This window comes from Anabrus simplex, chromosome 4 (genome assembly GCF_040414725.1).
Source record: "Anabrus simplex isolate iqAnaSimp1 chromosome 4, ASM4041472v1, whole genome shotgun sequence".
In the NCBI taxonomy this organism is placed as follows: Eukaryota; Metazoa; Arthropoda; class Insecta; order Orthoptera; family Tettigoniidae; genus Anabrus; species Anabrus simplex.
Window position 1 is genome coordinate 180,188,885 of NC_090268.1, and position 72,089 is coordinate 180,260,973.

The 72,089-nt window shown below is 42.7% G+C and overlaps 1 long non-coding RNA gene across 1 annotated transcript; it reads right to left on the minus strand.

The window, feature by feature from the left end:
* Nucleotides 1-16,016: 16,016 nt before the first annotated feature.
* LOC136871747 (uncharacterized) lies at nucleotides 16,017-44,966 on the minus strand. Its single transcript, XR_010859808.2, has 3 exons — nucleotides 44,613-44,966; nucleotides 31,623-31,794; nucleotides 16,017-21,680 (listed from the first exon to the last, which is right to left on the minus strand). It is a non-coding gene; the product is annotated as an uncharacterized lncRNA (long non-coding RNA).
* Between the last annotated feature and the right edge of the window lie 27,123 nt (nucleotides 44,967-72,089).

A 72,089-nucleotide genomic window follows, 5' to 3' on the forward strand; every position in this document is an offset into this window, starting at 1 on the left:
ATGCCGTCGGGGTCGGAAAAGAACAAGAGTTGACCAAGGGAGGTCGGACAGGATGGACGAAAGTGCTGATGATGATGATGATGCTTGTTGTTTAAAGGGGCCTAACATCGAGGTCATCGGCCCCTAATGGTACGAAATGAAAGAACAAAAATGTCAAATTCATCCATTGACCAAATAAAATAATAATGTCGTCATGAAGAATAAATGGATGGACATGAACCCAACAAAAAAAACAACCAAAATACAGTGGATCAGACTCAAACAAAGACCATACATAATTTATTACTGACCAAGGGACCACTCATACAGCACGATGATGCTTGATGTCGAAAGGGGTGCAAAATCCATGTCTAAGGCCTCACGGAATGGTGCATGTCGCGAGTAAAGTAGAACCACGGTATTGGCATGTTGGGGTACTAATCAAAAGTAGCGAAACTCACGGTGTTCCACACAAGACGGTACTACTCACAAGTTTTGTACTTCGTACAGGTAACGCAGACCTATGGTGTTTCTCACACAATGGCGCCACTCATACCCAACGCAAACCAATGAGTTTCCTCACCTAGGGGTACTAGGCACGGATGCCGGTCCCACGGGCCCCGTGGTGTTCCTCACAGAGTGGATACTAATCAAAGGCAACACAGACCCACGGTGTCGCTCATATAGTGGGACAACTCACAGGCTACGCCCAGACCCGCGGTGGTGCTCACATGGGTACGACGCACGGGTACTGGAAACCCCCAGGCCAAGATCATGACTACCACTAAACACTAACCCATTTCGTACCGAACATAGTGGTACAACTAGCCAGTACAGGCAACCCATGGTGTTCCCCGCGTGATAGTACGAATCAAAAGTACTTTCATGGTTCTAATTCAATCATCCCTTGGTCGCCCCTTTCAGTCGCCTCTCACGACAGGCAGGGGATACCGTGGGTGTATTATTCGTCAGCCTCCCCCACCCACAGAGGGTGTGTTTGGTCCGCGAGAGGTATTTTATTTGTCTCAAGTCCGCCGGCAAGCCGGTTAGGACCCCCTATCCGCCACCTGGGACGCGCCACGTGGGAGTATCACCTCTCCCCCTGCTACGCCTGCGTAGCAGGTTCGTGGCCCCCCTTAGAGAATCCAAAGTTAAAGACTTGGGTAGCGAACTACCCGAGGTGGGAGGCGGAAGTTGTTTCGACGCCATGCCCGAAATCATCCTCCCCGAATGCCACCCACTCCGATCAGGGGTTTCTGTAGCCGAACCAAGCAGCCAAGGCAATACCCACCTGGTCGTAGCAGGTACTGCCCGGGGTCCGATGTTGGACGATGCCTAATACGAGATGACTGAGGCAATGAGCACTAGGACTCCCTCCAGTCACCCGTAATAGCATGTACCCCATAGCATGTACAGAGCACTATCAATAAGAAAAAAGAAATTAAAATAATTAATAAGGATATGTCCTTCTGGCATTCGGCTGTGCGGGGACCTGTGTTGTCAGGCGGATACTACTGGCGGGGTACACGACACTCCCACCCGCCGCTTCCTGGGTGGTTGCTGGCACGGGCTTTCGAGCGTAGTCGCACAGGTAGGAGCTCCCTCTCCGAGCAGCACGCACATCAAAAATTTTGAGATGGTCTACATCTAACCTTCAAAAAAACATTCAAAAATAAAGAGGGGACCATGGCCACATTACCCTTTAAGTCGCCTTCTACGACAGGCAGGGATTACCTATGAATGTATTCAACCCCTCCCATCCACAGGAGGTCCAACCCATTAAACCAAACCCAATCCATGTCCGCGCCCAGTTCGCCCCTTTTGTCGCCTCATACGACAGGCCAGGGATACCGCGGGTGTATTCTACATGTGCGTCCGCCATCCGCAGGGGGGTAGTGTGTTTGGTCCGCGGGAGGTATTTTATTTCCCTCAAGTCCGCCAGAAAGCCGGTTAGGACCCCCCTATCCGCCACCTGGGACGCGCCACGTGGGAGTATGACCTCTCCTCCAGCTACGCTAGCGTAGTAGGTTCGTGGTTCTTCGTTAGCAGCATGAAATGTCCTTGAATTATAAAGTAGATCAAGTTTGATATTCCACGTCGGCCGATGAACCTCTGCAGTGCCGTCAGAAATTTGTCGGTTGTCATGGCACTGGAAAGCTCTAGATGAGCTGCTCGTTTAACCCTGAACTTGCCATTGTATGTATAATATATTATACAGGGTTTTATTTGCTCTCTGTACTGCACACAATGCTTAAAATTGCAGCTCTTGGCCGTGTATAGTAGAGTATACATCTCAATAGAGTAGACTGGATAGTGCTGCCATCTTCATGGCATCTTTAAAGACATATACTTGGGCTTCATGACAATGTGGTTAGAAAAAAGGCTGCCAACTTGAAGAAGGCATGTGCTGCAGGGGAAGGAAAACTGTCTTATTTCAAAATGATGATATTTGTAATTGTTTTACTTTAAATATATATCTTAACAGTTAATAAGACTGTTTATATAATAAGTATGGTTTGAGGATCACAATTAAGAAATAAAAATACCACACATATGTAGAACTGAGTGTACATTGCCAGCTCTACCTGCATTCTATTATTGCAAAATAATACTTTTTTTTACTTTTTAAAGGATAGAGGTGTGAGTTTAAATTATTTTATATCACGAAAGATTCTGAAACATATGTGCCCAAGACCAAGTGATGTGATTCGATACGATTGAGTGGATCACTTTCCGTTTCATGGGGAAATGGGCCGCTGCAAATACTGCTGCAAGGGTCAGGTGACTAATGTGCACCAAGTGCTAAAGCTCTGCTTTACATTGAAAATAAATTGCTTTCTTCCATACCACAGAAAATAGTATTGTTTGACTCTACTACGATACATGTCAATTTTCTGTTTGATTCATCATTGTATTTTTGTAGGTCAAATATCTAAATACGTACCAGATAAGGAAAAGAAAAACACTCCTAAAATAAAATAGGTTCATAATAGATAATCTCAACCATCCATATTCATTGTATGTTTTGTTTGAATTTACAGTACATATTATAAACATTTATAGTAAGTGTACTGGGAGGTACACCTCTACGCCGCACATTTAAATCCTGCGCCTTAAAGAACTCCTCTACAGGAGAAATCTTGAACTTGAAACTGGACCAACTTACAAATTTTCTCTGAAGATGGCACCACTAAAATTTGTTATTGTGAACTGTGTGAATTTCTGCTTGTTTTGTTTTCCATTCATCAAAAAGTTTGAACATTCTCTCATAGATGTCACTGCTAGAAAAACTATCATGCACCCTGATGCGAAGTGAAAGAACTGTTTTGAAGTTTTGTATTCATAAGTTTTTTTACTAATTGATGTTCATTTATTTTTGGGTTGGCAATATTTATCTTTCCTTTCCGCCCGTTTAGAATCCAGCCAATACCTAATTTTTGTAATTAATTTCCAACCAATCCTGTATTTCTTCTTCGATTCTGAGGGCCACTTTTAAATTTGACCAATAAGATTCGGTGGGTGTGTCTTAGTTATTCATGAAAGGTCTCGAACCTTCCCCAAGGGTTTATAAACTGCGGATTTTCACGTCTCCTGGCCATTTGATCAACATCTTACTAAGTGCGTTGGTCACGCAGGGGGCGGGAGGCGCCTCTTTCAACAGGCAGCAGTTCTTCAGCAAGGTATGGCCACTTAACACCTTCACTTATCCTTGCTCCGCAGTTTAACCCGAGGGAAAGGTTCGAAACCTTATTATGTAACCGACTTCCTTAAAATGTAATTCTCCGTTCGGCTCATGTAAAATTTCATGAATATGTAACTGTAATCCAGGGATAGAGAGTGATATACCCTCTCGAGCTCCCCTTCATCTTGGTTTGAGGTACCGCATTTGTTTCTGCAATGTATTAAAGTTATCTCCATTCGCGCTACCTCAGTAGATTGGGATTAGCCCGTTTCGTTGGCCAAGTGCCCTATAGGTATTTTTATATATTTTTTTTGTGGAGCTCAATCTCCGAATCCATTCCTGATGTACTCGGGCCGTTTATTGAACCTGTTCTTTTTCACTAAGGCCTCGTAGGTTGGGTACTACATACCTCTGTGTAATAAGATTGATATTTGTAAATAGTGCCTTGTAAGGCCAGTAATTATTTGACTTTCACATTGTGTTGCCTTGAGTAGGCTGGGAACACAGAGCACGTCAGCTCTTTTCAAGTAAGATTAATGAATGCCTTTTGAAGGCTTGATATTGTGAGTTGAGAGCCAGCGCTCCACGTATTAGAGGTTTTCTGCCCTTTGCACAAATTTGTGTGTTTGTAAATTTGAGCTAGGAGCTCAAAATTGTAAACCTAGGGGCTTGTAGCCCAAGAGTGTTAAAATTATGAAATCTTGGATCTTTCGAAGTCTTGTTTCTAAATTGCTACGTCATTGTTATTCCTCTAAGTGAAAATATGTTAAGATTTTGTTGTTTTTAAAGAAAATATAACCTCTTAACATTTTTAATTAACCTTGACTTTGTAGTTAGACCCATTCATCCCGGCACCTTCTTTCAACTTGAGACAATATTAAATTGTGTGAGCCGCCCCTTTATAAACATTTTGAACTGGCCTTGCGCCCTAGAATATCTGTGTCAATTGGCTGCTTTGCAATATACCGTTTTAAGCTAATGTATCCCGCGCGGCATTGTTCTGGCTCCGTGAGGTTGCGCGTATTGCGCATGCGCCCGCCGGTCTACTACCAAGAGACTTGCTGCTTCCTCGCGTCTGACGCGAGAGTCAGTTCGCTTGAGGCAGCCATGTCGAGTGTGTGTGCGATTGTGTCCCGCGCCATGGAGCTTTGGGTTACCAGAAAACCCCCGTAGTTACTGCATTAACGGGGATTTTCCCCAGGTGAAGTAGTTGGAGACCTCCTGCCATTTTTTCTGATCATGTTTTTGGATCTATATTTCGTCTGGATACTCGCTAACAAGGTCTGATGCCGGTCGTGTGACTGCATTCTTCGTCAACAATGGCCAGGTTTAAATTCCTCTCATTTCTTCACCACCAAAGGTATGTACCAGTGTTTGAATCATTTTAAACGTCGTCCAGAAGAGGATTTTGATATTTTCGAGATTTCAGGAAAATAATAATAATAATAATAAATATTTGGAATTCGTCGTTAAATTAATACCTATTTGCGTGTGTGGTATCGAAAATATGAAAAACAGTTTCGGCAACTAATCACAGTAGTGTGGAAGGTTCACAGTGAACTGAATTGGGATTTTTAGTTTAAAATTTTACTGAGTTCCTTTTGGCACTTTAAATTGTAACCTTCTTTGTGAACCAAGGTACAGTCTCCAAGATAGAGAGCTTTACCTTCTTCGGCTTTCTGTTTGCTTTCCTGTGTTTTGTTTTCTAATTCGTTTGGTATGTTTTCTTCTCCCCTCCCCCTTCTGGGGTTTTGGGTGAATTAAAATTTTTTCTCTAGCCTGTTTTCCTCCTTGTTATTTGGAGGCGTTGCTTTTGTTTGGTGGTTACCTTGGCAACGTTTGGTGTGTGGATTGTTGTCGGGTTTTAATGTTGTCTGGCGTATGGAGCCTGTGTGCATCTAGAAGTATATATTTCTGAGTTGAGTGTATCGTTCTCTGTTTTAAAGTTAATTTATTAATTTTGACCACCCTTTAAAGTTGTTACTATTTTCTTCCCCCGGGTGGTGTGTATTTTTACGTAAAATTCTATATGTCTTGGAAACTGTTCTTGGTGGAAACTGAACGTTTTTAATTTTGGTAATTATGAGAAGCGGCCGCGTTGAAGATCCATTTTATTGAATAATTGTTAACTGAGTATTTTTTTTATTAATTAACTATCCGTGATCGATCACATTTTATTTCAAGGTAGTATTTATGTAAGGAAGTCAATTGGTTTTCCGTTGTTTTCTGATCACATTTTATTAGGTACGGAGGTCATCCTTTTCCTTTCTTTGTTGTTTTCATAAAATTTTCAATTTATTATCTGTTAAAGAGTATTTATTTACCATTAATTGTTAATTAATAATGAATTAATTTTTCTTTTAAACCATACCTGGGTATATTCTGATTTATTTTATTTATTGTTAATTACTTTTTCCACCTTTCAACTTTACGTTGACCTTATTTACATTTTGGCTTTACGTCTTAAAATAAACATAGGTTTTATCAACTTAATGACTTGGTTTGTTACCTACTATTTGCCCTTCCATTAAAATTCTTTAACTTCATTGAAGTGTTGGTTTTCATTCGCCACGTTCGGTGGAGCACTGCCACCGATTTTCTTGTGCATTAACTTCCACGGCCTTAAGTCGTCTTCCTCCGCTGCTTCCGGTAAGTTATTTCTATGGTTTCTTGTTTTTTTTATTGTGCTTGAACCTTTGTTTTCCTTCTTCTTGTGCCCATCATTCTCCCTCGTGTTCGCTATAACTCCCATTTTTGGGCGGACACGCTAGCAACCTTCCCACCAGGGACTCTATCTCTCTCTCTCTCTGTCCTTTTTCCTCTCTCTTCTTCTCTCACCCTGGTGGGTAAGGTTATTCACCTCATCATCCCTAGGTCGTACCGGGGTCCTAGAGGGTGGTGAGCGGTGAGAAACTCTGCTGATCCACGGTAACCCAGTAACAGTAAGTATGCCTTCCATGACTTCGCAATGTATAATATAGTATACAGTCATAAAAAAATTGACAAGAGTAAATTAACTTATTATTTTATGGAGTAATTGTGATAAAAGGACTCCATTTAGAATATTTTAGCTATACAAAATTTTTCTTAAGAAATTACACCAAATTGCCAAATTTAGGGTTAATTGCGCACATAAAGTTTTATGTATGATTTTGCTGTCACTCCTCCAGGGTCATGCGAATCTATTCCCGTAGTATTAAATTGTACAGGTGTCGCTCGTTAAGGTAGTGGGGGTTTGTTTGCCCACCTATAGGTTTGCTTACACGGAAGACAGGAGTGTAAAACTTCCCCCCCCCCACTACCTGACGGCCTGTCAGTATCCAAAACTGGGTTCGAATTTCGTACAACACAATGCGATCTCCCAGGTGGCATAATCTGATGTGTCCCCCTCTAATCGACAAGGCTGTGAAGTGATGACAGCCGTCCAGAATAATGGGGTGTGTATCGTCGTGAGTGACGTCAGCATACTGAAGCCGTCCCTTTAGCGGAGTTCATCTTCAAGGAAGGAATTGAAGCGCGCTATGTTCGATCCCCTTGGCACTGGATGATTTCTCTGTAGAGCGTGTATTGCATGCATGGAACATTTTTCTCTAACTGTTTTGATCCAATAAGAGCGTGCGGTTTCTAATTCTTGATAGCTGTCATTCTGGCGAGTGTTATATAGAAACCGAAAAATTCATGCACTTGTGTGAAGCCGTATTCAGTACGAGCTGAATTTGGTGGCAACAATGAGGACTTGGTGAAAATCATCTGTCGGATGATCTTTTATTTAGGAAGTGTTGTCCCTAGTGGAATCTTGTAGGTTACCCAAAATTCTTCAGATTGTAGGAGCCATGAAGTTCCGGGTCACCAAAGATCACGCGACAAGACGTCGGCTGGGGTCAGGGCAATGTTTTCATTGAGCAGGAATTGTGTGTGACTACCTTAGACACTCGATTGGCTACAAACCGTCGCGTGGACAAAGCCTGTCGCCTTACAAAAGTAATGCAGGAGTCTTGTACCTAGAAGTGCAGCGAACAGTTCCAGTCTCGGAAGAGTTACTCTTTTCATGGGCGTAAACCTATTCTTGCGCGTGCCAAATGAACTGTCGTGTAGCCTGTCAAATTCGATAGAGAATAGTAATATTATCAACTTTACGTCCCCCTTACTAGTTTTACGGTTTTCGGAAACGCTGAGGTCAGAAATTTTGTCCCGAAGAAATTCCTTTACTTGCCAGTAAATCTACCGACACGATGCTGACGTACCTGGGCACCCTCAAGTTTGATCGAATTTAAATGACTGCTCCGTATGCTCTCTCCGAAGCATCGCAAAATACATGAACGAGAAGGTTGTGTTCTCGTGATTTAGCTCGCCATCGGGGAATTCGTACATCAGGCACCGAAGATATGCTGGATATCCAAGCAAGCATTACGTAGGATCTCGTCCGATTTTAATCCTATACACCAAGTGTCCTGGAACAGTATCTTGCCCATAATGGAGATAGGAGACAAAAATCCTAGTGCATTATAAAACATCGCACTGGTTTACAGGAGTTGTCGTTTGGTATACGTTGTTGCCACGTCTTGTAATGTCTTCGCGATACAGCCAGGATAGATAGAAGGTCAATCGTTCTCTGAATTCCATCGAAATCCTAGAACGAATTTTACATTCTACGTATCTCGACCTTCAATCTTCTAGACATCTACTGTATAAAGTCCTTTGGGTTGGATGCCCACTTAATGGTAAACCGAGAAGTCTCATCAGAGCAGTCACCAGATAATAAAGTCTAACGGCTTCAGCGCTGTTCTCGCTGCCGGCAACGAAGTCGACCATGAACGTGCTAGTGTCTACAAGTCGCAGCAATGGGAAACCTGTCCTTGAGTTCTGCTGCGTGATTTTCCAGTGTCGCTAAAAGTAGAAATGGACTACAGATTAAGCCAAACAGTTGTAGAGTGAAGCGATATATTGCAATTTTGGCAACATGTGTGATAATTTCCTTCGCTGTGCTGAGTAACTTCAAACCATAAGAACCTCATTTAGGGTAAGTTGGAGAAATGCTTGATAGATGATAGCTACGAAATTAATTCTAAAGCGCAGGAGGGTCAGGGTATCTGAAAACAAGTAGGGTTCCTTTTCCAAAGCGTCATTCAAGGACGGTGAATTATTCTCATGCGCAGAAGCGTCGAAAAGAATTCCAAGTTTTCCCCTTTTTAATGCTTGATGGGGGGAATATAAGATTTTCCTAATATATATTCCATAGGTGGACGCTCCACTTGTCCTTTGGTAATGTAGTCCAACACGTGAGAATAAAATTGTATGTGCCTCTTAAAGCTGCGTTGTTCTGGCTAATTACGTCAGACGTGCCTCTCCATTCTGTCGATTGACCGGCAGAATTACATCAGCGTTCCTGGGAAGAGACGCTACTCTTCGTTGATTTTCTACTCGGAAGGATGATCAAAATTCTTGTATGCTCATATCTATAGTACCCAAGGTCTGCGCTTATTCCGATTCCGCTCGAGTCCCAGAAGTTTCTCACTTAATCGTCCAGAAGTAGAAGTATCAGGTCTGGAACTACGGGGTTGAATGCAACTGAATTCAAAGATATTCCAGAACGATTTCCACTCAGCAACCATGCAAATATCGTGGCGATGAAGACCAGGGACTGCGAAATTCGTATAGGAGGTGCATCATTTACCAGTTTCCAATCATGATACGCCTATTAGAACTTCTATCGGGAAGTCTTCCCCTTCTTTCTTTGAATCCAAGGAATTCAACTGACGGGTGCGCGTGAGAGCAGAGATGGCTTGAGCACTAGACTGGACAGTAAATGGGTGAGAACACTCATAAGCAATGATCTCTATTTTGGAGCTAGTTGACGCGTCCTTCAGGTGAAGCGGACAGATCTGATGGACAAGCGTGATTCAAAGACGCTGGTTATATTGCCCCCATTTCAATCTACTTGTAAGTTTAAACCCACAATCAATTTGTGATTGGCTAGATTGGCTTCCGCCGCAACCGCACAACGCGTAACCCTGTTAAATCCGGCGGGCCCAGCATTGATTATGTGAGCAGTTTAAGAATAAGAAACGCCTTCGAAAGAGACACCTATGATGCCAACCGAAGCGGTAATATCGAGGTCATGGTGGTGTTGCTTCTTTCATCTTCAGCAGAGATGGATACATGATCTGCCTTCTTGCATTTGGAGCATCGCGCTTACCCCTTTACCTGCAATTCGACGCCGTTTGTCCAGTACTCAGACACTGGAAACAATTCAAACTCTTCAGTTGGCCTACTCGAAAATTTACGTCTGTGACGGACTTGCGGTCTTGTGCCCGATGAGTTTGGGCCTTGCAGACTACACAGAATATCTGCGGGTCTTCCCTGTTCCTTCCTGGGTTCTTCTTCGTTCTGGTGCAGACGTGAAAGGCTCCGGCAGTAGAAACGAACTTCGACGAAGCGTCTGGGTAATAAGAGCTCCGTCATCATCTTCACCAAGGAAATCCACGAGTTTTAAGATGTCTCCTTACGGAAGACCTTCCCTTTGGCGTGAATCATCCAGCGGCTGTGTATGTCGTCCGGATGCATCGACGGCTCTCCAAGAGCGCGAAGAGCTTGGATGCGACGATGAACTCCAATAAAGGTAGAACTTAAGGCTTCTGGAGACGCTATTCCTATTGGAACCAAATTTTCAAGTTTATCCAGGTGCGCCTGAATTGTATCATCACACCCGGATAGCCCCTAAATACCGTCGTAGAAAGATGTTCTTATTAATTTTAGACAGTGATGTATCCTTATCAATCGAAGCTTCAAACTGTTCCCAAAAACGTGACCGTTGTTCAACATCGCTAATGAAGGCCGTAATTATGTAGGTGGACGCCGAAGTGGTAAGACTGGAATAACCACCGTAGCTGTTGTGACAGCTGATGTTTCTGAAAAACTTAATTCTTGCGGTCGAAGTAGCTACGGTGTTCACTATTCCGTGTGATGCCTTCTGTATACCGCACTTTGCGGTCTCAATGTACAGTACTCTTCAAAAACGTTTACGTCGTATTCCCTGTCATCCAGGACGTCGTGGAAATACTCGTCGACTTGGGTCAGTCGTGCCAAAGAGTACTTAAGTCTACCTTTCTAACATTCACAGTCGGAGAATGAGGTAGTCATTGAACTTGACCTGCAAACGACGATGATATCAGTTCTTCCCCACTTCCGCCTACGTTTTTAATTATGTAGGCGTCTTTTGGAATCAGTTATGGCGACGTTAACGTTCATATCCGTGAACTGGTTTAGAGAGTGTCCTCTCAAATCGGGAGCGGTATTATGGTGAAGCTCCCCCTTATAGTGAACATACATGCACCTAAACGCAGTGCATCAATAAGTAACGCTATTGGTCCATCGTTGGAGAAAGATTGGGAACATGGCTGCGAGCAAACATAACATATTGGAATAAGGAAAACTGAAAACAAGCACAATTGCGGGGCTAATGCAAACAATTACGTCAAAATTTGGCAAGATGATTATCTCTCTGTATGCGAGATGTAGGGGTCGTCAACGTATACATAACCGTATTTACGTATTTTCTTCCCAGTGACATAGTTCACTGAATTCAATCTGTCGAAACTCTGCTTTTAAGATTGTTCTGTTAACTACACTCAAGAGTTTCGGCACTACTATGTCGTTTAGACGTGAGAGAGGTCAACACAAACACGTGTTCTGACGTGATTATTTTATTTCAAAGAATATGCCAAACAGGAACACTTATTAGTATACTTTTCACGGAGTGTGTATACCAACAAGTTCCACTTTTCCATAGTGTGTTTATATTAACAGGTTCAACCACATAGTATACCTTGCATCAACAGAATATGGCGCTGAAGATGACTGCAGACGATGACCGAAAATTGAAAACAAGTACTCAATGATTAATAGATCACTTGTCAGAATGTACATCCCCCATATGGATGGCGTTGACAGGCTTGACAGAATATCTATGTGTGCTATTCGGACCAGACCTCTGAAGTGAAGAATAGTCAATTTCTTTTGATTTCTGCCTTGCTACTTCATTGTGTCAGTACCGAAAGGATACTTGTCACCCCAAACAAAGACTTTAGAAGGAAATATATTCTCGACTTTTATACTGGACACTGCAGAATATCTAATTCACAGTCCTGACTCAAATTGATGGTCGGGAGGAACTCGCATATGGCAGTGATAAAGATGAGCCAGAAGTCCTCGTCAAAACATGAGCGACTTCCTCATGCTGTAGCAAGAAAATCCCATGGCTTCCTCATGCCAGAGCACAAGAAAAATGAAAAATATAGATTTCCTGTTTGCAATACTCGACACTTTCCGAGGACAATTTTACTATATCCTAATAATTTATAACAACATTCTCACAAATTGGTTTTATGGAGTAGAATGGTTCTTTCTTTTCATGTCACATTGTTTGCTCCACATGAATTCCCTAAATAAAATATTAACATGCATATCCATCATTCACTCACCATGGCACATTATGTAGTGGAAGTTTAAAGTACAGCAGATACCGTGTGTAAGAAACATCTGAAGAGAAGGAAAAAAAAGAAAGAAACAATTTTTTTTATTTCCTTGTGTCCATTGCAAACCAAAACATAAGATTCTTGTTCAGTAACTTTTACATCTGAGGCCATTGGATTTTACCACCATTCTCTATGAACAAATCGTAATCCATGTGCATCTAGGATGGCATATGAGATCGTTATACGTGGACATGCTGATAGAATGTCAATTATATTTTTGGGGGGTATTCTCTGGAATATTGTAGATACAAATGTAGAATTTTAAATACCAAACACATTTTCAGACATATTCCTTGCCCTAGGGTGCATATACATGAATACTCCCAGTCTGTTGAGTCCATGTTGGGGATATGAAAATGTGTTCTCAGCATTAAAAGAGCTATTCAAATTTTCATCTGCCTCATTGTTATCTGGTTAATTTAATTCATTCCCAGTTAAAAAATAATAAACATGCTTTCTCTATTAGTCCACCACCAGAAATTTGTCAATTTGTCCGAATATCCACATGTACAAATTCGTAGTTCGCATTAACTACAACAAGAAGGATAAGGCTATGAAATCTGAGTCTGCTGTTAATCATCCTATCCAAGTAAACAAATTCCCACTTAATCAGTTCACACTCTATGCACTTTATATGAAAACTTCTGGTAACTAAAGAAATTTCAGTTTATAGATGAACAGTGTGGCTTGGCAAAGCTTGAGTGCTTGCAGTTTCGAAAGAGTCTGAAAGGGGCACATCAGAGTCTCGTTCACGAGCTAACAAAAATTTGGCAAGGAAGCCTAATGTCATTCATACAATAAACTGCCCTATCCATCTTAGGCGATGACAAATGATGGCAGCTTCCACACCATTAATACAATGGTAGCTTACATGGCCCTTCCACTTGATGTCCAAGGAAGTGGAGTTTGCACTGGCGGAAGCGCTGAAATCTCTTCATCAATGCAGCGTAAAGGTCGAGGCTTCACAACCTTATTGAAATTGGTGGCCATAGTGAGGGTTGTTGTTTCAGAAGTACAATCGGACAACAATCCCCTTTTAACACTGAACGGAGAGGGGAAAAGTCAAAGGGGCCCGATACATCAAAAAGTGAATATATCAGCCAAAGAAAGAGAAGGGCATGAAAATAAGACTCCATCGGCCTCACAAACTTAATACCGTCGGGGTCAGAAAAGAACAAGAGTTGACCAAGAAAGGTCAGATAGGATAGATGAAAGTGAGAGGCCTGGCACAAGTGGAAGCAATGCCAGGATTCTGCTAAGGGGTCCATGGTCATCAACTCACGCTCCCAAGTTGACAGCCCCCAGGGCACCTTCGACTCACCACTTACGGCAGGCAGGGGATACCGCGGGTGTTATTACTGCCCCTACCCACAAAATATAGTGCTTGAATTACTACAGCTTTATTAAATTTTAGTTCCTGAGAACTCTGGGATAGAAGAAACCAGACACACAGCCACTAAAGGGTACTGTAGAGGAAAAACTGGATTGAGTCCAAATCCTGGTCACTGACACCTTACTCAAAATCAAATGCAACATTAAAACAGTCTGTCATAGACAATAAGATAAAAACAGGCTTGCAGCCTTTACGCACTGTTGTTACTGCGATCATAACAAGTTGAGCTAGTTTCATATCAATTCTGAGCAACTAGAGATGGACAATGTTATTTTCTCAGCTGCCACACGCTGCTTTCCCCGTCATTTGATCATCATATATTGTAAACTTTCAAACTTCAGTCACCATAGTTCAGAGTCCATAAAAGGTTTTGAGTTAGATTTTGGAGGAATACAGTAAAATAGACCCACACATTATTGTCTATTTTAACATTCAACGTACCTTCCATTTTCAACACCATCTCACAATTCATTTTGTTCAGCACAATTGAATACCCTGGAATGAGGAACCATACAGAACCTGATAAGAGATGGGTGATTTTTCATTATAGCCTTCAAAATTGGTACTTGTTCGGTTTCGTGTTTTGGCCTCACCGTGAATCTGTTGGCATAACTATCTTAGTAATGTCTACCTTTATATTTTCTGAGTGTGCTTCCTGATGCACGACCATTATCTTGAGCCCTTTAATACCGTTGAACCAAACAAAGCAAAATCCTTTCCCAGTTATATGATGTGTACCAGGCGGTACACCTCCACGCCGCTAATTTAAAATTTGCGCCAGTTGAAACTCCTCTGGCGGAGGAAGTCTGAACTTTATCTAATGTATTAATTTTCAAGTTTCTCAGAAGATGTCACCACTTGGAAATTTTGAAGTTTCTGAACTGGGTCGTTTTCGACGTATTTTTGTTTTGATTGTAGTAAGAAGTGTGAACTTTCTCTTCTGGAGGACACTACTGAAGAACTACAATAGTGCACCCTAGTGCAAGGTGAAAGAACTGTTTTTGGAGAAATTTTTATTTCAAAAGTTTGTTTCTTGTTAAATTTCTTTCTGGTATTGTTTAAGTTGGCTGTATTCCCCTTTCTTTCCCCTTGTTTTGAATTTAGCCAATCCCAAATTTCTTTAATTAATTTACGACCAATAAGGTGTTTCTTCTTCAGATTGGATATGCTGCTTAACCCTAACCAATAAATGATTGCGGGCGGGTGTTTTCTTTCCTGAAACGCCTCGAACTTTCCGCGAGAGTATATAAACTGCTGATTTTAGGGTCTCTGCGCCACTTCAGTACCATCTTTCAGTGTGTAAAGTACATAGCAGGGGGCGGGTAGCGCTTCTTTCTTCGGGCAGCAGTTCAACAACCAGGTAATGGCCGTATAATAACTTCTTTTCTTGCTAGCTCAGCAGTTTAACTCTCGGGGCGGGTCCGAAGCGTTTCCACCATGCAACTTTTCCTAAAATGTAAAGACACCTTGTATTTATTCTATCTTTTAAGCTACATATTGGGATAGAGAGTGCTTAACCCTCTGGAGCTCCCACTCATATTGTTTTGAGGTGAACTTATTTCTCACAACTGATTCTTCCTTAATGTAATGTAAATTGTTCTTTTCTAAAGTCACCTCTGTAGTATGGGATTAGCCCTTGCATTAGTGGCCTAGAGCCAGATTAGGTTTTAAAACAAAATGTATTAGGAGTGCAGTTCGCCTCCTCTCACTTTGGTATTTTAGAGGCCATGTAATTATCCTTTTCTCGCTTAATAGGCCTCAGTAGGTTGGGTATTTTACCCCTGTGTTTACGTCCTCAGAGGACAGCTTGAAGGTCGGGTTAGGTGTGGCCTTTTGATAGGCTTAAAATTTTGAGAGCGGATCGCTCTTTTGGAATTTGTTTCTGCGTGCCTCTAGGAGGTCTTACTGTGTAATTTGGAGCAAGTGCTCCTGGGCGTGATTGGGGTTTTCTGCCCCTTTGTGAAACCTTATGTATATGTAAGCTTGGGCTAACTGCTCAAGAATTGTGAGTCCGGGGCTCGAAGCCCAAAGCCTGTAAATACTGTTGTTGCTCTTTGGTTGCCTTGCTACGCTGTACCTTCCATGCTTGTTATTTCTTGATTTTGAAAAGAGAATATAACCTTGTTAAATTTTACATTAACTTTAATTTCGTAGTTTGAGACCCGTTCACACCCGCACCTTCTTTCACCTCTACCTACCACAAAAAAAAAAAAACGGTAACATGATGAAATCATTTATATTACACAGACATAACCATACTTTGTTGAATAATACTGGTCTGGATACTCAGTAATGGCAATATTTTTATATCAAATGTGATCACTTATATATGACTTCTTTTGCACCTTTCACGTCTTGCTTCATTTGCTGCCTTGAACTTGTGGGGATCATTACACTTACTGACTTGCCAGCTACAGTAAACACAACATTAAATAGAACTGCAGTTTTATTCTACCAGAACTTAACACTGTTTTCCTACAATACCGTCCATAGATAACATTACGTAGTCAGGCACTAGATGTATTTCTTTACTATCTGGTCAAAAATTAGATGTATGGCTTTTCAGGCGTTTGCTCTATTAACCAGCGTTTCGTCTTAGGTCTGACTCTAGACTCCTCAGAGTGGGATGTGTCAGACCTTACCCACTGACGCTGGGGTGTATGCAGATTTACTATATCATGTCAGCCATCTTGTTATAATTATGCTGCCATGGAATCATAAAGAAGAAATGTGGTCTACATGCTTTCACCGGCGTTGCCTGGTGTGGCAAGGTCCAGCTGCTGCATTCTAGGTTCCTGTGGCAGAGGGATGACGTGGTTTCGCCACACCAGCCACCCACAGAGTCGAAGTGGTCAGGGCTCAAAGTAGTCCGGGAACCTAACTCTTCGGCCGGAGCGTGTTTTGGTGCCAAGTCACGGGGTAGTGGGGCACGTTTAGGTGCCGGTAATACTGCGGCCGTGTCATTGTGGAGTGTTCTCTGGGCTGATGCAATGATCCTGAGTGGTATTTTGTCCAGATATGGGTGTGTTATCAGCCAGGAGGAAAGCAGGTTTTATCTGATCAATGCTGACGTAGACAGGCTTGCCTTATATCTGCACAGTAAGTGTCCTATCACTTCAATCTAAAACTCGACGTGGGAAAGGGTATGGTGGATATAGGATCCCATGGACCGTGTCATCACGTAGGTAGACATAAGTATAAGTGTTCAAGTCACTGAAGATGAGAGTGGAACGTTGATCATGTCCTGATGCTGGCAAAGGATGCAGTCCACTCATTTGTTGGCGGAGTCTGACTATGAAGTTGCAAGTGTCCTCAAGGCGGTTGTCTGTCGTGGCACAAAGCATTTCTCCTGGAAGAAGATTTGGTTCTCCGTAGACTAACTCTGCCGAGGAAGCGCCAAGATGTCCTTTATGCACACTTCAAATACCAAGTAAGACAATTGGTACGGCTTGCAGCCAAGACATACCAGGATGGCAATGATGGCTGCCTTGAGTTGACAGTGGAAACATACAACCATGCCACTGGCGCAAGGATGCCAGCTGGTTGTTAGGGAGTGTGAGGTTCTGGTGAGAATCCCCTGGTTTCGGAACCACTTCTTCTAAAGCATTACTTTGTCAATATTATATATTTTTCATCTAAACAGTGTTATGTGGCTGAAGATGTTGATAATATACGAAACATGTACCACTTTTGACCATTAAAAATTGCCTTAAGCAATCATTGTATCGACTAGGTGGAAAATAAATAAATACTTAATTGTGAATCTGTCTGCCTTGGTCGGTCGTGATACAATGTGGCGATCCAAAGCGAGATATCCAGCATGCGACAAAAGCTTCAGTGACGTCTTCGGCTATGATGCATTCCAGTGGCTAGACTTATGGCCAGTGGGTGAATTGATCCACTGCTGTCAGACAGTATTGGTAATTTCCAGCAGGAGGGAGTGGGCTGATGATATCCAGATGGACGTGCTGGAAGCGAGCAGGTGCTGGGGTAAAGCTGCCAACTGGTGCATTGTTATGCCGCTTGACCTTCCGAGCGTTGATATGCCTGGCAGGCTCGTACCCATGTACGGCAGTCTTTTTGCAGGTGGGACCATATGAAGCGTTCTGATGCCAAACAGGCAGTCATTCTGACACCACGATGACTTAGACTGTGAAGAGAGTCGATAGCTTGTCTGCGAAAAGGTGCAGTGATAAATGGTCTGGGTCGACGCATTGAAGCGTCACAGAACAAAGTGATTTTCGTTCCTGGTATCCGGACTTGCTGCAACTGAAGTGCTGATTTGCAGTTCAACAGATCAAGGAGTTCCTGTGACCGTGCCAAAGCGCAGAAGTCCAAGGTGCTACTGGCAATTCCGTTGATGTGAGACAGTGCATCTGCGACTACGTTGGAGGAGCCTTCATTATGCTGAATGACCATTGTGAACTGAGCGACGAACGATAACTGGTTCAGTTGCAGAGGTGGAAGTTTGTTGCGACGTTGCTGGAAGGCGTAAGGCAGGGGCTTGTGGTCCGTATAAATTGTAAACTGCTGGGCTTCCAAAATGTGTCTCAAGTGCTGCACTGCTTCATAAACTGCAAGCAACTCTTAGTAGTAGGCTGGCCATTCGGTTTGCTTTGGAGATAAGTTTCCTAGAGAAGAAGGCTAGAGGCTGCCAGGCATCGTCCATGAATTCCTGGAGGCTAGCTCCAATAGCGTTGTTGGAAGCATCTGTGAACAATTCCAATGGTGTTTGCGGATCGGGATGCGCTAGGAGGGAAACTTGAGCGAGGCTTTCTTTACAGGCGGCAAAGACGCGTTCCATTTTTGGTGTCCAGGGTACCTGTTGATAGCCGCGTAAACTGAGTACAGCTACGTGGAGTGGAGCCTGGTATTGCGATGCTGAGGGAAGGAACCAGCAATAAAAACTGATCATTCCCAGGAAATGTCTGAGATCATGCGCAGTTTAGGGGAGAGGAAAATTCCGCAGCGCTGTGATGCATTTCGGCAGTGGTCGTGTCCCTGCAGCAGAGACTTGGTATCCAAGAAAGGTGACTCTTGGAGATGCTAAGGCACTCTTGGTAGCATTGATGAGGATGCCATAGTCAAAGAGACGGTGGAAGAGAGCTCGCAGGTGGCGCCTGTGTTCTTCGGGACTCTTAGAGAAGACCAAGATGTCGTCGACGTACGCAAACGTGAAATCCAGACCTGATAGTACTTCGTCCATGAATCTTTGACAAGTTTGAACAGCACTGCGTAGTCTGAAGGTCATGAAAGGAAACTCAAAGAATCTAAAGGCGATAATGATTGTGGTCTTTGGAATTTAACTTGGGTTCACGGAAATCACGGTGTACTCCTTCAATAGGTCAGTAACGGATAAAATAGTGCATCCACGGAGCTGATGGCTGAAATCATGAAGATGCCGAGGTGCATACTTGTCAGGAATGGTCCGTGAGTTTAAGGCTTGATAATCTCCGCGGGGCCGCCAGCCTTTGTCCTTCTTCGGTACCAAATGAAGCGGTGACGACCAAGGACCCTCAGAGTGTCGCCAAGCAGCTCCAAATGACGCCAAATGAGTTCGGTACGCAAATAAGCGTATGCATTTTGCGCTGGTGGCTTGATAATATCTTACTTCCGCAGCATAACGACTGTCCAGCTGGGAAACAACGTACATGTATTTTCTTGCGTCTTGCGTGATGCCAGATACATTGAACTGTGCTTCCACCTAAGCAAACCAAAGCACCAGCTTGTCTGGCCAGATAACAGGTAACTGAACTCCAACACGATTCACTACAGTACTAACCTGTGAGGTTGGTGAATGCAGTGTTTCCTGTGGAAGTTGCATTTGTACCAGGCGATTTTGTTCTTGTAATTGCTGGAGCTGCTGTTGTAATTGCTCCATAATAAAGGCTGTCACTAGCGTGTGAAAAGTCCTGACTTTATGTAGAAAACTGTGTCACACGGTATAAATCACATCGGGTTCACCAAATGTAGGGATCATTACACTTACTGAGTTGCCAGCTACAAAAAAAATAAACAAAACATTAAATAGAAATGCGTTTTTATTCTGGCGGAACTTTATATTGTTTTTCCTACAATACCATCCATAGATAACATCACGTAGTCGGCACTCGATGTATTTGTTTACTTTATCCTAAGTGTCAGCCATCTTGTTATAATTATTCTGCCATGGAAATCATAAAGAAGACATGCAGTCTACACGCTCTCACCGGCATTGCCTAGTATAGCAAGGTCCAGCTGCTGCCCTCTAAGTTCCTGTGGCAGAGGGATGATGTGGTTTCGCCACAAAGTGATTTTGATGTGCTACATGAAATAAACCTGTGAGGATATGCATGGAACAAACTCCAACAATTCCTAGTATCCTTTATTCAGAGTTCATTTGATGCTGAAGTAATTAAGAAGATAGCTTCCTTCTCTGACATGCCAATTGGATTGTGAACTTATGACAAGCAATTTTCACAATACATGCCTTTCAAATATTCGCTTGTTATATTTTGACAATAGTCGAATCTGTATCCTCAAATTTTAATTATTCAGTTTGCTAGATCCTGAACGCCCCCATCGGTCATGTTATGACTACCTTTCCAAACACATTCGCCAGATATAGTATAGGAGCATATCTTTTATGGCACTAATGTCCGACTCGTTGGCTGAACGGTCAGCCTACTGACCTTCGGTTCAGAGGGTTCCGGGTTCGATTCCCGGCCGGGTCGGAGATTTAACCTTAATTGGTTAATTCCAATGGCACGGGGGCTGGGTGTATGTGTTGTCTTCATCATCATTTCATCCTCATCGCGACGAGCAGGTCACCTACGGGCGTCAAATATAAAGACCTGCACCTGGGGAGCCGAACCCGTCCTGGGATATCCCGGCACTAAAAGCCATACGACATTTCATGGCACTAATTTCACCTTTTGTGGAGAAATACCAAATGCCTGCATAGCAAGCCTCATCAGTAATTGTTTACACATGACATTTTCCTCCATTCCGAAGATATCAGGCGTATGCATAACTTTTTGCCAGTTCTTGTGGTAAAAAACAGGTAATTATCAAGGAAAATTCTGTTCATTCAAAATTTTGGCCACCAGCTTCTACACACTTCACCCATCTTTCAGGTAAATTATGAATACCAGAAAAACAGCTCGTCTTTGGCACCAAACCATTCGTCGAGCCATTTTCCAACTTCCTCGAAATTGCTGAAGAGCTGCTCTGTGAGCACATGTCCCATTGATGCGAAGAGGTGATAGATGGCGCAAGGTCGGGGCAGTACGGTGGGTGCAGAAGGATGTCCCATCCACAGGATTTCAAAGTGTGTCTCACAGGTTTTGCTGCGTAAGATGGCACATCGTTGTGTAACAAAATCCTTTTCCCATGTCCTCTGGCCCATTCGGGTCGCCATTTGGTCAATGCGTAATTTATATTAATCATTTGTTGACGATAACGTAGTACATTAACGGTTTTGCCGGGCTTCAAGTTCATAATACACAATACTGCTCTGGTCCCACCAGACACAAAGCATGATCTTCCTGCCGAAGCAATTTGGCTTCTGTGTTGAAGGACAGACTTCTCCAGGTGATGGCCACGGTTTTCTCAGCTTTGGGTTTCCAAAATAAATCCATTTTTTGTCAGCCATTATAATTTGGTACTGAAATGATTTTTTCTGTGGCGTTGAAGCAGCATTTCACAAAAGACAGCGCGATTTTCCATTTGCTGTTCATGCAAATCGTGTGGGACCCATTTACCAAGTTTAATGATCTTCCCCATTGCTCTAATGATGGTTTCTTGCGATACACTTAATATCTTTTGTTAGTAGAATCCTATTTCACTATAAAAGTAATAAACCAAGTATTAACATTGAATAGTAGTTCACTTTACTTGAATAATTTGTCAAAAATCTTCATATAGAATAACTGGGCATATTTTCTGGACTTCAGCAGACATAGGACCCTTGGACACCTTTAAAACATCCATAGCACTGAAGTAATCTTCATTCCTGATGTCCAAAGTTTACCATGGATATTTTCAAGTGTCCCTTACTTGACGACTGTAGTTTTGAAATAGGCAGATCTTCAACTGACAACTTCTCACCATCCTGCAACAAAAAGCAAACAATTTCACATTATTTTAACTAAAACATATTAGTGCAACAAAGGTTAGAGTTATAAAGGCTAGACTGGCCAAGGTTGGATTGATTATGCTAGGCTAGAATATGAATGATGATGATGATGATGCTTATTGTTAAGGAGCCTATTATCGAGGTCATCGGCCCTTAATGGTACTAAATGAAATGACAAACAAAAGTTCAAAATAATCCACAGACCAAAATAAAAAAAAATTCATGAAGAATGAATGGACATGAAACAAAAAAAAACAAAAAAAAACACTGACCAACTCAAAAAAACAAATAATAGTACCGTATTACTGAATAAGGGACCACTTATAAAGCACAATCCTGAATCGAGGATGCTTGATGTCTAAAGGGGTCCAAAATCCAGGTCCAAGGCCCCACAGAATGGTACATGACGCGAGTAAAGTAGAACCATGGTATTTGTCATGTTCGGGTACTAATCGAAAGTAGCGAAGATACACGGTGTTCGACACAAGAAGGTACTACTCACAAGTATTGTACTTCATAAAGGTAACGCAGACCTATGGTGTTTCTCACACAATGGCGCCACTCATAGCCAACGCAAACTGATGAGGTTCCTCACCTAGGTGTACTAGTCACGGGTGCCGGTATTCCCCTGGTGTTCCTCACATAGTGGGTACTAATCACAGGCAACGCAAACCCACGGTGTTGCTCATATAGTGGTACAACTCACAGGCACTGGAAACCCACAGGAGACCCAAATCTTTGCTGCTACTAACCACAAACCTATTTCGTACCGAATGTAGTGGTACTGATGATGATGATGATGATGATGCTTGTTGTTTTAAGGGGCCTAACATCGAAGGTCATCGGCCCCTAATGGTACGAAATGAAAGAACAAAAAATTCAAAGGCATCCACTGACCAAAATAAAAAGTCATGAAGAATGAATGAATGGATGGACAGGAACCCAACAAAACACAAAATAAACAAACAAAAACCAGTGGAGCGGACTCAATGCAGATCGAAAATAACATTGTTACCGACCAAGGAACCACATACAAAGCACAATGATGCTTGGTGTCTAAAGGGGGTGCAAAATCCACGTCTAAGGCCCCACAGAATGGTACATGTCGCGAGTAAAATAGAACCATGGTATGTGTCATGTTGGGGTAGTAATCAGAAGTAGCGAAGACTCACGGTGTTCCACAAAAGATGGTACTACTCACAAGTATTGCAATACGTACAAGTAACGCAGACCTATGGTGTGTCTCACACAATGGCGCAACTCATAGCCAACGCAAACCGAGAAGGTTCCCCACCTAGGTGTACTAAACATGGGCGCCGGTATTCCCGTGGTGTTCCTCACATAGTGGGTACTAATCACAGGCAACGCAGACCCACGGTGCTGCTCATATAGTGGTACAACCCACAGGCTACGGCCAGACCCGCGGTGTTGCTCACATGGGTACGACGCACGGGTACTGGAATCCACCAGGCCAGGCTTTTACTGCTACTAATCACAAAACTATTTCGTACCGAATTTAGTGGTACTACTCGCAAGTACAGGCAACCTATGGTGTTCCCCGCGTGATGGTACGATTCAAAATTAGTTTCATGGTTCTAATTCAGTCAGTCCTTGGTCGCCCCTTTTAGTCGCCTCTTACGACAGGCAGGAGATACCGCGGGTGTATTCTACATGTGCGTCCCCCACCCGCAGGGGGTAGTGTGTTTGGTCCGCGAGAGGTATTTTATTTCCCTCAAGTCCGTTGGCAAGCCGGTTAGGACCCCCCTATCCGCCACCTGGGACGCGCCACGTGGGAGTATCACCTCTCCCCCTGCTACGCCTGCGTAGCAGGTTCGTGGTGTAGTGGTACTAGCATCCTACATATAGTGGTACTACTCGCAAGTACAGGCAATCCATGGTGATCCCCATGTGATGGTATGATTCAAAAGTAGTTTCATGGTTCTAATTCAATCATCCCTTGGTCACCCCTTTTAGTCGCCTCTCACAAACGGCAGGGGATACCGTGGGTGTATTATTCGTCTGCGTCTCCCACCCACAGGGGGTAATGAGAGAGAAAAAAGAAGAAAGAAGGGATCCGTCACTTTGAAAGACGAAGTAACGGACGAATAAAGGCCAGGACCATAAAGGGCGTGAAAATGAAAGACTCCCTAGGCCTCGAATGCTCTAATACCGTCGGGTTGGAAAAGAACAAGAGTTCACCAAGGGAGGTCGGACAGGAGAGACGAAAGTGAGGAGCCTGGCAGAAGTAGAAGCAATGCCAAGACTCAGCTAAGGGTCCTGTGGTCGCCAATCCACACTCCCAAGTCGAGAGCCAGTGGTTTGAAAATTTCTTGGAATGTACTAGAATTAAGTACCTTACCTCAGTGGAACTGCTTTTATTTTTCAACATAGTCTCCCTGGAGACTAATGCATTTGGTCCAGCGATGTTCCAATGGCTTGATCCCATCTCGAAAATGAGATTCCTCCAGGCCTGCAAAATACCTCTCGAATTCGGCTGCCAGTTCTTCCCTTGTAGAAAATCTCCATCCACCGAGGAAAATTTTCTGCTTGGGGAATAGATGAAAGTATGATGGTGCCAAATCAGGTGAATAAGGTGGATGTGGCAACAATTCGTACCTCAGTTCATGAAGTTTTGCCATGGCAACAACACTTGTGTGCGGTGGAGCGTTGTCCTGATGAAAGTTGACCTTTTTCCTTGCCAAACCAGGCCTTGTTTCGCGTATCTTTTCCTGTAGTTGATCTAGGTTTGCATAGTACTGCCCCGTAATTGTTTGGCCAGTAGGAAGATAATCTATCAGCAGAATGCCTTTTGCATCCCAGAAAACTGAGGCCATGACCTTTCGGCCGAACGCACTGCCTTTGCTTTCTTTGGTGGTGGTGAATCAGCATGTTTTCACTGCTTTGACTGCTGTCTTGTCTCTGGGGTACAGTAGCGGACCCAAGTTTCATCGGTAGTCACAAACCGGCGCAAAAAATCTTGTTGGTTGCACTAACAACAGGCCAGACCTTGTTCGAACATTTCCAATCTGGTGCGTTTATTGTCCAATGTCAAGAGCCGCAGCACCCATCTTGCGGATAATTTTTTCGTACCCAATTCTTCGATTAAAATATAATATACCCATTCAGGAGACATCCCTACAGCTTCAGCACCCGCACTTAGCTTCAGCAATCTCCCACACTTTCAGTCGACGATCCTCCATGACCATTTTATGCACTTTTGCGATAAATTCTGGGGTCATACCACTTTTTGGCCATCCACTACGCGGATCATCATCCAAGCTCTCCCGACCAAATTTAAACTCGCTGGTCCACTTGGCAACAGTTGAAAATGAAGGAGCAGAGTCCCGCAGTGTGTTCTGAAAGTCGGCATTCATTTCTTTTGCTTTCACACCTTCCTTTACAAAGTATTTATTCACTGCTCGAATCTCAGTTTTTTCCACTGTCACAAATCACTACGCAGGAACAACAACAAAGAGTCGTCACTACCACACTCCTGCAGCTAGAGCACCGACGCGCCACGTGTTCACTCACAAAGGATGTCTGATTAATGCGCGGGAACCTCGTTGCTCCAGCACTGACGTCTAGCGGTGATTCTGAGAACTTTTCAAACCGTCCCTGTACTTAGGCACCTGAAGAGAGTATGCTAAGTATATGAGATCATGCTTAGATACGTCGGGAACAGATACTTGACCGTGGTGAAGGATTTTTTGGGGGTTAACGTATAATCCCAAATACCAACTGCCACAGCATAAGACCCGCACCCTTATTTTGAAAGAACAAAACTTTTTTTTTTAAATGTGAAGTCAAAATTATTTACAATATTTACTAACACACATCAAATTATTAGAAAATACAAATAAAAGTACTAAACAAACATTTCCAGAACGATATCCAATGAGTTCATTCATCATCACCATCATCATCAGTACCAACTTTGGAACTTTCATCACCATCACCTTCCTACGATATGTTGTCATCGCTGCCATACATAACATTAGAAATGCTACATTTTCTGAAGCTCTTCCGTATGACGTCTCCAGGGATACGATTGCATGCCGTCAAAATCCACAAACACAGCAGGTGAACTTCCGGGCACTGAATGCGATCAGTTGGCATCAGTGTGTGATTATCAGCCGCCATACATTCTGTATAGAGCTGTTTCAAGGCTGCTTTAAATGGACGGTTCACGCAGACATCCAGCGGCTGTAGCATAGACGTCATCCCGCCCGGAATGACTGCTAGGTCGGTTTTCCCATCCTTGATATTTTACTTCACAGCATCTGTTGTGTGGCCGTGGTAACTGTCAAGAGCAAGCAAGCTCTTTTGTCACAATAATGCACCAGGACGACGTTGCGACACACACTTTACCCAGTCTTCCACAAGTGAACTCTCTGTCCAGCCGGAGTTCTGAGATCTGACCATAACACCGGCAGGTAGATTTTTAGGAAGAGTCTTTCACTTGCGAACAATATACGGTGGCAATTTGGTTCCGTCGGAGAGAATACACATTACCATACACCGTTGTCTTTCATTACCATCTGTCCTAATGGCAACATTTTTTGCACCCTTAATACTCACAGTCCTGTCCACAGGCATTTCAAAGTAGACAAAGTAGACTGCCATCTGATCTTCATTGCCAATTTGGGAAAGCAAATGTGCATTTTCCTTCCGCAACTGAGAATTATGTGACGCTGAAACGACACTAACTTCTCATCGTAGGCACCAGGAAGACGCTGTGAAATTGAGGTACGCCTTCATATGCTCAACACATTTCTTTTATAAAAATTACAAACCCATCCTCGGCTTGCCTTAAACCCTTCCATTGAAAGTTCCTTTGCAATCTCTAATGCCTTTAGCTGACACATTTCGGTTGACACACCATATCCCAATTCCCGCCTTTCTGTCACATACTTACAAAGATTTTTCTCAATCTCTGGAAACTGTACACTCAGTCCACGAAAAGCTCTACGATCACCACTACAGGTTAATAGCACATTTTTCTTCTTTCTCCAATCGCGAATACACGACTCGTCCATATCGTATTTCCTACCGGCAGCACGATCACGATTTCCAATAATTTCGGCTTCCCAAACTACTTTCAGTTTCTCACTCGCAATAAAAGATCGTAAACGCTTTGTGGAACTCATGTTGATACTCCGAGAACATGCGTGAGACTGACGCCAAGCACAGAAGTAGCATATACTAAGAGCGGAGAGAGCATTGTTGCCAAGCCGCACCGGCGGTGATGCCCGATTTACGCGCATTCGGAAAGATAAATTTCCCAAATTTTAAAATAAGACCCGCACCCAATTTTTGAAGCGATATTTTCTAAAAAACAGTGGGGCTGGTATTCGAGATTATACGGTATTTGTTATTACTAGGTCTATGAATATATCAGCAGAAATGGTGGAAGTATGGACGTGATGAATGGGTTTAAGGTGCAATATAGTCATGTCACAGGATTTAAAAATATTTTGTAGTCGTAGGGCGTTGTTCTGGATTAGAAAATTTCTGTTAGTCTCCAAAAAGTATCACGTGCTCGTATGATGGTAGCAGTTTCAGTAAGCTCTCTTCTAAGTCACGGAAGTCTCGCACTGCATCAGGAGGCCTATATACTACACCTACAAGTAATTTTACAGAATTGACAAACACCTCTACAAACATATATTCAGGGGCAGTTTTTACAGCAGGAGTAAACGTGTGAACGACTCTACTCTTGAGCACAGATTTACAATATACGACAACCCCACCACCTCATCTATTCGTCCAATCATGCCTGTGAATATCATAGCCCGAGATGTCAAAGATGCTTGAGGGAATCTAACTATGGAGCCAACTCTCGCTTACAGCAGCAATATGAATTGGACTGTCTTCAAATATCGTCTGCAGTTCGTCGAGGTGAGTGACGATGGATTGATGATGATGATGATGATGATGCTTGTTGTTTAAAGGAGCCTAACATCAAGGTCATCAGCCCCTAATGGTACGAAATGAAATGACAACAAAAAGGTCAAGAAATCCACTGATCAAAATAAATAAAAATGTCATGAAAAATGAATGCATGGACATGAAACAAAAAAAAACAAGAAACAAACAATAAACAGTGGATCCGATGCAAAAACGGTCATAAATAATAGTATCACTGACCAAGGGACCACTTATAAAGCACAGACCTGAATCGATTATGCTTGATGTCTAAAGGGGTCCAAAAACCAGGTCCAAGGACCCTCAGTATGGTCCATGTCGCGAGTGAAGTAGAACCAGGATATTTCTCAATCTGCGGTACTAATCAAAGGTAGCGTAAACTCACGGTGTTCCAAACATTAAGGTACAACTCACAAGTATTGTACGTCGTAAAGGTAACGCAGACCTATGGTGTTTCTCACACAATGGCGCCACTCATAGCCAACGCAAACCGATGAGGTTCCTCACCTAGGTGTACTACGCACGGGCGCCGGCATTCCCATGGCGTTCCTCACATAGTGGGTACTAATCACTGGCAACGCAGACCCACGGTGTTGCTCACATGGGTACGACTCACGGGTACTGGAAAACCACACTGAATCTTGCTTGAGTGCTAAGAATCACAAAATTATTCAGTACCTAACAGAGTGGTACTACTCGCAAGTAAAAGCGACCCATGGTGTTCCGTGCGTGATGGTACTAATCAAAAGTAGTTTCATCGTTCTAATTCAACCATCCCTTGGTCGCCCCTTTTAGTCGCCTCTTACGACAGGCAGGGGATACTGCGGGTGTGTTCTACATGTGCGTCCCCCACCCGCAGGGGTTAGTGTGTTTGGTCCGCAAGAGGTATTTTATTTCCCTCAAGTCCGCCGGCAAGCCGGTTAGGACCCCCCTATCTGCCACCTGGGACGCGCCACGTGGAAGTTTGACCTCTCCCCCTGCTACGCCTTCGTAGCAGGTTCGACAATGGATTGGCTGTTGACATGAGCACATAAAAGGGCACGATTGAATGACTAGTTCCTTCTCAAAAATGGTTTGGGTAGAATAGGACAGAAAAATTGCTGAGAAACAGTTGGAGGCAAACCGTGTCCTTCCAGGCGTATCTTCTGGTGAAAGTGCTGTGAAGGGAGAGTGAGAGGGGTCTGGCCTACAGAACAGTGCTGAGGGTTGCAGGAGGCAGCAGGGAGGGGGACTTTTAACACTACTTCTTAACTCAGGCACGCTAAAGGAATGTAAAACATGCAGCTTACTGTAATTTCCTCGTACGTACAGTGTCCAGCTGATTTACACAAACACACATTTGCAAATATATACTAAATTAAAATTAAACTACATAGAATGCACATTGTTCACATGTTGCGTCTTTACTGATTGTAATTCCACGAGTGTGGTCACATGAAACTTCTTCCCAGATACGTGAATAGCTATTCTTCCATCTTGACTGTATGTGTTGCGCAGTCCAAAAGTGTCGTGTGCCTTGTTAAAAATGTCCTTTCTCAACCTATTGAGGGATTCAGTTAAGAGTAGTTTGGAGCCTTTCAGCTGTCGCTTAGCGCGCCAAACTTCATCCCGCTGGTAGTAGCAGAAGAATTTTATAATGATAGGCCGATTACCCTCAGTCACTACGTCAGCAGTCGATCTACACTGCCGTCCCAGTCGATGACAGCAATTGATGGAGTCGAAGGACAGTTCAAGTTTTAGTTCATTCCCATAAATGTTCTTATTAGGCGCCTCGCTCACTCCATGCAGGAGACAATTACGCCTACTGTACTGCTCCGCTTCGTTGCTCCGAGTCCTAAATTTCTAGTCGTTTCTCGATATCGGCGATGTTGTCTTTCAAAACCGAGAGTTCAGCACAGATAGAATTTCGAAATGTTCAAAAGTCCGCTTGAAGCACAGTCAGAACATCGTTGGGGTTGGTAGCGCTGCTGGTGGAACAGATATGGCTTCCTCCAGGCACGGTTAGAATTGAGCCATTTGCTTTTCGAAGCCTGTAATTCTTCCCTCCACTCCTTTCAGGGTCAACCTTCAATTGTAGTATTCTAATGTGCTGTCCTCATAACACAGCCCAAGGTCGTTGCCCTTTAGATATTGCTGCGAGTGTAAGTCGTGACCACACTGCTCGTCTGTTATTACCGTTTATCATCCATAATTTTTGTTCGAGTTACCATGGAATTGTTTGCAGATGTATTTGCATCTGTTGGTTTGTGAATAATTAAGAGAATTAACACAAAAAGAACAAAAAGAGTGGCATAACAGGACTTGATTCAAGGTTTTGTCGTGTTGCTGGAAGTTGTGTTCAGCACCTCGCTGCAGATTAGTATTTATTTATGAACATGTATTTAACATACTTTGACTTCTACAATAAGGTCAAATCCGGTACTGAAATGTGAAAGGTTTTAAGTACCTTATAATAAATAATAGTATTGATTAGGTGGAAAGTTAAACCTTTATACATGTGATCATTGGAATTATCAATGCTGGACATGAGGCTAATAGATTATCAAGATGTTAGACACTCCTACAAAAACATTAAACATAATTTTGTAAGCGAGATGCATAGTTTGAGCCTCTAGGAACGTTCTTCCTTGATGTTTTACTATGTTATTGATCTTAAAACGTATTATTCCTATACTTATTTCATTAATTATAATTGTAAAAACTTGCTTCTTTATTTTCATCATAATTATTTTTACGTTCAAACCTAACCTTAAATTTAACAGCATAAATGTTTATCATTGTTTTAGCACGTTCCCCCTTTATGAAATTTTTTCGGTCCGCACAAAATGTAATAACCAAATTTGGCTGTATGTGACCATTTATAGAATACAAAAAGTATTCTGTCAGCAGTATATAAAGATAGCTGGATATAAGGATCATGTCCAGGTGGAAGAAGTGACTAATACCAATAAAAAAATAACCCATGGCACTACAGCCCTTGAAGGGCCTTGGCCAATCAAGCGACCGCAGCTCAGCCCGAAGGCCTGCAGATTACGAGGTGTCGTGTGGTCAGCACGACGAATCCTCTCGCCGTTATTCTCGGCTTTCTAGACCCGGGCCGCTATCCCACCGTCACATAGCTCCTCAATTCTAATCACGTAGGCTGAGTGGACCTCGAACCAGCCCTCAGGTCCAGGTAAAAACCCCTGACCTGGCCGGGAATCGAACCCAGGGCCTCCGGGTAAGAGGGAGGCAAGCTACCCCTACACCACGGGGGCGGCAACTAATACTAATGAAGTACTGAAATTTAATTATGACAATGAAGATGTTCATAATAAGATACAAAATTTGAAAACTAGGAAAGCTGCTGGAATTTATAAGATTTCTGGGGATATACTAAAGGCAATGGGTTGAGAAATAGTACCATTTACCGTAGCTGTCGCGTTTATGATTTGGCAAACCTGTGCTGTAAAATACTGACTTTTCCATAAAGAAAGCGTTTTTTAAGAAGTTGTTGGGCTACTTCATCAACTCGCTTATAATGTAATGCACTGTGCTGTGCGACATGTTCAGGTCTCTAGCGACCATCAGTGTACTGGTGCGCAGGTCTGTGTCAACCATGTCCAGTACAATGGGTCTACCCGAATTTTGCACAAGCCTGTCTCACTGGCTTTACATTCGACGCAAATCACTTGACTTCAGTCCGTTTTACTAAAGCCCGAAAAGTGTATGCACAAGGGCGCCTCCCTTCTCGTTCTGGATGCCTCTCAAAATCTAGCAGCCTCCCTTCCAACTCCAAATTGCAAAAACTACAAAATCTTGACATAAAATTGTACAACTGAACAGTGCATTATGTGTCTGGCTGCCACATGATAACACTGGTAACACCCATAATCAAACGTATGTCTGTTATATCTGACGGTGTCAGTACACGTTGGGCCCTGAAACGCCATATAAGGGAGACTACTTCATACAATACTGTGTTTACGTGGAGCGAGGCTTATCACAACTCACCTTTCTATCGTCCTTATTTTAACTTTTTCCTGCGAAGACTAACCCTCCCGTCACACTCAGTTGTGTCGACTGGTCCAGCTACACCAGGGTGAAGCTCGTTTCACTAGACATGACGGCAGCCATAGCAATTCTGGCACTTGTCATAATGATACATGTCTACATGTCATTCTTCCTGTAAAAAAAAAAAGAAAAATTGTAATTAGTCCACCTTGGCCAATACAATAAATGTTAAGTAAAAACACATTAAAGGTACATGTATTGGTTCTATTAGCCTTCTTCAGTCTTGAAGACAATACATTAAGTTTACCGAATACTCTAAAAACACACTGCGCAAGAAGTCCAAATGAAAGAATTAAACTTGAAAAGTTTTAACCACTCAACGTGAAGTCCCGTACACTACACGCAGACTCACCAACGCTCTGTCGCGGAGTGACATACATTGCATGCGCGTAGCAGCTTCTGATTTGTGCTTCTATCTAGCGAATATTCCATGAACTATTACAAATGAAGTAAGATCTATATACATACAGAAGCACTGATCTTTCATTTGATGCATATATCTATCAAGTTTTTATCGATCACATATGATATAACGCGTCTGAAAAACCAAGTCCTGTTGTTGACATGATGGCAGCTGGACGTTTTCTTGTGATCGTGAATTTAAAAATGAACTATGTTTTAACGAATGATGATACGGTAAGGTTAGTTTCGTTAATCAAGGACCAGTCAATATCGATCAAACAACCATATTAACCTATCATGGTTAAGTTTATCAACAATTAGTAGTCGTATTGATAAATACTACATAACTAAAGTTATAGAGTATTATATTTCCGATCATTTATGTCTTATACATTGTTACCATACCGGCTATGATCAGAGATATTCATGAATTTGGATTTTTGTTACCAAGTCCTTATCAGCGTAAGGTCACGAGAAATTCGGTTAAACAGGATTTAATGAAAATCGGTATGTAAAGTCGGAGAATAAGGAACTACAGTCTATGCTATACATAATTTTATAAGACGCCCTAGCATCACAGAGTCTAAAGAAAACAGTGTGAAGGCCTACAACATAGAAAGCTCACAAAATTGATCAACTGACCATTGCTGTGATGTGCTTTGTCTTCTGTTTCCACTCATCTCCGATAGATAGGATTACTGCTGCGTACTGAGATTGTTTTTAAATTTGCCTTACATCACACCGACACTGTTAGGTCTTATGGTGACTATGAGATAGGAAAGGGCTATGAGTGTATAGGAACGGCCTCGGCCTTAATTAAGGTATAGCCCCAGCATTCGCCTGGTGTGAAAATGGGAAACCACGGAATAACATCCTCGGGGCTGCCGACAGTGGGGTTCGAACCTACTATCTCCCGGATGCAAGCTCACAGCTGCGCGCCCCCAACCACACGGCCAACTCGCCCGGTCATATGAGTGTAACAGTCTGCCTAAATATTGGCAGGAAGTAGCCGGGGATTTAGGTAATTCTTCTTTAGCAAGCCATTCCCGTTTCATGAACACACTAATGCAATAAAATACAACAGGTTTTCAGCCATCGGCCAACACATGCATGATTATAACCATAATTTCACCAATATCGAACAGGACATGGACATCCTCGAATTAGCAAACAAGGGCCCTTTACTCAACATAATGGAAAATTACTACATACACCTAGACCAATACTTCAACGCCAGTCACAATCTCAATGAAATCTCAGAGAAACCCAACATACTCTTCGATCTATTCATTACTTTCCTCAGAAACAATAATGCAGCCAACCAAAACTCAATCCTAAGTCTAATCAAAGGTACTTTTCCGAGACAATTACCCTTTTTCCCGCACCCTTCAGCCCCGCCTTAAAAAGCTCCCCACCCCCACCTCACCCCAAGCCACCCCCACTCTTCCTAACCCCCTCCTAACCCGCACGCGCCTGCCCTCCTCTCTGCCCACACTTCTCTCCCCGCCACCAATCGCACACCATCAGCTATACTACACACACCGCAGCGCGAGGTAAGCGTCCTTTCACTTTATGTTAACCTTTTCCTATCTCCATTTTTTGTTTTTACCGACTTTCTCCATTTAAACAGGTCCAATTTGGTTTCCGCTAAGAACTGAGAATCAATATATCCACGCGCAGTTTCCACCTTCTTCTCAACCAAAAATTCAAAAACAACTTCATGTCCAACAATCAACAACGCAACTGACCAACACAGCTTTAACACACCAAATACCTAATTTCTCCGCTTAAGTGATCAGTGTCAAGCCAACTCGACATTAAAAGAGTATCACTCTTAACTCTCCAGACTTTGTACATACTTGTATATATGTTTATATGTGTTATTTTACATTGTTTCTTTAGTACGAGGACTACTGACATCCACGAGGTTATATTTTTACAACTCTAAGCACCCCACTAGTACTTTGTTCCAAACTTGTTTGTATATATATTATTATTTACTACTCACCTGTACCATACTAACATTTCTCATCTCATTACCAAACTTCACTTTATAAATTATAAAATCCATATGATTATTACAGTTAAAAATAACATGTTTTAGGATTCGACAAAATACTTATGTATGCTTTAATACGGCTGACGATGACCCCTAGGTGGGTCGAAACTAGTTCCATGTAATTTATAACATTGTAAATACATATTAGTACTGAATAGGTGGAAACCATACTGTGTTACTATTCATAGACTACTGGTACATAACACACTGGTTCATCACACCATTCGAGCTATTCAATCCCTGCTCTGAGGCACTGATTGGAAAGAGAAATGTGCATATTTAACAGAATATTGGCAGACGAGTGTTCACGGCTGTCTGCGGCCTGGTCATTCCAGCTCTGGAACTTTGGAGTGTTAGATCAGCACCATAGTACTGTTTGTTAAAAGTGAGAAAATGCGCAGCTCTTCATTTGATCGAGTATTTTAAATGATAACATTGCTTTTAACCCATTTATGCCCAAGAATTTATTTTTTTACAATTTTATGGTTTTGACTACTGGAATCAGTTTATTTATGTCCGAATATACCCCAAAAATTGTTTAAAAAATATTTGTTGTTGTTGTTGTTTAAAAATTATAGCATGGGTCATAAACGACCCACTGGGCATGGACCCCAGGGGCATACCTCCAACAGCGGCTTTGGCTATTTTCATGTTTGGGTTCATGACGGTATATGTTTAATGATAAAATAAGAACAACTAGTGTATTTTATGACTGATTATTAGTGAAAAATGAAAATGACATATCTACTACAGAGGCAAATATTATAAAGCCCATAGAAAATGCTAATAAGAGGTCACTCTTCACTAAATGCCATAAGAAGGAATCTCTCCTAAAAATGTAAAGAGTATCAAAATTTAACATTAACATTTAACATTAAGAATATAAAATAGACTATCAGTCGAGTTTCCTAGTCTGTCTTACACATTCCTTTGAATACTCAGTACTGAAATGGCACAACAGGCTTTAGCATCATTATTATAAAACATTTTGTCTTGCATTAAAAATAATTGAATCAGTCAAAATTACTAAAGCAATGGCGCTAAAAATACGTTTTCATTTTCACAGTGCACTTTACTTCTTGTGGAATTCTCCAAAACAATAATGGTGTAAGGCAACAGCACATCTTTGGCATGCTCGGAGAGTTTTACTTTTGCAGACGTGACAACGTCGCCGGGGCTGATTGTCCACCAGAAGATGACTACCGGCATGGCTTCAGTCACTGGTGGACTCGTGTTAACATTGCGAGGAGGGCTTCCATACTTCTCTAAGAAGCTGGTCACAACGAATCGTTGGAACGCCAGGGCGTCAAGCTTCATGCCGTGAGATTTCGACAAAATCCAAGCATTGCTCATCACAACGTCTAGAAGCCAGAGCAGAATTGGCATATACCATATTTTGCCTCTCATGCTGATGCGGAAAGTAGATACACTGTTGTCCATTTGATCTACTCCTCCCATGTTCTTGTTGTACTTAGAAACAAAATTTGGCTGTGGTATATCCACAGGTTTTTTCCTGTGCTGTTCACGACGTTTACTTTCCATGTCACAGCCACTATTTGGTCTTTTTTGTCAACTGCACTTTCAAAGTATCCCCTTTCTTTTTTATTCATCGTCTTCTTGTCTGGCAATGGGCAGCCTCCATCCGGTTAGCCCGAAACATGCCAGTGCATCGCATTCCTCGCTTTTTTAACTCCGACAACAACTTTGAGCAAGTAAAAAATGTATCGCCGTAAAAAGAGAAGCATACACTGGGGTAAAACTTAAATAAAACATCGCAGAATTTCAAAACAACGCTTTCCCATAAGCCAACATCTTTAGAGTGGTTTTCGTTAGCTTTTGCACCTTGATAAATAGTCTTGTGCTTCAGTCCCTAGTTGGGACCCACTCATTTTGTCTGGATTGCAGCAATCATCTTTGTCGCCCGAATAGGGTTATCATCCGGAGGAGTGATAAAAACATCCACTAATGTTCCAGGAACATCGCTGGCAGTCAATACCTCAAGCTCTGATAGAATTTCAGCAGTAGTTAAATTTTTTCGCCTGAAAAACAGGAAATAAATATTTAAAAACTGTAATTTGATAATTAGTTAATGAATGGATGACTTAAAAGTGCTCCGAATAGTTGATATTGTTTCAAAAACAGTAATTTAGAACATTTTCCACCAATCCCTTGTGTTGTAACCATCTCAATGCAAAAATACGTTAAAGTACTATTGTTCTATGGTTTGTGCCCAGCGGATCATTTGCGACCCACACTATGGTATTCGTGGTGTATTGTAAGAACGAATTGACATATTGAAATAGTAAAGGCATCTAAAGATGCGTCAGATATCCCCGAACATCAACACACTGAACACTACATTTTAAAACTTTTAACCACTTTACTTACCAATAACGGCGAGAGCGTGGTGCAGGTTCCACCATGACTCAACTAGCTGCAGTCTTACTACACACACTGAATGCGCTACCAACGCGAAACAACGTTCGGCAGAATTTTTTCTTTCGGGTGGGTCGCAAATGACCCGCTGGGCATAAATGGGTTAATCGCTACATCCCTACTGACGTTTTTGTAATGACCTATGTAGATTTTAGTTAGGAAAACCACAAAGTCAGTCTTCCTGAGAATCCCGTAACGAAGCACGAGTACATCAGCTTGATGATGATGCTTGTTGTTTAAAGGGGCCTAACATCGAGGTCATCAGCCCCAAATTGTACGAAATGAAATAACAAAAAATTCAAATTCATCCACTGACCAAAATACAATTTTAAAAAATCATGAAGAATGAATGGATGGACATGAACCCAACAAAAACAAAAAAACAAACAAAAAGCAGGGGATCAGACTCAAAAAGAAGGTAGGTAGAGTATTACTGACCAAGGGACCATTTATAAAGCACAATGATGCTTGATGTCTGAAGGGGTGCTAAAATCACGCCTAAGGCCCCACAGAATGGTAAATGTCGCGAGTAAAGTAGAACCAAGGTATTTCTCATGTTGGGGTACTAATCAAAAGTAGCGAAGACTCACAGTGTTCCACACAAGATGGTACTACTCACAAGTATTGCAATTCGTACAGGGAACGCAGACCTATGGTGTTTCTCACACAATGGCAGCACTCAGAGCCAACACAAACTGGTAAGGTTCCTCACCTAGGTGTACTAGTCACAGGCGCCGGTATTCCTGTGGTGTTCCTCACATAGTGGGTACCAATCACAGGCAACGCTGACCCACGGTGCCGCTCATATGGCGGTACAACTCACAGGCTACGCCCAGACCCGCGGTGTTGCTCACATGCGTACGATGCACGGGTACTGGAAACCACCAGGCCAGGCTTTTTACTGCAACTAATCACAAACCTATTTCGTACCAATTTAGTGATACTACTCGCAAGTACATGCAACCCCTGGTGTTCCCCGCATGATGGTACGAATCAAGAGTAGTTTCATGGTTCTAATTCAATCATCGCTTGGTCGCCCCTTGTAGTCACCTCTTACGACAGGCAGGGGATACCGCCGATGTATTCTACATGTGCGTCCCCCACCCGCAGGGGGTAGTGTGTGTGGTCCGCGAGAGGTATTTTATTTCCCTCAAGTCGGCCGGCAAGCCGGTTAGGACCCCTCTATCCGCCAGCTGGGACGTGCCACGTGGGAGTATCACCTCTCCCCCTGTTACACCTGCGTAGCAGGTTCGTGGGGTACAGCAGCTAGTAGATATATATATAAAAACAACCACTCTTGAAATCTCGGTGATAAGTATCAATATGTCCTATGTTATTATCAAAATAAACGTCCTGAAGTTGATGATGATGATTGTTGTTTAAAGGTGCCTAACATCGAGGTCATCGGCCCCTAATGGTACGAAATGAAATAACGTTTTAATTCATCCCCTGACCAAAATAAAATTAAAAATTACATAAAGAATGAATGGATGGACATGAACCCCCCCCCCACCCAAAAAAACAGTGGATCAGACTCAAAACAAGATTGTAAATAATAGTATTACTGACCAAGGGACCACTCATAAAGCACAATGATACTTGATGTCTAAAGGGGTGTAAAGTTATGTCTAAGGCCCCACAGAATGGTACATGTCACGAGTAAAGTAGAACCATGATATTTGTCATGTTGGGGTACTAATCAAAACTAGCGAAACTCACGGTGTTCCACACATGATGATACTACTCACAAGTATTGTACGCCGTACAGGTAACGTAGACCTATGGTGCTCTCACACAATGGCGCCACTCATAGCCAATGCAAACCGATGAGGTTCCGCACCTAGGTGTACTAACCACACATCCCGTGGTGTTCCTCACATAGTGGGTACTAATCACAGGCAACGCAGACCCACGGTGTCACTCATATAGTGGTACAACTCACAGGCAACGCACAGACCCGCGGTGTTGCTCACATGGGTACGACTCACGGGTACTCGAAATCCACAGTGACCCTCTCACAGCTGCTACTAAGCACAAACCTATTTTGGACCTAATGTAGTGGCACTACTCACAAGTAAAGGCAACCCATGGTTTTCCCCGCATGATGGTACTAATCAAAAGTAGTGTCATGGTTCTCATACAATCATCCCTTGGTCGCCCCTTTTAGTTGCCTCTCACGACAGGCAGGGGATACTGTGGGTGTATTTTTCATCTGCGTCCCCAACCCACAGAGGGCAAAGAGCGAGAGAAAAGAAGAAGAAAGAAGGGATCCATCGCTTCGAAAGATGAAGTAACTTACGAAGAAAAGCAAGGGTCATGAAGGGCGTGAAAATGAAAGACTCCCTAGGCCTCGAATGCTCTAATACCGTCGGGGTCGGAAAAGAACAAGAGTTGACCAAGGGAGGTCGGACAGGATAGACGAAAGTGAGGAGCCTGGCACAAGTAAGTTGAAGCAATGCCAAGGCTCAGCTAAGGGCCCCGTGGTCGCCAATCCACACTCGCAAGTTGAGAGCCCCTTGGGCCCCTTTTAGTCGCCTCTTACGACAGGCAGGGGATACTGCAGGTGTATTCTACATGTGCGTCCCCCATCCGCAGGGGGTAGTGTGTTTGGTCCGCGAGAGGTATTTTATTTCCCTCAAGTCCGCCGGCAAGCCGGTTAGGACCCTCCTATCCGCCACCTGGGAGTATCACCTCTCCCCCCTGCTACGCCAGCGTAGTAGGTTCGTGGCAAAAACAAGAATTCATGAGAGTATTTCTGATTGTAATTTAGGAAACACTCCCAGAATTGCTGTCAGCAGATCCCTTGTTCAACATGTTACTGGCATAATTGGAAAGCAAAGGGAAAGAAGAGACAGCGAGGATAAACGGTCTGTTCAAGCCAAATTTAAGGAATTTAAAATAAAAAAACTTTTGCACCAGTAACCTTGTCCCATCGAACTGAGTGTCTTCGTCCACCACATGTAAACATTTAGTTGCAATGAAGAAACAGCAGGGAAGGTGAGGAGGGGCACACAGGTGTACCGAAAGAGAGACACAGCACTACTGCTCAATATCGAGAAGTGGGGTTTTGCACTGTGGACAACCTAGCGATGTAGAGGCAAATTTGATAGTATACCAAAACGTGCCACTATTCATGGAATCCATGAACAGTCTTTTGCACCTTGCGCCACACTTGCACCCTACGAGAGCCAGGTCTAGGAGTTAGACAGTCTTTGTGCCAGCTATTCTCCGTGGCTTTAAGTTCTTTATGTTCTGCACAAGTCACTACCGTGTACTAAGTTTTGTTCGGCTAGATTTGTGCTTCTATAGTAGTGAAGGTCATGTAACGAGTTATCAATTGATGAAAATTGGTAATGCTTGTAGCTCAAAACTGAAAATGTATAAAACCCAACACTCGGCAACGACCTGTCTCCTACGCTTTTTTAAATGTCGCACCGACACAGATAGGTCTTATGGTGATGATGGGATAGAAGAAGCCTAGGAAGAGGAAGTAATAATAATAATGTTATTTGCTTTACGTCCCACTAACTACTGCGGAGACGCCGAGGTACCGGAATTTAGTCCCGCAGGAGTTCTTTTACGTGCCAGTAAATCTACCGACACAGGGCTGTCGTATTTGAGCACCTTCAAATACCACCGGACTGAGCCAGAATCGAACCTGCCATGTTGGGGTTAGAAGGCCAGCGCCTTAACCGCCTGAGCCACTCAGCCCGGCAGGAAGGAAGTGACCGTGGCCTTAATTAAGGTACAACCCCAGCATTTGCCTGGTGTGAAAATGGGAAACCAAGGAAAACCATCTTCAAGGCTGCCGACAGTGGGATTCGAACCCACTACCTCCTGGATGCAAGCCCACAGCTGCACGCCCCTAACCGCACTGCCAATTCGCCCTATCTACGAAATTTTACTGGGTTACTGTACACATAAGTATTAGTAAAATTTCACAATTCTGGTTGTTTAGAATGATTTCACAATGATTATCATGAGATTCTTCAATCATCAATCAATCACTATCGAACTTTGGTTAGGTTGAATGGAGAATCCTACCTTCCAATACTTGTTTGTTTTTTACTGCTAGTCAAAGAAATTGTGTATCATAATCCAGCTTAAAATCTAATTACATTACAGTATTTAAAAAAGTATGTTCCATTTGTAATGTGGAACATCTTCAGCTAAAAAGGATACAAAAACTGGCATAAACAAAATAGAAAACAATTACGATGATAAGATAAAATGTCCCTTCACGTTGGGTTAAAACCTCAACAAGTCATTGTTCAAGTTTGAGATTAAAAATCTGACGTAAGGAATCTTCTTTCTTTACAAGCTGGGGAAGTACGTACTTTTAATATCTTGAAAGATGGACTTTAAAGGTAAAATTTAAAATACGATGAACAGGAGACACTCCTATAGAATAACCGAAGTTGAGGTTAAGATTTTTCCTTATAAGGTTTTAAGATATTGATGTCTGCAACAAAAGAAATGAAAATTTGTTTTAAAAGAGGAAATAAAGAAAAAAATCCTTGTAAATATACAGTGGTGGAGTGTCTAAGGAACAATGAAAATGCCTGCCCCCAGCAGGTTCCGATATGTTTACCTCTTCCCTTATGTCGTCAGCTGACAGTGTGTGTGTGTATGGCTATGAGAGGAGCACGAGACAAAAGAGGGGAAACGGGGGGGCGAAAGTAGGGGAAATGTGATGGCAGGGAGACGTACAGGAGGTTTCTCCAGATGCTTTTTGATGGCCTTCCTATATAAATCTAGGTTGGAAGCCTCTTCCAACAGTAATTGGTTATTTTCATTAAAATTCTGACTAGGGTTTTGCTTTTGTTTCCTAAAATATTCATCAATTTATCCTTATTTAAAGTTCACAAAATGCTTAAGTCTCTTTCAATTGCAGCCAAACTATGATAATATTCGGTTATGTGTAAACTCATAGCCGAATATCCCTTGCATTTTTCGGCATTTACATGTTCCTGGTATCTCACTAGGAAAGTTTTAATTACGTTATCACCTTACAGTTAAGGGGCAAACAATGTATTATCAGCCCAGTCTTAAGTTTCCACGCCGAGGATCACAAGGTACCATTTCAAACGGCAAATATGTACATCAGATCACACCTCGCAAACGGCTCATTATTATTTATAACAACGGAATATTAGGTTTCCCAATGTTATTTTGTTAAGAATGAAGCCACATTTTCCAGCTTTAAAGCTTGAAAGGTTTTCAGTCCGCCGAAAACACTAGTTACAAAATATAACATAACAGTTTAATAGTGTGGAATTTCTAAAAGTATGATAATGTATTATAATTAGTGTTTTTGGCAGATTGTAAAAACTTTGAAAATTACATTCCCACTGTTATACAACTGGGTGTGCTAGATCCATGTGCATTCACTTCTTTGTTTCTCTCAGAGATGTAAGTAGTTGGCTCCTTGCAGTTTCCGCGATCCTCCTGTCTAAACATGTTTACCAACACGATATACTGGCAATGAAGTGTTCGCTTTTACTTTAGTGCCCTGTGGGCCTGTCAGACCCAACCATGCAGAAATGCTTGATTTGTCTTCATGTTATTCTGTCATTTTTTCAAACAGCATTAATAAAAACACTTTATGTTAGTTCCTAAAGCAAATCTGGGGTGAAGGAAGAAGAGCATGAAATATTGGGAATAAAAGTGTGTGGTGTGCGTATTGCAGACACAAAGATCCACTACTCGTGCAGCCAATGAAAAAAGTACTGGTCAGTGTTTGGAGAACGCTGTATTTCTGCGGAATATCCTTGAATATGACATGTAAATGTTCCACTGAACTGAACAAACAGTTAGGACTAAAGGCAAAAGTTCAGTAACTACAACAATTTTTCATTGCACATATCTAGGCGAGATTGCACCGTCATTTGTTTGTTTCTATCTGACTTCTCGCAACAGTAGTGATCGTGCGGTGCACAGGGCTGCCAACTGTTGATCTTAACAACTGGTCGTACATTGTTAGGGAACGAATCTCGTACGGTGATAGCAGCTAGTGACCCCATTGATCTGGACTGGTTGGGTCCGGATAGTGACAAAGACATTGGTCTGGATTGGTTAGGTCCAGTTGGAAACAAAGGGACTACGATCAAGCAAAGGGCGCCTGGGGGCATAAGCACCCAGGTTAGGGCCGCGAAGCGGCTGTTAGGCCTCAGGCATTTAGTACGGCGATAGCAGAGTATTCTATAATCAATAGTGGTGAAAAGCTGACGCTGAAAAAAGAATAAATTGTTCAGGGTAGGTAGCTTCTCAGGATCGAGAGTGCAGTGCATTTAATGTGCCATCTGCCCACTAATGACTGATGATTGTTTTCTAATTACCTCTGTTGGTATTGATATGGCTTTGTGCGGTGGGTGTGTGATTAGTATTTTACTGGGTTACTGTACACATAAGTATTAGTAAAATTTAGTATTTGTGGTTTTGCTTGCAATTATGAGAAATGCAGCGATTTAGTGGAATTCTATCAGCAACACAGCTTGCTTTCTAGTAAGAGAGTGTGTGAGAAATGTGGTCGGGACGTTACATTGACTGTGCTTAAGAAAACCAATCCAACAATTTTCAACTGTCGTCGGAAAAAACAAAGAGGGTACCCAATGCTGTTGGTACACAAGTGTGCAGAAAAATACTTTCTTTGTTGACTTTAAGTTATCCCTATTTGAAATTGGTTACTTTTCAGCTCTATGGTGCATATTGCCTAAATTTCTCGGCCCGACTATCAAGTTGGAGTTGGGTTTTACCTAAGCAACCTTCGTTGACTGGTGCAACTTTTGTAGGGAAGTTTATGTGGCGTGGGTGGACATGAATAAGAAAAAAATAGGTGGTCCTGACGTAGTCATAGAAATTCACAAAAGCCAATTCGGGAAGTCGTAGTACACTCGAGGTAGGTGTATGGTGGACAATGGTTATTTGGAGAGGTCGAGAGAGACAACCGTAAAAACTTTTCTGATGCATTGAAAATTACACACGTGTTCAGCACTCCATTTTGAACATTTTCAGGTCCCGAATAGATGAGGAAAGCATGAAACTTGTAATTCATATCATGGAAGTTACAAGTTTTGATTATGTTATTGATATAAGACAATATATTTTCATAGGTTATGGTATGTTGTTGGGAAGAACAACAATTTGGGGACAAGCAAAGTGGGTCTGGGGGCATAAGCCCCGTGAAGCGGCCTTAGGCCTCTAGATTCCACTGCAAACACCATTGGTCTGGACTGGTTAGGATAGGGGCTGGACAAGAGCATTAGTCTGGTTAAACCTGTCATATGGGGACAAGCAGTCGAAACTAGAGACTTGAGGCCACTTTCATTGCTCCTCTCAACACCATACCATAACCGACGAAAATAAATTGTCTTAAATCAATAACATAAACAAAACTTGTAACTTCCATGAATTGCTTTGAAGTTTCCATGCTTTCCTTACCTACTGTAAGTTGACGCTTTCCTCTACAGTAAAAGTGACCCGACTATCCTATAACACCTCTGGAAACAAAGATTGCTATGATAAATACAGCCCTCCTACTTAATTATAAGTAATTATTACCAATACTATCCATAAAATCATTAAAAATCCTACATTTCGGGACCTGAAAATATTCGAAATGGGGTGTTGAACACACGTAATTTTCAATGCTATATTATTATTTCCAGTCCCCTACTTCTTCATCACCACCTACGTGTTAAACATAATATTGTGTAAAAATTCAGTGGTAACGAAACATGCATTTCAAAATAGTACCTATGTGATTAAATTTATTGATTTTGTGATCAAAATATGATGATGCTGCATTTATTACAATGAGAATGACGAGATTTAAGTAATTTTAAGTATAAAACAAGTATTTCAGAATAGGTCTGCGAAACCCAACCCGTGCACTCGTTCAGTAGTGAGTAAACGAGCAATGTTGAGAAGTACACAATTACATTCAGCATACCATAAAATACATTACAAAACCTACTCCCGGAAAACTTGCTTCTCGGCGCTACAAAAGAAAAGTAAATAATATGAATGTTTACCTCGTATTATTTCCTGGAGACTGGTCTGGTGAAGACCATGGCTAGAAACCCACTCCTAGCCTCCTAAAATATACATTTACAATTAACGAATGATGAGCAGATAACAAAACAACATTCGTCGTACATTATTTACACCATACGGTATGACAGCCGGCAACCAGATGATAGAACACAGAAGGCACAGCCACATACCAAAACTTTCACCTCCTTTCACCCGAATCCGACCCACAAAGACGTAGCGTCCGTAGCGAGATCTGACATGGCATGATTTCAGCCACGGCCATCTAGATCAATGTCACGCACGGCGCGCCTACACCATCCTCACAATCGTTCGTTAAGCAAACCGCTTCAATCCCATATGATGCCTGCTCAGTGCGCGAGAATTACAGGGAAAAACAGTAGGTATACAGCGTACAGGTACACCAAGACCGACTACAATATATCAGACCTTACTGCTACTCTCGATTGGGAGGAAAATGGCGACTTCGTGGGCGAGCGTTTGGGATATGTGGTTGGTTCATATCTGTGTTTACATTCTGTAAAGAGTGTTATTTTGATCGAGTTTATTGAAGTATAAAGTATATGTTTGATAAAATAGTAATCTATAACGGTTTATTATTATGGTGCTTTGTTAGGAGTTTATATGATGGTATTTTTGATGTATAATAGTGTTTATATTGCCGTGCTGTATTTCACAAAATGGGTCGTTCCTGCTGCGTTCGTGGTTGTAGATCTAATTATACCGTTGCTGAAGCTTTTAAATTCCCTGAAATGGATAAGGATTATTCACCGGGAGAATTTGGAAATCAGAGACCAAACTATCGTATGCTATGTGTGTAACAAAAATTTGTGGTTAGGGAAGATCTCTTTCCAACCGATAATGGTGAGCCTATTCGTTTTTGTTTTCGTATTCAGTCGGAGTAATTTCATGTAAGTTGACGATAAGTACTAGTTTCTATGTAGAATATAAGTGTGTGAGTGTATTTATACGGCTCGGTGGTCACTAGAATCTGTAATTATAGGCAGTCATGTGAGAATATATTAGTTTTGATCGTGTTGTGAACCGGATTTAAATCGAACTATGGAAATGCCTCTCATATACATCTATTCTTAAGTTCTCCAAGGAATAAAACATTACGAGAGAAGTGGATTAGGAACATACATCGTAAATATTTCTACAAAAGAGTAGTGAGCATATGTCATCTGAGAGTAAGTCTGAGATTAGGGAAGACTATTTTTTCTAATTCTAAATGGTTGAGCTATTCGTATTCCTCGAAAAAATAATTCATTTAGATATTGATAATTGAAATGGTGATGTTCCTTCAGTGTCTATGTGCTTCAAAGTTTCGTGTGATTTAGATGCAATTGTATTTTGAAAGAATCTGTGCTTGCCTGCGGGAACATTTGGCTAGATCTTGGTGTATGACAAAACTTATAGTGCGATAGATGAAGCAATCTGAACACTGTTACACAGAAGAAATAGTGACTTGCAGGGATGGTGGTGGTGGTGATTATTGTTTTAAGAGGAAATACAACTAGGCAACCATCCTCTATATAACATTAATCACAGAGAAAGAATGGAAGGGGTCCGACACTTCGAAAAATGAAGGTATCGGCCGAAGGAAGACAAGGGCCACGAAGGGCATAAAAATGAAAGACTCCCTAGGCATCCATACGTAATACCATCGGGGTCAGAGAAGAACAAGTGTTGACCAAGGGAGGCCGGATATGATAGATGAAAGTGAGGAGCCTGGCACAAGTAAATGGAAGCAATGCCAGGACTCAGCTGAGGGCCCCGTGGTCGCTCCAGAGTTCAGAGCCCCTGGGGCCCCTTTTAGTCGCCTCTTACGACAGGCAGGGGATACCGTGGGTGTTATTCTACCGCCCCAACCCAAAGGGGGGATTTTCAGGGATTAGGTTTGTTTGTAACTCAGGGGTTTTATTGTACCAATATCTTCCGATTCATGCTGTGGATGTCTGTTATCAAGCAGTCTACACCAAATTGTAGCTCGTCCATGTAGGTTAAAGACATCGTTGTTTAGAGTCAATAGAGTTGTTTTACTCATGTTCTTCAATGGGGAAAATCTTATTATATATTTCGTGTCTGAACGCTTCATTGCTAAGTTTACCACCATGGTTGGAAGTGCTTCTATATCATGTCAACATATGATATAAGAGTTTCCAGTAAGGAAGGCTTAACATCACCGGGGCTGTTCATTGGGCTGGCATAATTATTTCGGGTGTACTTCATTTTCATCATTTTCATAGAGTGCTAAACATTAGAAATTGTCCACCACTGCGAAACTAAGACAACACGTTATGTTTCATAGTTCTTATGAGAGTGAATAAATTGAGGAATTTCGCACCTTAAATTATTTTTAAACATTCAAAATGATGTTATAAATATTATTTTAACAGTTTTATAATGTATTTCCATCTATCCAGCGAAGTGTAATCTAAGAGAAAACGTTATTTGATTAAGTGACATTTCGAAATAATCAGCTTGTTGTTCTCTTTTGCTGTGGGGCTGTCCATCTATTCTAGCAGAATATGCGTGATTCTAGTTGATCATATGTGATGAATACTTGTTCGCGAAGCGTTTTCATAGGTGCAACAGTGATTTTCCTTATGATGTTATATTTATCATGTTAAATTACCTACCACCGTTTGCAAAATATGTACGTGATCTTTTCTTAGTTTCTGGCGGATTGAACCAGATATTGTGTAGCTCTTTCAGTGGTATCAATACAAGTAATTTAATGTGACGCCGGGCTGAGTGGCTCAGGCGGTTGAAGCTCTGGCCTTCTGACCCCAACTTGGCGGGTTTGATCCCGGCTCAGTCCGGTAGTATTTGAAGGTGCTCAAATACGTCAGCCTCGTGTCGGTAAATTTACTGGCATATAAAAGAACTCCTTTGGGACGAAATTCCTACATCTCCCAAAATCGTGAGTTGGTTTATCGTCGAAATGAAGTTATTGCGTGCTACCCTAACCTTCATCAGTCGGCAGCTACTGCGCCCACGACGTCCACCATCTTCGTTTTGATATTACGGTCTGATATATTGTAGTCGGTCTTGGGTACACTATTTTACATTAGTTGAATGAGAGCAGGACGAACAGAAACGACTTCCTCTGAATCGCATATGAACAGCAGTGTCACCAACCCGATTTTCTTTAATATGCTACATCATCATCCTGCAAGAGCTAAATGATTTATTGATGTTTGTTGTTTAAAGGGGCCTAACATCGAGGTCATCAGCCCCTAATGGTACGAAATGAGACGAAATGAAATGACAACTTAACATTCCAAAATCCTCCACTGACCAGAATTCAAAGCATGAGGGCGAAGAATGAATATGTGACGTTACTCGCAGCCCCTGCTCCTCTAGCCACGAGCAATGTAAGTTCTGTGATGTAGTCCTATATAACCGCTCTTTATCTTCTATGGTGGCTTGGGCGGAGTTCGACAGGGGGGGGGGGGGCAAAATTCGCAGTAGTGGAGAGGTAGTGGGAGCAAAATTCAAATTTTCCGAAGCGAAGCGCATTAAACCATAAAGAAGAAGAAACTTTGTCCACCGTAACGCTTCTGCATTTGGATCAAGTGCTTTATGAACGAAGGCTTAATTTTTATTTTATTTGTGGTAAAATTCTGTGAATGTGTGTTTGTAAGTACAGTAAGTATTTCTTTTACACCTCGTGTTCTGACCATCCCTGTTTTCATTTTTGTATTTTTGGGTAGAGTTCGTACTAACGAGTGCTTTTATTTTGCGGCAGTAGCGTTTCACTGCACTCCACATGTTCTGAGCGGGGCTATTTTAAATCCGCCTCGTGTTTACTGCCATTGGTAAAACTTCCGCAAGCGGGCCGGGCATGGCGCGCCTCGCACTCCGCTCGCTGTACGCACGGAGGCTTGGCGGCGGGTGATGCTGTTACCAACTGTTGAGGAAAAGTGACGATACGTTACAACCACTAAATTAACTTTTTTCTTGCCGTGCGGGCAGTATGCGCCGCGGCGATAGTTAAGAGCATCTCGAAGGGAGTGTGGCCCCCAAAGGGGGCCACTGTTCTCATAGAGCTTGGCCTGGATTTAAAAAAGAGCTCATGACAGAGCTTGGCCTGGATTTAAAATGATAGGTTACAGCTACTAAATTACATTTTTTTCTTGACGATCGAGTGTTTATATTTTGCGCGGTATGGTATCCCTGTGGCGACCGACCATGCGGCCTCTAGCGGGGAAAAAGTTACATAGGCTTCTTCACAGCTGATCGGAGCTGGCCAATGGGAGTAAAGATAATGGTGGTAATTTCTTCCTTCATGCTGTATTACTTTCTGTTTTCCTATAAAAGAAAGAATGGTTTTGGGGGCGGGATGGTGGGATTATAGCAAGCGTAGAGGAAGGATCTCTCCTCTCAGGCACTCCAGGTATTGTAAAACGTTCCTTTTCAATCTTTACTAATGATGACCAATGCCGGCCCGCTTGCGGAAGCGCCACCCGCCCATTATTTAATTTAACGTATAGTGATGCTTTCTTCTGTTGCAGGTTATGACTTTCGAATATCGCTGTTTTCCGTGTTTAATTCGTAGTTAGTGGGAGCAGACTTCATATTTTTTGCCAAGGAACGGTTCGTGTATTTAAAGTGCTCTACTATAAGCCCTATTTTTTTTTTTTTTTTTGGTAAAATTAAGTGAATGTGTAGTTTTGAGTATAGTTTTACACCACGTGTTCTGATCATCCCTGTTTCTAGATAGTGGAAGTAGCGTTTCGCACCTTTCCACGTGTTGTGAGCGCGGTTGTTTTAAGCTTTTTGCGGTAAAATCCAGATATTGTAATGCCTCGTATTAGGTGCCAGTTAAGTAATTTAACGTATAGTGATGCTTTCTTCTGTTGCAGGTACTCAGTGTGTTCTGACTTTTGAACATAGTTGGGTTTTTTTCTCCTCTTTTGTAGGAAAATGCAGTGAAAGTATTTTTATTTCGTGTTTTGTACGCTGTGTGTTTATTGTGTTCTGTATTTTGACACAGGGTTGGTAAGTAGCGTTTCTTACAGCACTCCATTGTGTCTGCATGGCTATTTTTATTTTTGTATTGAGGTAAAATTCCGTGAACGAAATGCCACCTCCCGTGAGCTGCCGAATTTGTGACAAAACTTTTCCCAGAATGTACAATCTGAAAAGACATTTCTATAATTCATCCTGGAATGGATATAATCCACAAGAAACTAGGCCTGTAATGAACCTACCAGTTAATCTGTTTAGCTGTCAATTTTGTGACATATCTTTCCCCATGAGCGTTCAATTTAAAAAGACACATTTCTAATATTCATCCCGGAGGTGAATATAATCCAGTAGAAACTGTATCATGCCTGTTTAAGTGTGCAATTTGCCAGCAAGATTGGTATGACCTTGACATTTACAAGGAGCATGTGTGTGAGGCCCATGATATTACAATCAAGACAGAAAGTCACGAATTTCTATCGGAATCAGAATTTTCTACGTGGAAGCAGACGGTTGAGCATAAGGACAATGCATCATTTGTGATACACAGACAGGGCAAGACTCGTATGTGATAATTCTTTTGTTGTAACATTTTATTGCCATAGATCGGGGAAGTATAGGACAAATGTTTTGCCAGAAAGTAGACAAAGAGAATCAAAAATACAAGGAACTTCAAAAACAGGTGGTTATTGTCCTGCTAAAATTAATGCAGTTTTTAAAAATGGGCACGTAGCAGTAGAATTTTGCAGGACACCAAAATGAACTGGCAAAACTTTCTTTAGGCCCAGCTGAACGCAGTGATTTAGCAACAAACATTGCAATGAAAGTGTCTCACGGTGATATTTTAGATCAAGTAAGATCGTCCGTAAGTAAAGATAATCTCAGACGAGAGCACTTAATCACAAAACAAGACCTTTACAATATCGAAAGGGCTTTCTCCCTAAATAGTGATGCTGTTAGACATCCTAATGATGCAGTAAGTGTGGATGCATGGGTAGAAACAGAGAAACAGCTGGGATTTAATAGCGTTCTGTTTTGCAAGCCTCAGAACGTGGTCCTACCTGAATAACCATTTTTGTCGAGAAATGATTTCTTTCTAGCCACATTCACGGAGGCACAGCAGGAGATGCTGCAGAAATTTTGTTCGGACTGTATCTGTGTGGACAGCACTCTTGGTTCGAATGCATACGGGTTCGAGATGGTTACGGTACTTGTTTTAGATGATCTTAGGCAAGGGCTGCCGTTGTGCCTTTTTTATAGGTAGCAAAATAGATTCTGCAACGCTCAGAGTATTTTTTAGTTGGATCAAAGAGAGAACTGGAGTGATCAGTTGCAACGTATTCATGTCGGACATGGCAGAATCGTTCTATAATGCATGGCAAGAAGTTATGGGTGAATCCAATATGCGTTTGTTTTGCACATGGCATGGAAAAGAAATCTGACAAAAATTAAGGACACAGAAAAGCAAAAAATAACTTTCGAGAGATTGAGATCTGTTCTGCACGAGACAGATGAAGCCACATTTAATATTGGGATAGATGAAATTACACGTCAGTTATTGGAGGATGAGGAGACAAAGGATTTTGGCTTGTATTTCCAGCAGCGGTATGCAAGATGCTGTAAGGCGTGGACATATTGTCACAGATTGAATTCCGGCATTAACACTAACATGCATTTAGAGGCAATGCATAGAACTCTGAAACACGTGTTATTGAAAGGACAACCAGTAAAACGACTAGACAAAGCAATTCATGCTATAATCCAATTGGTTAAAACTAAATTGTTTGACCGTCGGGTTGTTATAGAGAAAGGAAAAGTGACTGCAAAGTTAAGGGATCTTAGGGATCGTCATAAGAAATCGTTACAATTGAGGTCCAATTTGGTATCGGAAAATGGAGACGGTGGTTGGGCTATTGCCTCGTCAAATGTTCCACAGTTATATTATACTGTGAGGCTTGTGCAACCAGACTGCAGTTGTTCCATTACATGTACACACTGCAAGGCTTGCATACACAAATTTAGTTGCACTTGCATTGATGCAAGCATTAAGTGGAACATGTACAAGCATATACACTTATGTCGTACATTAGCACCTTCTGAATGTACCATTCAGTCTTCAGGAAATGCTAATATGGGCAAAGAACATATTGTTGCTGCCGAAAGAAATGCCATTTTAAATGAAGTTGGCAATGGTGAATTAATAAGTAGGCCTGCAGTAGTCGATATTGCCAGATTAAGAGCAGACTTGACTCGGCAATTTATTAATGTTCTCCTTAAAGTTAATAATGTAGAGCAATACAACATCTGCAGTCAAAGTCTGAAACAGTTAGTTCCTCTTCTGAATGCTTCTGAACAGCATATTGCAACTTTACCACAGACCAAGAGCAATGTTAGTAAGAAAATTGAACTTCAGAGGCACTTTAAATGCACAAGGTAAAAAAAACTTCCAGGGCACAGACTATGCCAGAAGCAATTAACACTGCAGCGAGTGCAATAGTCTCTCAAGGAAATGACTAGGACAATGGCCTAGATGTTAGGCCCCTTTAAACAGCAAGCATCCTCATTAATAAAGGAGAGAGACGATTACTTCATTCTTCTTGTAAAATTTAGCTTTTAATGAATCCCACTGGAGGTAATCTCTGACTTAAAGGTCTGGAATGTGGGTTAGGTTATACTTATCCGTACCAAATTCTTTGAATTTGGGCACCGGTACCCGGTATTAATGCCGGGCAGGACCGTTATGTAGGGTATGATTCTATCATTAAACATAAAGTTCTACAAATTACAGTACTCATTTTTAATTCGTTACTGCCATTGAACTTATTCCGGAATTGTTCTCGGTTTATTCATTTTCTACTACACATAAAGACAGTCTATAACCACACATCGCCTCTCCCTCTCGGTTAAACAGTGCCACACACACCTTTCCCCTAGCTTCCCTCTACCAACAGGTTCTACTCTTTGGGAAGCTGCGAGGGAGGCAATGGCATATCACCGATTCGTAATCACTGGCAATTTGACCTAACATAAAAATATTGCGCATATATAAGTTAAAAAGTGACTTGAAACCTACAGTAATTATGGTTATTAATGTTGGGTACTTTAGTTTTTTCTTAATCTTATATTACTTTTAGACATAGAGGAAACCACCTGATATAAATAGTGTGTACTGAATTGTATAGAATTTCCTAGTTTTTCTTGATCTTGTATAAACTTGACGGTTGTGTATGAAGAGATAAGACCCGTAAGTAGTGTTTACTTTATTCTCTAAGTTGTAATGACAGAAAATAGGTTGTAAGGTATTTCCTCGTTTTCTTAATCTTGTATTAGTTAGGAACCAGATTACCAAGAAAATTTATAGAGAAACTGAAATCTCAAGCAACAAGTAGGATGGATTAAGGTAATTAGAGAGGATATGGAAGAACTACAAATAACTCTGGATGATTTGTAAAACAAAACTGCAAATGTAGAGAAACTGATAAACATAGAAATAAGATTTAAACCAAAAAGAGACAAATGACATGCAATGAAATGGGTACTTACAGATGTGGAACGACAGAAAAGACCAGAACAAATGAAAAACTACTGGGCAATTTGGAAACAAAACCCATTAAAGATGACCAGAGAATGATGGACTGAAGCGGTCCAATGAGGCCGTAAAAGAAGAGAGGCGACCTCCAAGTAGTGTGTACACCGAATGAGTTGGGCCGTGCAATGCCTGTGAGCTTGCGTTCGAGCCCTGAATATGGTTTTCCGTGGTTTCCCATTTTCACACCAGATGAATGCTGGGGCTGTACCTTAATTAAGGCCACGGCTGCGTCCTTCCTTCTCACTCTTAGCCCTTTTCCCCATAAGACCTATCTGTGTCGGTGCGATGCAAAGCAAATTGTAAAAAAAAACAAGTGTGCATGTGCTTTATCCTATATGATGCTGTGAGAAAATAGTTTGTAGGGTGTTATTTTTTCTGTATTTTGTATTACTTTTGAATAGATGGGAGAGCTTGAAGGTTTCATTTGAAGAGAGATAGCACCTCGGGCAAAATTCTTGTAAGAATTATGTTGTGTTATGTGTGAAGTTTTGCTAAAGAATATTGATGTTTTTGGCCATTCCCCGTCCCAGATGAGGTCTGAAACTTAAATCTATGAATTGAATTGATTGACACACCGCTTCTCTTGTTAAAGTAAACCTTCAGTTTTCATCTTAACCAGCATTGTGGTAAGGGTTTTTCATTAAATAAAATATTTGTTTTCTTAATTTTAATTTTCAGGAAATGGTTTTGATATGTTTCGACAGTGGGAGTAGATGAAAGCGTAAAAATGTTTAAAAAGTCAAAATGATTGTGATCTTGGCTTACAGGAGGTGATGGGTAATGGTGGGATTACACCTTCCTCTATTCCCTGGGAGAGGGTATATAACTGCTGAAGCTTGTTACTATCAAGAGCACAGGGTGCTGGCTTATGCAAGAATGGTAATCAGATTTAGAAACTAAAACCTGCATTAACACTGCAAGAAGAACTTTCCTTGTGTACTACTATTACCTCAGGTTTCAAACTTGTTGTGAAGTGTTGATTTACCTGTGCAGCTGTAGTGTGGAAGGGTGAACTGGGTCAAATGTAGGTGTATCACAGAATGTTGGGGATCCTCTGCTATGCTGGGAAATCGTGTGCTCAAGAAATACGGCAATGTAGAAGGGACATCATGTGCGCGGGCAGAGATCATCCTGTTCACGGAACAGTTCGAACTCTGTGATAAGATAAACTCTTGAGGTCATCGATGTCTGAATGCATTTGTTTTACTGTGACGTTCGAAAGGACTACTTCTTTGACACATGGTCACTGGCAAGGGAATAACTTCCTTGTAAATGACTCTTTCACATCATATCTTAGAAGTGAAGCTTCCACAGTGTGAAGAATTATTTAATTTAATTTCCGGGTTAAACCGTGTAGTACTTGTACGCACGTCACGTACAGTTTGCTGACGTTTCGAATACATTGCAGTATTCTTTGTCAAGGAGACTGAAATACCCCTACTCGATCCGAGGTAATAAGTCTCCCAGACAGAAATTACACTACTAGAGTGGCCTTGATCTTGGCCTTGTATATCCTAGCCTTTCTGACGTAAGCCCTGGCTGTCTCGTGAGAATTCTGGAAAGTATGCGTCACAGCCAGATAGTGGGGACTTGCCCGCGCTGTTATGTAATGGGGTTGCGGCCCGTGTGTTTATGTTGTGGTCTGTATGTCTTAAACTATGAATGATAGGCATCCAAGTATTACTGGATCGAGTAGGGGCATTTCAGTCGCCTTGACAAAGAATACTGCAATGTATTCGAATCGTCGGCACTCTGTATGTGATGTGCGTACAAGTACAACACGGTTCAACCCGGAAAATAAATTAAATAAATCTTCCACATCATCTTTATAGTATAAATTGTTTTTACTTGTGGCAACAGAAATTGACACTTGTTACTTACTAAGAAGCGTGTGGGTTTTTCACCACCCACAGGCTAACAGGCAGAGAAACGTATGCTGCTGGCAGGGATCCACACTGTATCCTGCATTACTTTGCTATCTGTCTTTTAAGTCATCTTCCTGCTCAATGTTAAATGTGAACCCTTTGTAACTATTCATTGTTTTGTACCAATTATCCTTGAAATCCAATTCCATAAAGAAATCAATAATCATTGTTACCGTGGTTTGGTGGATCAGCAGAGGTGAAAGAAGGTGCGGGGGTGAAACGGGTCTCAGAATACGAAATTCAAGTTAAAATAAAATTTAACAAGGTTATATTTTCTTTTCAAGATTAAGAAATAACAAGTAGAACAGGTACTCAGTAGCCGAAACACAATTCGAAAATGTACAATTACAGTGATTACAGGATTTGGACTCCGAGAGCCAGACACATAATTCTTGAGCAATGAGCCCAACTTTACTATATACAGAATTCAACAAAGGGGCAGAAGACCCCAATCATGCCCAGGAGCACTTGCTCCCAATTATACAGTAAAGCCTCCTCGAGGCGCGCAGAATACAAAATTTTAGAAAGAGCAACCTGCTCTTAAGTTCAAGCCTATCAAAGGCCACACCAAACTCCACTTTCAAGTTGTCCTCCAAGAACATGAAAACAGGGGTAAAAGTACCCAACCTACTGAGGCCTATTAAGTAAAGAAACAGGTCAATTACATGGCCTCTAAAATACCAACTTGAGAGGAGGCGTTCTTTTTTTTTTTTGCTAGGGGCTTTACGTCGCACCGACAGATAGGTCTTATGGCGACGATGGGATAGGAAAGGCCTAGGAGTTGGAAGGAAGCGGCCGTGGCCTTAATTAAGGTACAGCCCCAGCATTTACCTGGTGTGAAAATTGGAAACCACGGAAAACCATTTTCAGGGCTGCCGATAGTGGGATTCGAACCTACTATCTCCCGGATGCAAGCTCACAGCCGCGCGCCTCTACACGCACGGCCAACTCGCCCGGTAGGAGGCGTTCTTGCACTCCTAATAAACTTTATATAAAACCTACTTGGCACTAGGCCGTTACTGCAAGGGCTAATCCCATACTAGAGAGGTGACTTATAGAAGAAGACAATTTACATTACATTAAGGAAGAAACGGTTGAGAAAATAAGTTCACCTCAACGCAATATGAGTGGGAGCTCGAGATGTTTAAGCACTCTCTATCCCAATATGTAGTTTAAAAGATAGAATTGATACTAGGTGGATTTACATTTTAGGTGAAAAGTCACATTGTAGAAAGGCTTCGGACCTGCCCCGAGAGTTAAACTGCTGAGCTAGCAAGAAAAGAAGTTATTAAACGGCCATTACCTGGTGGCTGAACTGCTGCCCGAAGAAAGAGGCGCTTCCCGCCCCATGCTACGTACTTTACACACTGATAGATGTTACTGAAGTGGCGCAGAGACCCTAAAATCAGCAGTTTATAAACCCTCGCGGAAAGTTCGAGACGTTTCATGAATGAGAAGCCACACACCCCTCACATTATTGGCTAGGTTTAAGCAACATATCCAAGTTGAAGAAGATACACCTGATTGGTTATAAATTAATTAAAGAAATTCGGGATTGGTTAAATTCAAACCTGGCGGAACGAAAGGATTAACATTGCCAACACAAACAATGACTGAAGGAAATTTAACAAAGAGTAAACTTATACATACTAAATTTCTTCAAAAATGTTCCTTCACTTCGCACTAGGGTGCACAATAGTAGTTCTTAAATAGTGCCATCTAGAAGAGAATGTTCACACTTCTTGCTACAGAGAAAACAAAAATGAATCGAAACTGACACAGTTCAGAACTTCAAAATTTTACAAGTAGTGACATCTTCTGAGAAACTTGAAAATTAACACATTAGATAAAGTTCAGACTTCCTCAAGTAGAGGAGTTTCAACTGGCGCGAAGTTTGAATTAGTGGCGTGGAGGTGTACCGCCCGGTACAATCATAATTATCTTCTTTCAACTTGATTGTTTTCCCTGGTAGGGACCGATAAATTATTATGAACCCTATTTGAAAATTTAAACCTAATTAAAGAAGATGGCAAGTTTGTAATCCTTCGGTGATAATTGTCAGAAAGATCTTAAATTTCCAGTGGGAACTCTCACCTGTCATGATCCTTTCTTGATGGGTCTTAACCCCTTCACTCCTCTGTTTCTTCTCCTTATTGATCTTTCATTGCACCTAAGGATTGTATCAACTCTTAATACATTAAGGATTTCATTTTGGACTTTACATATGATTAGTATTGCCACAGTATGGGAAATAATTTTACCCTATTAATGTACGTTTTCTTTCAGGTGTCGGTGACTTGCCAATCGTCGCCCTCGACAAGTGATCTGCTGCCGGGTGAAAAAGATGTTTTGGTGTTTTTCAACTAGGTTTATCTGTATATTATGTAACATTTGTGACTTTCCAGTGTAAACATTCGCCTAACAGGAAATGTAAACTTCACTTTCGAATAAATGTGTTGGTCATTTAAAAATATAAACTGTGTACTTTGTTTTGTATTTAACTTTTTACTGTTCCGTTGCCATTAGTGTCATGGGGCGAGGTTGAACCAGGAAATTTGGTAATGTAAATGGGTATCCTTAGTAAGTATCTTGGTAATTATAGGTAAACTGACCAGGCGTCACAGACTAAACACAACAATCCTGTGGTTGGATGTTTTGTCCATTCGGTGAAGATAAAGGTTTGCTTCACAATTGCTGACGTCTCGTTTTCAAACATCACTGCTGTAGCGATGGCTGTCAAACAAATTAGTTATTTCTTGTTCTTGAGTAGTTCGATCACATAGTCTGTTCTACTGCATGCAGTCAATCTGGGGTAGGCAGTAATTTGCCAGGCGAGTTAGCCGTGCGATTAGGGTGACGCAGCTGAGAGCTTGCATTCGGGAGATAGCGGGTTCGAACCACATGCCGACAGCCCTGAGGCTGAATTCTCATTTTCACACCAGGCAAATGGTGGGGCTGAACCATAACTAAGACTACGGCCATTTCTTACCCCATTGTCACCGTAAGACTTGTCAGTGCGCTGTAAAACAAATTGAAAAAAAATTATTGTAGGTAATAATCTGTTTATCGGTTGAATGGATTTTCTCCCACATGAACAAAGTGGATATTATACTTAAATTTGTGCTAAAATTTAACTCTCCGAGTATAGAAACTAGATCTTGGCATTTTTGTTTTCAAGCAATTGTTTGAGAATCTTTGCATTTGTTGTACAGTACAAAGGGTGAACTTTTACTTTTTTTTACAATTTGCTTTGGGTGCACTGACACGGATGAGGTTTTATGGCGATGATAGGAAAGGACTTGGGGCAGGAAGCAAGTGACCATGGCCTGGTGTGAAAAAGGGATACCACAAAAAAACTAACTGCAGGGCTGCCGACAGTGGGGTTCAAACCCACTATCTTCCGAATGCAAGCTGACTGCTGCATGGCGCAAACCACACAGCCACTTGCTCGGTCAAGTTTGAATCAAAGTGAATCTTTGAAATTTAGAATTAAAAATGGATAACAATAACATGTATCATATGTGATTTGTGCTGATATTCAACCTCTAAATTCTTAAAACTTCCAAAATCCCACTGTCTCAGTTTGTCCCTCCAAACATTTTCAGTTTACAGCAATTGTCCTACTCTGAGTTTTCCAAAATACTCGGTTCTGTTTTTATATGAATATTATTGCAACGTTCATTAATCGAAGATTGCATTACTTAATCTGTAGGTGGAAAATTCATGTAAAATGGTATTGTTGAAGGAATGATGAAGACTCCTGTAAAGGAAGCATGATTAATGTATGAATAACTGAAATATTGTTATCTGACAATGCCCTTCCTATCCATTATTTTCCTTGAGACTGGTCACACGCCTCAGCCTCGTGGTTGTGTAGTCCTCGTAACAATTTTTTTTTCTGTTCATTTCTCTATGCTTACGAATAAGCGGAGCACAAGTACGTTGTGCAAACGTGCATTCATACAATAAGGTTCATGATGGTTATTTGCATCTCCTGGATACTTTCATAGTCACATGCTTGTACAGGTGAATAGGAGGAATCAAATGGAGGCTTACAAGTTCTTCCAGGTAGGTGTCGAACGAGAGAATGAGGTAAGTATTAGGCAAGTATAGGTAAAAACACAGGACTGTCATTTTCTATAGCGATTAAGTAGTGCTTTTATTCTGTGTCTGTGGTTCATGCTGTGCGTTACTGTAGTCGCGTCGTAGTTCGTGAACCTTGGGTAACGGCTGAGTGGCCTAGTAAGTGGTGCTGAGAGTCGCGAAAGCAGTTGCTATGGAATGGGAGTGGGCATCTCAGACATATTCTGAGTCATGACCCTTCTTGTGCTCAGGCGGCTAAGACTATATAATCCACCAGTGGTCCCTAACCCACTAGAGGAGAGATCCTCACTTGGACAATGTGTAAGTAAGGTAGCATCCTGCTTCATGAATTTACCGAGCTCAGAACATTTTAAGCAAGCCTCGGACCTATGGGAGTAATGGAGTATGGCTTATGGAAGAAAGCAGAACTGGCTGAGTCAGCAAACAGGATGCATCTGGATGTGCTAGGAGTAAGTGATATTTGGGTAAGGTGAGATGACGAAGAAGAAGAGATAGGAGATTATAAAGTATACTTGACAGGTATTAAAAAGGGAAGGGCTGTTCATCCGGAATACTATTGCATGCAACTTTGTTTCTGTTAGGCATGTAAATGAGCTGAAGCATTGAGCGACATCGTAGTCGGGTTCAACAGCAAGGATAGGATAGTGCTAATGGGCGATTTCAATACGAGAGCTGGAAATAGAACTGAAGGATACGAAAGGGTGTTTGGCAAATGTGGGGAAGATATGGAAGGTAATGGGAATGGGGAACGTTTACTCGGCTTCCATGGTAGTATGGGTTACGAATACATACTTCAAGCATAAGGCTATTTACCGCTACACATGGGAGGCTTGCGGTACCAGGTCCATAATAGACTGTATCTTTACCGACTTCGAATTCAGGAAGTCTGTTGGAAATGTACAGGTTTTTCGGGTATTTTTCGATGATACAGACCACTATCTGATCTGTAGTGTACTAAGTATCTCTTAGGCCTAGGGTAGAGAAAGTGAAATCTGTCTGCAAACGAATCAGTGTAAAATATCTGCAGGACGAGGAAGTTGGACAGAAGTACATGGATATGATTAGTGAGAAGTATCGAACAGTGGACAGTAAGCAAGTTCAGGATATAGAAAGAGAATGGGTGGCATACAGATATGCTGTAGTAGAAACAGTCTAGGAACAACTGTGTGTAAAGATGGGAAAAAACTAACATTCTGGTGGAATGATGAAGTGAGAGCAGCTTGTAAACGTAAAAAGGAGGCTTGTCAGAAATGGCTCCAAACAGGGAATGGTACGTAGATGAAAGAAACAGAGCGAAACAAATAGTTGTTGAATCCAAAAAGAGGTCATGGGAACATTTTGATAATAACCTGGAAAGGCTAGTTCAAGTAGCAGGGAAACCCTTCTGGACAGTAGTCAAGATTCTAGGAAGGGAGGGAAAAAGGAAATGAACAGTGTTTTGGGTGATTCAGGTGAACTCATAATAGATCCCAGAGAATCACTGGACAGGTGAAGGGAATATTTTGAAAATCTGCTCAGTGTAACAGGAAATCTTCCTGGTGGTGTCACGAACAACCAAGCTCATGGGGAGGAGGAGGGTGTTGGTGAAATTACGCTTGAGGAAGTGGAAAGGATGGTAAATATACTCCATTGTCCTAAAGCAGCAGGAATAGATGAAATTAGACCTGAAATGGTGAAGTATAGTGGGAAGGCAGGGATGAAATGGCTTCATAGAGTTGTAAGATTAACATGGAGTGTTGGTAAGGTACCTTCAGATTGGACAAACGCAGTAATTACACCTATCTATAAGCAAGGGAACAGGAAGGATTGCAACAACTATCGAGGTATCTCACTGATTAGTATACCAGGCAAAGTATTCACTGGCATCTTGGAAGGGAGGGTGCGATCAGTCGTTGAGAGGAAGTTGGATGAAAACCAGTGTGGTTTCAGACCACAGAGAGGCTGTCAGGATCAGATTTTCAGTATGCGCCAGGTAATTGAAAAATGCTACGAGAGGAATAGGCAATTGTGTTTATGTTTCGTAGATCTAGAGAAAGCATATGACAGGGTACCGAGGGAAAAGATGTTCGCCATACTGGGGGACTATGGAATTAAAGGTAGATTATTAAAATCAATTAGAGGCATTTATAGGCATGATACTCTAGGCTTTGGGCTTATGCCGTGTCAGGAAAATAAGGTGAAATTCTTAGCGTTTCGCATGGAGCTGTTCCCTGCGTCCTAAGAAGAAATCTCGACTGTCCACGAGAAAGGCTTCTTAAACAATGACACTTTAAATTTGGAACGTTATAACAGAACTGGAAAATGGTACGTTCATTCACCAACCCGGTGGCCCCCAGGGCGTGGCAACGCTAGCGTTCGAAGCGGAAGCTGACCGAACCATCACAATCAGTCTAAGCGGTTTACATAACGTGTTTGCGTAACACATGACATTGGCAGGTGTATGGCACAGACACAAGCCTTGAATGAAACATCTGGTGATGAGGAATGTACGAATTTTGAAAACACCAAGACAAAATAACAATAGTGAAGGGATCGGGAAGGGAACTACCTATGTAAATTCTTAATGGCTGGCAACCAGGTTTTACTTAATTGATAGCCGGTGTCCCTGTTGAAATTGTTAGGATTTCTACGTATTTCCACAGCTTCGCGTATAATCCTGGAACTGTAGTGGCTGGTGTCGGTAAGAGCTCGAGCATCTTCGAACATGACATCATGACCCGATGATAGAGCGTGCTCAGCTATGGCCGATTTGTCTGGTTGGTGGAGACGAATATTACGTTTATGTTCTTTGATACGGGTACCAATGGACCGGCGTGTTTGGCCGATGTATACCTTACCGCAAGTACAGGGAATTTCGTATACCCCAGGATGTAAAAGTGGGGACAATTTGTCCTTGGTTTTACTCAGACTGTGAGCAATTCGATCTGTGGTGTTGTGAATGTAAGGCAAGTAGGCAGTTCCCGTCACTTCTTCCTTCTTTGAGTTTTGCTTGGTCGTTTCTCTGGGATGTAAGGCTCTATGAATCTGCAAACGCGACTTTGAGCGTGTCCATCTCCACCTGGATATGTGATGGCTCACAGATTCGTCTCGCCCTCTAAGTGAGTGTCGTGTGAATGCCTTGTTTTTTTCCTAAATGGTGGTGAGAATCTGCATGAAGATAGCGATTTGTGTGGGTAGGCTTACGATAGACGGTGTGTCCTATTGCAATAACCTCCTCCTCAAAATGCTATTGCTTCGGCGCCCGTCAAGCCTATCATGTGGTGGAGGTATGTTGATGATGCATTTGTGGTCTGGACTGAAGGTCCTGAGAAACTTCAACTTTTCCTAAACCACCTAAATCAGCAATATCCGTCAATAAAATTCACTATGGAGATGAAGTCGGAGGGATGCCTTCCTTTCTTGGATGTTCTAGTAAGAAAGAAACCGGACAGCTCCCTAGGACACACAGTCTATCGTAAGCCTACCCACACAAATCGCTATCTTCATGCAGATTCTCACCACCATCCAGTACAAAAACAAGGCATTCTCACGACACTCGCTAAGAGGGCGAGACAAATCTGTGAGCCATCACATATCCAGGTGGAGATGGACACGCTCAAAGTCGCGTTTGCAGATTCATAGAGCCCTACATCCCAGAGAAACGACCAAGCAAAGCTCACAGAAGGAAGGAGTGACGGGAACTGTCTACTTGCCTTACATTCACAACACCACAGATCGAATTGCCAAGGTCCTCCGCAAACACAATATAAAAACCATGTTTGGCACCGCCACTAAAATTGCTCACAGTCTGAGTAAAACCAAGGACAAATTGTTCCCACTTTTACATCCTGGGGTATACGAAATTCCCTGTACTTGCGGTAAGGTATACATCGGCCAAACATGCCGGTCCATTGGTACCCGTATCAAAGAACATGAACATAATATTCGTCTCAACCAACCAGACAAATCGGCCATGGCTGAGCACGCTCTATCGTCGGGTCATGATGTCATGTTCGAAGATGCTCGATTACCCACACCAGCCACTACAGTTCCAAGATTATACGGGAAGCTGTGGAAATATGTACAAATCCTAACAATTTCAACAGGGACACCGGCTATCAATTAAGTAAAACCTGGTTGCCAGCCATTAAGAATTTACATAGGCAGTTCCCTTCCCGGTCCCTTCACTATTGTTATTTTGTCTTGATGTTTTCAAAATTCGTACATTCCTCATCACCAGACGTTTCATTCAAGGCTTGTGTCTGTGCCATACACCTGCCAATGTCATGTGTTATGCAAACACGTTATGTAAACCGCTTAGACTGATTGTGATGGTTCGGTCAGCTTCCGCTTCGAACGCTAGCATTGCCACGCCCTGGGGGCCACCCGGTGGTGAATGAACGTACCATTTTCCAGTTCTGTTGTAACGTTGCAAATTTAAAGTGTCATTGTTTAGGAAGCCTTTCTCGTGGACAGTCGAGATTTCTTCTGAGGACGCAGGGCACAGTTCCCTGCGAAACGTTAAGAATTTCACCTTATTTTCTTGACACAGCATAAGCCCAAAAGCCTATACAGTATCATGTCTTTAAGTATGGGCCATGAAAGCATTAATGACAACATTAGAGGCATTTATGTTGAAAATTGGGCTGCAGTGAGAATTCTCGGTTCAGGGTACCTACAGGGATTAGACAAGGCTGTAATCCTTCACCTTTGTTGTTCGTAGTTTGCATGGATCATCTGCTGAAAGGTACAAAGTGGCAGTGAGGGATTGAGTTAGGTGAAAATGTAGTTAGCAGTCTGGCCTATGGTGATGACTTGGTCTTAATGGTAGATTGTGCTGAAAGCCTGCAGTCTTATATCTTGGAACTTGAAAGTAGGTGCAATGAGTATGGTATGAAAATTAGCCTTTCAAAGACTATATTGGTGTAGTAGGTAAGAAATTCAACAGAACAAATGTCATTTTGGTGATAGAAAGCTGGAACAGGTAGATAATTTCAAGTATTTAGAATGTGTGTTCTCCCAGGATAGTAATATATATAGTAAGTGAGACTGAATCAAGGTGGAGTGAGCTTGCAGTTCCGATCAACAGTATTCTGTATGAAGGAATTCAGTAACTTTCAGTGAAAATGAAAATCCACAGCCTGTTTCCAATCATTCGACCGGGTCAGGTATGGAATGAATGAAGCCCCCATCTAGCGGCGAGGATAGGAAATGTGCCGGCTGCCGAAGCTTGTCGCACTCCTCTGGGGCAATGATGATGATGATGCTTGTTGTTTAAAGGGGCCTAACATCGAAGGTCATTGGCCCCTAATGGAACGAGAAGAACGACATGAGAGATGATGTTAAAATTTTATAAACATATCCACTGACTAGAGTTTAAAAAAAATGATGGAGAAAAATGAGGGTGAGATTAAAACAATCAGTGAATCTAATACGCAATGCCGTATTTTCTAATAAAATAAGAGAAACTACAGGAAAACAAAAGAATAAGGCATTGCCTGGTAGTATATAATTTACGAGAGACGTTAAAATAACACATTAAAATACGCAACACAAACTAAAATTAAGTCAATAGAATAAAAGCGAAAGTGACACAAAACACACTAGGACAAAGGACAGCATCACACACGAGAAACCAGTCCACTATCCCTCATAAAGCGGACGACGAGGTCTGCTGACTGCTCGTCATCACGCAAGATAAGGGAGATAGTACTCGGAAGGTTAAGACTACGGCGCAGATCGACCAGGTCCACACAATCCGTAAGGATGTGCACCACGGTAAGATGGTCGCCGCAGGTACACACCGGAGGGGGTTCTCCTTTCAAAAGATGCGAGTGAGTCAAGATACCGTGGCCGATCCGAAGACGACATAATACCACGGCTTCCCTCCGCGAAGCCCGAAGGGAAGTCCTCCATACCTTCGTTGTTCCTTTTATCGCTCTCAGCTTATTGGGAAGTGGAATGGCCTGCCACTCCATCTCCCAATGGAACATAACAAGATGTCGCAGCTGGGAGCGAATATCACTTACTGGAACCTTGAAAGGCAACGGGGGCAGTGTAACTGCCTCCTTGGCAGCCTGATCTACTAACTCGTTTCCCTCTATGCCCATGTGGCTTGGGAGCCACAGAAACGTGATTCTGGTGCCAGCATCCCAACACCCGGCCAGCAGGTCCTGGATTAGCTGCACCAGAGGGTGCCGAGGGAAACAGGTATCTATAGACTGGAGCGAACTCAAGGAGTCGGTACACAGAAGAAAGTGTCGGCGCCCATTGTACAGTGCGTACCGCAGAGCCTCATAGATAGCATAAAGCTCTGCTGTGTACACACTACAGGTTGCCGGAAGAGCAAAAAGGAACCTATCATTGTTAACAACGAACGCACAGCCCACCTTCGTATCTGTCCTTGAACCATCCGTGTAGACGACGACTGAACCTGGATAGCGGCCAACAACGGACAGGAAGAGCCTCCGATAAATCGAAGGGTCCGTGTTTTCCTTTGGGCCAGTGTGCAGATCCAGGATGATTTCAGGTCGTCGTACGACCCACGGAGGTACCCCACTTGGTTGTCTGACAAGGCAAGGAACCGAAGGTACGTCAAACGATTCGGAAATGCTATCCAAGCGTATCCCAACCGGCCGAGTCGCTCGAGGACGAGCAGCGTACAGCAAACGGTTGCCATTGTTGAACATGCAAGGATAGCTTGGATGAAGTGGCATCTGTCGCAAATTGGCAGCATATGTAAGGAGAAGTTGCTGGCGCCTCAGGTGTGAAGGCGGCACACCAGACTCAGCGAGCAGGCTAGCGATGGGGCTTGTACGAAAAGCTCCCGTCGCCAACCTAACCCCGCTGTGGTGGATACTGTTCAGCTTCGCAAGAACGCTTGGTCTTGCGGAGCCATATGCTGCACTGCCGTAGTCTAACCGGGATAAAATGTGTGCCCGATAGAATCGCAAGAGCACCACGCGGTCAGCCCCCCAAGAAGTGCTGCTAAGAAACTTAAGGATATTAAGCTTCCTAGTGCATCGCACTTTTAACTGCCGCACGTGTGGCTCCCACGATAATTTACTGTCGAAAAGGAGCCCAAGAAATCGGTAAGTGTCAACTACTGGAAGGACGACGTTGTCTAAATAAAGCTCAGGATGGGGGTGAAGAGTACGTTGACGACAAAAGTGGACAACAGAGGTCTTTGCGGCAGAAAACCGAAAGCCATGTTCTAAGGTCCACTGCCCCACCCTCCTAATAGCGTGTTGTAATTGTCGCTCTGCGACTGCCATATTACGCGAGCTATAGTGCAGAGCAAAATCGTCCACATATAGCGACGGTATAACTGCTGGACCAGCAGCAGCAACAATACCGTTGATGGCAATCGCGAACAGAGTGACACTAAGGACCGATCCCTGTGGGACTCCATTTTCTTGTACGTGGTATTGCGAATATGTCCTCCCTACTCGGACACGGAATAGACGGAGGGACAAGAAATTCGCAATAAACGCCGGCAAGTTACCTCGGAATCTCCATTGATGCAGGGCTGAAAGGATACCATATCGCCATGTGGTGTCATAAGCCTTCTCTAAGTCAAAGAAAATAGCCACCAAGTGCTGTTTGCGGAGAAAAGCATCCTGGATAGAGCTTTCCAGCCGTACCAAGTGGTCAGTGGTGGATCGAGCGGCTCGAAATCCACATTGGTACTCGGACAAGAGTCCTTGTTTCTCCAGACACCACACAAGCCGGCGATTAACCATCCTCTCAAACAGCTTACACAGGCAGTTTGTAAGGCAAATCGGTCGGTAACTTCCTGCATACTTAGGATCTTTGTCAGGCTTGAGGACAGGAAAAACTATGCCCTCTCGCCACTGAGACGGAAAATCACCCTCCATCCAGATTCGGTTGAACACACGATGGAGATAGAGTAGACTATCATCACTAAGATGTTTCAACATCTGGTTATGGATGTTGTCCGGTCCAGGAGAAGTGTCCTTGCAAAGCGCTAGGGCGCTGCGGAGTTCCCACTCCGTAAAGGGCACGTTGTAGTCCTCTGAAGCTTGAGAGGCAAAACTAAGGTTAGAACGTTCCGCCTCCGGCTTCAGAGCGAGGAAATCAGGATGGTAATTCCCGGAGCCAGATACATCCGCGAAATGACTAGCGAGGTGGTCAGCAATCAGGAGGGGTTCAGTGACGATATTGCCTTCAATGGAAATTCCCGGTACAGAAGATGATCCTTGGATACCCGAAATACGTCGAAGCTTAGTCCACACTTGAGATGATGGAGTATGTGACGTCATAGACGACACATATCTCTCCCATGAAGCCTCCTTACTTTGGCGAATAAGAACTCGCGGCTTAGCGCGGAGTTTCTTAAATGTTACCAAGTTGGCCGCAGTGGGCTGTCTACGGTAATGTTTGTGAGCGCGACGGCGTTCTTTGATAGCTGCTGCTATGTCTTCGTTCCACCAAGGAACGAGCTTTCGGCGAGGAGTCCCCGAGTAGAACGGAATGGACTCCTCAGCAGCAGCAAGAATAACCTGGGTGATGTGAGTTATTTCCTCGCCGACAGTCCGCCTGATTTTGTCGTTAAAGACAGCTAGTGATGTGTACTTTGGCCAATCAGCATGTTTAAAAATCCATCGAGGGGGAGCCTCGACGGATTTGTGGTTCAGCAAAGTAAGAATTATGGGAAAATGGTCACTGTCACAAAGATCGTCGTGTGTGTTTCACCGAAACAGCGGAACCAACGTTCGGCTGCACAGACTTACGTCTATGCGAGAATAAGTGCCGTAACGTACACTGAAGTGTGTTGGTTCCCCTGTGTTCAAAATACATAAATCCAGCTCTGTTACTAATGTTTCCAGCTCTCTTCCCCGGGGGCAAGGCGACTCAGAGCCCCAGATGGGGTGATGGGCGTTGAAATCGCCCAACAAGAGGAAGGGAGGTGGAAGCTGATCTAGAAGATCAGTGACATCATTGATGTTAAGAGCCTCACCTGGTGGAAAATAAACATTACACACTGTAGTTATGACAGGCAGCGGTACGCGAACAGCTACTGCCTCCAGCGGGGTTCGTATTGGAACCTCCTCGCTGTAGGTATCAGAACGGACAAAAATGCCAACGCCACCGGAAGCCCGGTGAGCATAATGTCGTTCTGTCGAGTATAGTCGAAAATTTCTCAGTACCGTATGATGACCAGGTCGGAAATTTGTTTCCTGAATACAGACTATACTCGCCGAATACTCGCTAATGAGCTGGCGCAACTCGGCAAGATGCCTATCATAACCGTTACAATTCCATTGTAACAGTGCCATAATGTAAGTGTGGACTATTGTGGTTTAGGTTAGGAGCAGCGTAATGCCACCTAACCTAACCTACACTCACCTCCCCATCCGAGGATGGAGATTCATGCTCCACGTGCATCTCCCCGTCACTAGACGAGGTGAAGCATGCCTTCAATTTCTTCGACGTTGTTTTGGGGTGGGGTTTCCTCTTACGAGGGGAGCGCGCAGGTCTTCTAGGAGGAAGACCCGCTGGCGTGGAATCAGGCCCTCCGGGTGGAGGGCGTGAAGCCCCATTCGTAGAAGTGGAAGAACGCCTGCTAAGGTCGCTCTTCTTCCCCACAGTCGATTCTTGTTGAGACGGGCTGGGAGGTGGTTTCCCAGCCCTAGTCGACGATGCCGCCTCCGCCGGCTTGGGCTCGGCTGTCGCCGACCTCGTGAGGGAAGGAGACGTTGTCTTCTTCCCCTTTTGTGCCGGCGTAGGTTTCCTAGCCGGCACAGGTATATTGGTGGTCGAAGGCCGGGACGGACCCACCTTCGAGCTGGTTCTCTTTGGCTTGGGCGCAGCGATCTTCTGGGCATGTGTTCCAGTTGAAAATGAGGAACCTGGCAGGGACTGTGCTATCAAGCTGAAGTCAAGTGTCTTGGCCGGTGCATTCAGAGAATTAAACTTACGGCGCGCTTCCTGGTAGGAAAGACCATCCAGGGTCTTGATCTCCTGGATCTTCTTCTCGCTCAGATAGGTCGGACAATTCCGATCCCGAGGAGAATGATGACCAGAGCAGTTAGTGCACTTGAACGGAGGTGTACACTCCTCCGCGCCGTGAGCTACTTTCCCACATGAACCACACACTGACGGATTCGAACAACGAGATACCATGTGTCCGAATCTCTGGCATTGATAGCATCGCATAGGAGGCGGGATGTACGGCCTCACATCGCAACGATAGGTTGTTACCTTGACTTTCTCGGGCAACACTGACAATTTGAAGGAGACTATGAACGCACCCGTGGCAACGTCTTCACCGTTGACTTTGCGTGTGATACGCCGGACGTGGGTCACGCCACGGTGCTTCATGTCTTCCATCAATTCATCGTCAGTGTTCAGGACGAGATCACGGTGGAAAATAACTCCACGAACCAGATTCAATGTTTTGTGCTCTTCCACTTTGACGCGGATGTCGCCAAAATGGTCGCACTTAAGCAATTGATCGGCCTGGAGCGCAGTTCTCGTCTTCAGAAGCAAACCACCATTGCGCATTTTCTTCAGGTCCGCAAGTTCGCCATATACACCTTCGATGTACCTACTGAAGAGGATGGATTTAACCAGCTTGAAGTCTTGCCCATCGGTTCTGGTAGCAACCAGGAACCTAGGGAAGCTGGATCCCAAATTTAATCGCTGCGCCTGTTCCCAAGGGGTTGCCCCCCTTAGAGAATCCAAAGTTAAAGACTTGGGTAGCGAACTACCCGAGGTTGCTGGCGGAAGTTGTTTCGACGCCATACCCGAAATCATCCTCCCCGAATGCCACCCACTCCAATCAGGGGTTTCTGTAGCCGAACCAAGCAGCCAAGGCAATACCCACCTGGTCATAGCAGGTATTGCCCGGGGTCCGATGTTGAACGATGCCTAATACGTGATGACTGAGGCAATGAGCACTGGGACTCCCTTCCTCCAGTCACCCGCAATAGCATGTACCCCATAGCGTGTACAGAGCACTAAATATAGAAAAAATAAATAAAAATAATTATTAATAATATGTCCTTCTGGCATTCGGCTGTGCGGGGACCTGCGTTGTCAGGCGGATACCACTGCCCGGGTACATGACACTCCCACCCGCCGCGTCCTGGGTGGTTGCTGGCACGGGCTTTTGAGCGTAGTCGCACACATAGGAGCTCCATCGCCGAGCAGCACGCACATCAAAATTTTGATTGGTCTACATCTGACCCTCGGAAAAATAATAAAAAATAAAGAGGGGACCATGGCCACATAACCCTTTAAGTCGCCTTCTACGACAGGCAGGGATTACCTATGGATGTATTCAGCCTCTCCCATCCACAGGAGGTCCAACACATTATACCAAACCACAATCCATGTCCGCGCCAAGGTCGCCCCTTTTTGTCGCCTCTTACGACAGGCAGGGGATACCGCGGGTGTATTCTACATGTGCGTCCCCCACCCGCAGGGGGTAGTGTGTTTGGTCCGCGAGAGGTATTTTATTTCCCTCAAGTCCGCCGGCAAGCCGGTTAGGACCCCCCTATCCGCCACCTGGGACGCGCCACGCGGGAGTATCACCTCTCCCCCTGCTACGCCATCGTAGTAGGTTCGTGGCTGGGGCAATGATAAATGGCTGACAGATGAAATAAAGTGTTAATGGAGAGTGTTGCTGGAATGATAGATTACAGGGCAAACCGGAGTACCCAGAAAAAAAAACCTGTCCCGCCTCCGCTTTGTCCAACACAAATCTGACATGGAGTTACCGGGATTTGAAATACAGTATCCAGCAGTGAGAGGCCGGAATGCTGCCGCCTGAGTCACGGAGGCTCAGTAACTTTCAGTAACAGCTCCAATATTTCTGAAATTTTCCAACTGTTTAATTATGGAAAACAAGTGCAGAATTATTTTGGGCATGATAACTTTAATCAATCAGTACTGATCTGCATTTAGGGCAGTCGCTCAGGTGGAAGATTCCCTATCTGTTGTTTTCCTAGCCTTTTCTTAAATGATTGCCAATCAATCAACTTAATTATGCATCAGTATCATCTTTTTATTTGTATTTAGTTGAGACATTTTCTTTAAATAATAACATATACTAAAAGAAAGAACAAAAAGTTTTCAATGTAACACTTCACTTCTAGCTACTTCATATCACTTCAAAAACTCAAACCAAGCACTATTATTACTACTATCGAGTGATCAACAGTATCTCTCTCATTTTTACTCCAGTAACTTAACCAGTGGTATTTGCAATGAAATCAGATTATTGTGACTGGCTACACAAATAAATTACAAAAATGACTTAAAATTCTTTAACCAGCCCGCCTGGTGGCCATGATCATTAGCCATTTTGAGTCTCATGTTCACTGTCATCATGTTGGCCAGCAGGGAAAGGAGGAGCGGTGCAGGTATACAATTTCTAATCACTAGATTGCATGCCAAAAACCGGGGTTAGATTTTGAACCTTTCTGCAGTGCTCATGTGGAGTGAGGACATATGACGCTGTTGATGTTGAACGTCAGTATGATTGAGACGTAAAGTTTTGACCAAACTCCTTTGTGCTACTGGACATGAGTAGGTTATGTGCTGGCACCAGAAACTGCTACGAAGATTCATCTCACTGCATACCCAACCCCACAGACAAATAGGACAAGGAGCCAAGCTCCGCATTCGGGAGACAAGTGGAATCAGACCCCACCATCAGCTGTCCTGAGAATGGTTTCCTGTGGTTTCCCATTTTCACTTCTAGGCAAATGCCAAGACAGTTCCTATTAATAAGCCACCTTCCACCTCCTTACCCTAATCCTATTTCATTCACCATCATTCATTTCATCTTCATTAGCTCCTCAGCTGAGATTGGCAACCGGAGGGTGTCCGGCTGTAAAAAAAATCCATATACGAGGGCC